At 37.4% G+C, this 72,089-nt stretch overlaps 1 protein-coding gene across 1 annotated transcript; it reads left to right on the top strand.

Annotated features, from left to right (window-relative positions):
- Window positions 1-37,453: 37,453 nt before the first annotated feature.
- LOC149826945 (transcription factor Pur-alpha 1-like) lies at window positions 37,454-67,134 on the top strand. Its single transcript, XM_090020177.1, has 5 exons — window positions 37,454-37,790; window positions 37,896-37,943; window positions 66,003-66,143; window positions 66,251-66,493; window positions 66,717-67,134. The coding sequence occupies exons 1-5, from the start codon at window positions 37,539-37,541 to the stop codon at window positions 66,867-66,869; spliced, it is 837 nt and encodes a 278-aa protein (XP_089876303.1). The 5' UTR covers window positions 37,454-37,538; the 3' UTR covers window positions 66,870-67,134.
- The last annotated feature ends 4,955 nt before the right edge of the window (window positions 67,135-72,089 follow it).

Genomic DNA, 72,089 nt, shown 5'->3' with positions numbered 1-72,089 from the left:
CCCTTGTCAAGCAAATCATAAGAGCAGGGTACTATTGGAAGACTATGCAACAAGACTGTTATCATTATGTGAAGAAGTGTGTGCAATGTCAAATACATGCACCTTCTATCCATGCTCCGGCAACTTATTTACAGTCTGTTGTCTCTCCATGGCCATTCTCCATGTGGGCCTTCGATGTCGTAGGTCCCATCACTCCTTCAGCTTCAAATGGCCACAAATATTTCCTTGCCGCAACAGAATACTTCACCAAGTGGGTAGAAGCCATCAGTCTCCGCACAGTAGAAGGCCGACACGTGGTCTCTTTTATTCACAAGAACATCCTTTGCCGTTTCGGCGTCCCGCATGACATTGTGTCAGACAATGGCAGTCATTTCAAGAATGAAAAGATGAAGACATTCTGCTCAAAATTCAAGATCTATCACCATTTTTCCGCTCCATATTATCCTCAAGGGAATGGTCAGGCAGAGGCCACCAACAAGATTTTAATTCGTATTCTGGAGCGAACTGTGGAAACAGGCCGTGACTGGCATGAGAAGATCCACGATGCACTGTGGGCCTATCGGACCACCATTCGTACACCAACGAATGCTACCCCATCAGAACTGGTTTATGGAACAGAGGTAGTATTGCCGCTACATGTTCAGAAGCCCGCTTTGAAATTTGCTTCACTTCTGCAATTACCTCTTGATCAATACCAGCAGCAGCGACTAGTGCAGCTAGACTTACTCGACGAGAGAAGACTAAAAGCAGCAGAGCATGCTCAATCCTATCGCCAGAGAGTAGCCAGGCAATATGCGAAGTCTATCATCGAAAGAAGATTCAAAGTCAATGATTTAGTACTTCGATCCACAGCTTATCTCAAGCATCGTCCTGGCGGCAAATGGTCGCCAAATTGGGAAGGTCCCTATGTTGTCAAAGAAGCATTACCCCGCAACTCATATCGGCTCATCAATGCCGATGGAGTAGAATTGCCAGATCCTATTAATGCTCGACACTTGAAAAAGTTTTATACATGAAACATTTATTCTCCTCTTGTAATCCTTCCTGTTTCCTTCAAATAATGATCCAACTTTCTTTCCCAGTTACACTGGGGCATTTTAAAATTTTTGTTCTATATGCAGGCAGGATAAACAAATTCCTCATTTCATGCACTTGTGCATTCATATTCATTTGCATTCAATTGCATTAATAACAATTCGGTCAGTATTGGGATCTCAACAAACCATCCCATCATAATTCCTAATGATCCAAAGGTCATCACCAATACTGAACCAAAACCCAGCGCTTGAACTGGTATTATTTCAAAATCCAGTATTCAAGCTGGCACATTTTCAACTTTTAGGAAAACCGAGTTCCGACTCGGGTTTTTATTCAAATCATTTTCCTTTGTTGATCCGGGTTCCGACTCGTGATCTCTCTACTTTATTTGAGCCTTGACTCGATTTCTTCATTTTCCTTTGTTGATCCGGGTTCCGACTCGTGATCTCTCTACTTTATTCGAGCCTTGACTCGATTTCTTCATTTTCCTTTGTTGATCCGGGTTCCGACTCGTGATCTCTCTACTTTATTCGAGCCTTGACTCGAACTCTTCATTTTCCTTTGTTGATCCGGGTTCCGACTCGTGATCTCTCTACTTTACTCGAGCCTTGACTCGATTTCTTCATTTTCCTTTGTTGATCCGGGTTCCGACTCGTGATCTCTCTACTTTACTCGAGCCTTGACTCGATTTCTTCATTTTCCTTTGTTGATCCGGGTTCCGACTCGTGATCTCTCTACTTTACTCGAGCCTTGACTCGAACTCTTCATTTTCCTTTGTTGATCCGGGTTCCGACTCGTGATCTCTCTACTTTACTCGAGCCTTGACTCGAACAAATCATTTTCCTTTGTTGATCCGGGTTCCGACTCGAGATCTTTTCGAGCTTGTCATTCTCTTTTGTTGATCCGGGTTCCGACTCGTGATCTCATTACCTTACTCGAACCCTGAATCGAGTTCTTCATTTTCTTTTGTTGATCCGGGTTCCGACTCGAGATCTCTTTATCTTATCCAAGCTCTAATTCGAGTCCTTCATTTTCCTTTGTTGATCCGGGTTCCGACTCGTGATCTCATTATCTTATTTGAGCTCTGATTCGAGCCTTCCATTTTCCTCTGTTGATTCGGGTTCCGACTCGTGATCTCTATATTTTATTCGAGCTCTGACTCGAACTCATCATTCTCTTTTATTGATCCAAGTCATTTCAATCATCAGGGTCTGTCAATTGCTCAAATTTGATATTTTGCTCTCTAAATTTTAATTTAAATCCTCAAATCAGGCAATTCTCCAATTTAGACCTCTGATTTCCAATTTCAATTACCAATTTCCAATTCTCGACCTGCGGGTCAACCAATTTCCAATTTTCAACCTTCTGGTCAATCAATTTCTAAATTTCGACCTCTGGTCAAATCGATTCTCAATTTCGACCTTCGGGTCACACAATTTCGACCTTTAGGTCACTCAATTCTCAATTTCGACCTTCAGGTCACACAATTTCGACCTTTCGGTCAACCAATTTTCAATTTCGACCTTTTTGGTCAAATCAATTCTCAATTTCGACCGTCAGGTCATCCAATTTCGACCTTCGGGTCATTCAATTTTCAACAACCAATTTTCCAATTTTCAATTTTGACCTTTGGGTCAATCAATCTCAATATCCAATTTCAATCATTTTCTCTTGCGAGAGACCCTTTTTAGGGAGAGTTCGAGGGAGCTCGTTCTTTTCGCATGCTATCCAATTCGTTCACTTAGCCCCTTTTAGGGAGAGTTTGAAGGGACTCGCGTCTTTGTGAACCGTTTGCAAAACAATTTCCAATTTCACACAAGAAACCCTTTTAAAGGGAGAGGCTCGACGGAGACTCGCTTTTCTTGTGACCCCCCAATTTCATATTAGGCCATTTTTCGTCATGAAAAGACCCTCTTTGCAGGGAGAGTGTGATGGACTCGTTCCTTTCATGACCCAATTTTCAGACCTCACTATTATCGGCCCCCTTTCCATAAGAGAAGCCTAATATTAGGGAGCTTTGACGAAAGCTCAATTTCTCTTCGAAAGTTCGTTTTGCAAACACCTCCTCTTTAGGGAAGAGAGGAGTATTTCCCATTTCCCATTCAGGTAAGGGCTAAGCCTGAGTCTCTCTTTTTGGGGAAAAAGAGAGGAGAATTTTCGTCACGGATGCGTTGAGCCGGATTTCAAATACTCACTTTCACCAAGGATTTCAAGAAAATTTTGTCAAATTTGTCAATCAATGGCTGATTTCAGAATCTTTATTGCACTAGTCAATTTACCTTCAGCATCGCTTCCAAAAGAGTGAAGCTTTTGCGAAAAGGGATTCAAAATTCAAATTCTTTCTATTGGCCAACCAAAAGGATGAAGGATAAATCCTCGATATGGCCAGAAAAGAAGATTCAAGGTTATTGAAAAGCCGTAGATGATCGATATTGATCGCAGTCAATGGCGCATCGTTAAAGGCTATTCTTGTAAGGACGAGACAGTGGAAATATCCTGAGTGCTAGAAAAGAGAGAATTCACCCAAACCCTGTCTCCTCAGAATCACCTAAGCTGCAATTAAATATCCGCAAAAGGGATCTCTCACCTGTCGTCAAGATGAAGGCGAATTAGGCGAGTAGACCCCCGGGGCCAAAGAAGATTCGAAACATCTCCAAGATGACGGAATTTGTGACGGATCCTTCCAGGGAAAGTCCAAAGCACTGTCGAGATGAAGGCAGATGCGATGAACCTCTCGACAATCCTTAAAAGATATTTAATTTCAGCTATCGCCCAAAGATCTCCAAACCCATCATCCAAGAAGGATCGAAACATCTCCAAGTTGAAGGAGTTTGTGACGTACCCTTCCCAAAAGAGAGAAAGAGAGGAAAAAGAAAGAGAGAAAAAGTCAGAACATCTCCAAAATAAAGGAGAATGTAGCAAAAAAACCCAGAGAGCCAAAAGAGTGCAGAAAGACTATCAAGAGAGAAGCTCCCAGGATATCAAACTGCCAAATTTATCAAGAATCCTCTTTAACTTTGTGAAATTCTATTATCAATATTCTTTCATCAATTGCTTTCATAATATCAAATTCTCTTTTCTGCTCATATCAAGGAAATTGATAGCTTCCTTGAAGAAGGTCAATCACAAGCAATTTGGATTTCCAATCTCGATTCCACGAAGTGAACCTTGTTTGGAGGTAATGCTTTGGGTAGAAAAGAAAGAATATCTTTGCAACAATGTGCAACATTTTCAAGTATTTTGAATCAACAACAAAATTTCCAACATTTTGGCAATATTTTCTAGCTATCATGACATGAAGTGAGAGCTCGATATCCGTCTTCGATGCATCCTGACACCAATTTTAAATCCCTCTTAAGGACTTGATTCCTTCCCTTCTTTGAGAGCATGAACTCTCAAATTTGCACACTTCCCTGTGTCCCCACTGTCCCACCATAGACAGTCCCATTTCGGTTCGAGGTCGAACCACCAATCATTTCCCGCAAAAGGCAATTTCAAAAGCTGATTTTAGTCTCAGCAATGAGACGCCCAAAACCAATCCCTTTTCAAGCTTTAGGGACCCCATTTTCCTTCCTTTTGCAAAAACCCTATTGGATTTATTGTGCAAAATCCAAAGGTTCCATCATGGTCTCTTCCTTCGAGGATTCCATTCCATTTTCCACCCGATCAGGATAAGGGTACAAACCTGAGCCTCAATCAAAGAGGTATTTCATTTTCCACCCGATCAGGATAAGGGTACAAACCTGAGCCTCAATCAAAGAGGTATTTCATTTTCCGCCCAATCAGGTTAAGGGTACAAACCTGAGCCTCATTCAAAGAGGTATTCCATTTTCCACCCGATCAGGATAAGGGTACAAACCTGAGCCTCGATCAAAGAGGTATTTCATTTTCCGCCCGATCAGGATAAGGGTACAAACCTGAGCCTCATCCAAAGAGGTATTTCATTTTCCGCCCGATCAGGATAAGGGTACAAACCTGAGCCTCAATCAAAGAGGTATTTCATTTTCCGCCCGATCAGGATAAGGGTACAAACCTGAGCCTCGATCAAAGAGGTATTCCATTTTTCGCCCGATCAGGATAAGGGTACAAACCTGAGCCTCAATCAAAGAGGTATTTCATTTTCCGCCCGATCAGGATAAGGGTACAAACCTGAGCCTCATCCAAAGAGGTATTTCATTTTCCGCCCGATCAGGATAAGGGTACAAACCTGAGCCTCGATCAAAGAGGTATTTCATTTTTCACCCGATCAGGATAAGGGTACAAACCTGAGCCTCCGTCGATGAGGTATTTCATTTTCCGTCCGATCAGGATAAGGGTACAAACCTGAGCCTCCTTTGATGAGGTATTCCATTTCAACACCCGATCAGGATAAGGGTACAAACCTGAGCCTCCGTCGATGAGGTATTTCATTTTCCGCCCGATCAGGATAAGGGTACAAACCTGAGCCTCAATCAAAGAGGTATTTCATCCTCCGCCCGATCAGGTTAAGGGTACAAACCTGAGTCTCATTTCGATGAGATATTCCATTCCCCAATCAGGTCAAGGGTCAAAACCTGAGCTTCGTTCCATGCGAGGTATTTCTGTCCCATCAGGTTAAGGGTCAAACCTGAGCTTCGTTCCATGGGAGGTATTTTTGTCCCATCCAGGTCAAGGGCATAAACCTGAACTTTGCTCTCACAGAGCAAATCTTTCCTCTTCATTCTTCGCTTCATATCTACCATCTTCCTCGGGCTAATTTCTTCACACCCAGTCAGATCCTTCTAACTGGGGCATTTTTTTCGTATAGCCCAAATTTGGTGTGTTTTCTTTGCCACTAAGCTCGGCCATGAGCCGGCTTAGTAGCAAAGAGGGGCATCTGTAAACACCCCAAATTTTCACTCACCCCCCCAACATTTCCACCAAGCATCAACATCCAGCCTCTGAAATCGCTGGAAGGCAAAATGGTCATTTTCTGAGCCGGACCTTGCAAAAGTCCAAATTTCATCTGCAACTCTCAAAATTTCTCTAATTTTAACTCAGATGTTCAAAATTTTATTCCTGACAGGAGACAGACATCTCCAAGTCTTGATTCAAGATTGCATTTCATAAGACATGACATTGCATATCATTGCATGAGCATTTCAAATCACTGCACTGCATAGCATGTCATTTCGAGGTCCAGAACTCTTGATTTCAAAATTTTCAATCCAGATTAGAATTTCAACTCTTTTCAAAATTGATTTCAAAACCCTGGGTCTTCAAAATTATCAATTTTTCCCATTTTACCCCCAGGACTCTGAATTTCAAAATATTTCCTCAGGAAAACCATCTGGATAGTTTTCAATATGGATTTGAGTCACTTCACCTCAGATTTTGCCCTTTTTGACAATTTCAAATATCTTTCTTTTATAAAATCGCCCTACAAGGGCAAACTCTTTTCAAAATTCCTGTTTTGCCCATTAGTCCAGATTTTATGAAAATTCCAAAAAGAAGTTGTTGTTTTATCCTTATTTCAATAAAGAAGCAATGTGGGACCCACATTGAGGTGGTGTCACACAGGCTTTCCTTTTGAAAATTTGAATTTTGAAAAACCCAAAAATATAGGAGCCTTGTCCCCTGGATTGGTGCCACTTGTCTTTTCTCTCTCCTCCCATTTACATGCCATGTGTCAGCATAGGGTTCACCTAGAGTCGGTGCCACATGTCACCCTCCCTCTTCTGCCAAGTGTTAGTGTGGGGCTACCTTCAGAAGCCGCCACATGTCATCCCAATTGTCTGCCATGTGTCACCCTATCCATCCTGCGCCATGTGTCAATCCAAGACTACCAGAAGATGCCAAGTGTCATAGGTTGTCCTGTCTAGAAAAAGTGGAGTTTGTCTCCTCTGAGGTGGCGCCATCTAGAGTGTCTCCTGCAGGGGACACGTGTCAACCCCTCCTTCCTTCTAGAAAAGTAGCCTGACACATGTCTCTTCCTACTTTTCTCAGAAAAGTAGGAGACATGTGTCACTCCTAAATTCCTACAGAAAAGGTAGGCTTGTCTCCTCTGAGGTGGCGCCATCTGGAGTGTCTCCTGCAGAGGACACATGGCAAGCTCTCATTTCCTCAGAAAAAGCAAGTGCCATGTGTCATTTCCTGCTTTCTTCAGAAAAACTAGAATTCAAAAGTTCAAATCTCCTCATAGGTGGCGCAGATCCTGAACTCCTACCTTTTTCATCCTGTCTGAGATGGCGCCACATGGCTTGGCCCTCCTTCTCTCCCCTCTGCCACGTGTCATTCTCTGCTTCTTTCAGAAAAAGTAGAGGACACATGTCTTCTCCCTACCTCTTTCAGAAAAGTAGGAGACACATGTCACTCATGGCCTTCTTCAGAAAAAGCAAACCATTTAAAATTCAAACAAGGCATTAGGTGGCGAAAATCCGGAGCTCTGATTTTTCCAGATGGCCTATGAGGGCGCCACATGTCTCCTTCTCATTCCTTCAGAAAAAGTAGAGGACACATGTCCTCTCCCTACTTTTTTTCAGAAAAGTAGGAGACACATGTCACTGCCCTCTTTTTCCTCCCTCTTGCCACATGGCATTGTAGGAGCCACCCTGAGGTGGCGCCACATGTCCATCCTCCATTCCTCCAGGGCCAACCTCCATTTGAAATTCGAATTCTCCTCTGAGGTGGCGCCATCTGAAGAACCTCCTCCAGCAGGCTGACACTTGGAACCATCCTGGACTGCCACATGTCCAGATCTCCTTTCACCAGAAAAAGCAAAATTCAAATTCCTCTGAGGTGGCGCCTTCTGAGCCCACTGCTCTGTCTTTCTGACATGTGTCAAACACCTTTTGAGGTGGCACCATTCCAGGACTCCACTTGGCTCCATTTTTTATTTTTATTTTATTTTTAATAAAGGTAGCCCACCATGAGGTGGCGCCACCTGAGGACTCCCTACAAAAGGTGAGTTTGAATTTCAAATTCCAAGAGAGCACCCTCTGAGGTGGCGCCTTCTGGGAGTTCCCTGCAGAGAGAATCAAGCAAACTTTTGAAAAATTCCAAATTCCCCCTGCTGAGGTGTCTCACCCACAAAAATCTCCATTTTTATTTTCTCAAAAAAATCAAAATAGCCTTTTGAGGTGGCGCCACCTGAGGGCTCCCTGCAAAAGGCAAATTCGAATTTCAAAACCCCCAGATGGCACCCCCTGAGATGGCGCCACATGGAGGGCTCAGATCCAGCCTGTTTGAATTTCAAAAATTTTCAGAAAAATTATAAAAACAAGGGTTCACGCCCAGCCTAGGGAGATCATTTTTTTTTAGCTCTTGTGAACTTGGAAAATCCGACCTAGCCTTCCTAGAATCAGATTTTGAACCTTGGAAATCGCCCCCCCCTTTGGCTCATTGAAGAAAGGTGGAGTAGAGCTCGTGCTGTGGCGAATTCAATTCCAACAGAGGTCGATTTTGGTGGACCATCCGAAGCTCGGAGCGAAGGACGAAGGAAGCTCGTGATAACTGCCCATTTCAAGAGCTCCTACGCTGCGTAACGAAACAAGGTGCACTTCTTTTCCCCGTGATGTGATGCTATAATCCGAATAGGGAGTCGTTTGAAGAAAGAGCTCATTCGAGGGATGGATTGAGCTATTCTCATAAAACGACATATATAAAAATGTCTTGTTATGCTTCCTTGATGATTTTAACATTCATATAGTTAGCTAGGTTTAATTTGCATTTTATTTCATTCATTTAGCATATTTCATGAATTAATTAGGATTAATTTAGCCTTTCTTTCAATTCTGCTTATTTTCAGTAAGTCTCTGTTTTTGTCCGTCAGTCCACACGTCATTTCATGCATTTATTTTTTATTAAAAATCCCAAAAAATTCACGGAATGCGCCCTTATGTGTCCCTGAAATTTTGCCAAAAATTCGGAGGCATTTGAATTTGTTTACTGCGGTAAACATTCAAAATGGCAAGTCGGGTTTTTTTACCCGGGATACCTTTTGAAAATCATTTTCCGACTTGTAAAATCGAGATATCCCTCATGGGAGATCCGATTTCCGATCCGAAAGATGTTTTGAACTCGGGAAAATGTCTAGTTTTTAATATGATTTTATCAGATTTTTCTGATTTTTTTTTATGTCTGACAAAAATCCGAGAGTTCGGGACACGTGTCAGAGCCTAATTTGGGCCTCTGAGATCTTGGATCGACTTAGGGCTATGGTTTCTCTTTGTGTGTTGCTCCAAATCCGAAACTGTAAAGAGTGAAAGTGGTGTCCGAGATGTCCTCTGTTTGAATCTGAAAGCCTGTAATTTTTAGAACAGTGTTGACCCCTGCTTCGGATTTTTCTTGTCAGACCCTTGTTTTGCTACATTTGTCTGTTCTGTTAGTTTAGGCAGGAATAGTTATATTTTTATCGGTGTTTATGTTGATCAAATGCCAAAGTCATAAACATGAAAGTTGTTCATGCAGGTGTCGTGCATAACTCTGATTAATTTCATAAATTTCCATGGCCGTTTTATATTTTTTTAGCATTTTTCATCAGATTAGTGTGATTTTTACCTCTGTCAGAACTAAATCCCTGTTATTGAACTCACCATGGCTCAAATCCCGATGCTGTAAAAAACCAAAAATGTTCCATTTCGGGTCTTTTAGCAGTCTGCAAAATATCAGAAGTTTCCATGGTGTAAATCTTGCATTATCATATTAGGCATTGCATTTGGTTCGGATCCATAGGCAAAATCCATCATTTTAGGACTTTCCTTGAATTTTAGCATTTAAATCATATCATTTCGTGATTTTTAGCATTCTAGGTTGTTTATCAGAGTGTTTAGATGCTTCATACCGAATTTGGTGCAATTTGAAATCCATTTGAGGTTCGGATCATCCATAATACCAAAACAGGGTCCCGCAGGACCCAGATCCAAGCGAAAAACAAGCGAAAATCGCTATTTTTGATAAATTGCAAAATACCAAATTCTGATTTTACAGTCCTAATGTGTTTAGAAGCATGTCATATTGCATTTCATCATCATTGAATTCAATTTGAATTTCGAAATCCCAATTTTACTAAGTTTTCCTTCAAAAAACCCTGATTTTAAAGGTGTAACTTTAATTTTAGGGGTATTTTGGTCATTTTAACCTCAATTCCGAATTTCAAACTGTTTTCTACTGAATTTCTTGCATTTTCATCATTTCAAATATCAAGGAAGCATGAGAATAGGGTTTATATCCAATTAAATCCAATAATTTCATAATATTATTGGAAAATCTTGGAAAAACCCACATATTTGAGCTAACTTTATCTCAAGCTTGGCAGGGACATTCCAAAGAAGGAGCTGAAGTCTGCAAATTTCTTTTATTTCCTTTATTTAGTGATGTAATAATTTTGGAATAAGAGAGTTAATTTCCTGCTTAGACTAGGATGCATGTCATATAGTTTGAATTTATGCAATATCCTGATTATATGATTCATGCATTTTATTTCAAAAGCACTATGGATGTTCACGAATTGCACGTTTACCAACTCTTAGGGAGTTGATGGACTCGGTGGGATCCATATTTACGGCCCTAGTCGGAATATGGACGAGACCCAGATCCGTCATCTTTCTACTAGTCACATTGAGCCTACACTCTTAGGCTATCTTAAAATGCACATCATATTTCCAAAGTTTTCAAAATCATGTGCATCAAATCAACTAAATTCTGAACATATTCATGGCCACAGTCAGAATATGTGAAGGATTTATCTTGACTTAATGCATATTTTTCCAACAAATCTCTTAGAAAATCTTTTCAAAGTGCATTCATTCACTCATGTCATTTGCATCATGAAATCATTGATTTTCTCAAGATTTTCTCAAGAAAACTTCATTCTCAAGAAATCGATTTCTCAAGAAACTCTAAGGATTTTTTTAAAATTGGTTTTCCAAAGACAAGTTTTTTTCACAGTTTTCCCTGGAAAATGATGTTTTCTTAAGAGATTCAAAAGAGTTTTCCAATCTTTCTCCAAGATCCAAAATCGATTTTCAAGTATTTCAAAAGGTACAATTCCCAGGATTTCGATTCCCCAAGTTTTGAATTTCCTTCTCCAATGAGTTTTCCTATAAATCTTCCATCATTTTCCTAAGAAAACTCTCAAAGTCCAAGTTTTCCTAAGAAGTGTTTCCCTTTTCAAAAGGTTCATCTTTTCTCAAGAATCACTTCCATTTTCCCAGGATTTTCAACCATTCATAATTTTCCCAAGTCTTTATGAACTTTCCTGAGATTTCAAATCTTTTCCATCTGAGTTTCCTGAGAAATTGACTTTCAGCTTTTTCCTGAGAGAATCTTTTCAACTCCAAATATTTTCCAAGCATACATCATGTTTTCCCAAGCTGCATTTTCCAAAATCTCATAGCACATGCCTGAATTCTCTGTGCATTTAGGATAGAACATAACTTTGATAATTTAACTAAGTCAAGCACGATTTTGGTCCTTGGTTCGATTACCCCTGTTAAAGGCGGCAGGAACGGTCGAACCTCGTACCGACAGGTCGAGCCCCATCCCATGGATTTTCCCGCAATTTTCAAAAACGGAGGCGAGTATTTCAAAACAATTTCCAAAATCCGGTCAAAGTTTGAAGCGCGAAAGCGTTTCTCTCTTTTTCTCTTCCGCAAGGAAGGGAAGACGGGGGAAAAATTTCGCGACGAGAACACCATCGAGCACCTCTGCCAACATGGCGAGCATGGGCCACTCCCTCTTTCTCCTTCTCTCTTTGTCTCTCTCTCTCTCTCTCTTTATGTTTGTGTCTATCTCCTTCTCTCTGTGTTCACCAACCACCATTATCGGTTGGCACTGTAACACCCCAATCCAAGACCTCCAAAGTTAGAGTTTGTTAGCATTACATCACATGAGGAAATACCAAAGTAGCGAACATAAACATGGTATAAAAAAATTCTAAATAAATATCATTAATTAAATTTAAACAAAGTAATACCACATAGGCCATAAAGGTCACATTATCCAAATGAGGTATCGCCCCTCAAGTTCAATAAATAAAAGAAAAAAAGAAAAGTGCTTTGTTAAAAGATGAGATAACCTATGTCCTGAAGAAGGCTGGTGGCGTCCTAACACCAAGTCCTATCTCACAAGTCACCTTGAACCTACAATTGTAATAAATTACAAGCAACATAAACTTAGAGTTACAATTATAGTGGGCTCTAATCCCCTAGTCTTATTTTAGTTTTAGGTCACACAATACATACATATTTGTATCTTTTAATTCTCCCAAGTTTCTTACATAATTCTCACAAGTTAGCATTCTCTCAATGCTAACCACTATCTATTTTGGCTATACCGGTAATAACCTACTGTGGACGTAGCAACCCATATCGAATACTCTAAGTGTACGATGTTAGCCAGACTATGAACCACTCCCTCTATCTACTGCAGTACATGACCCCCGATAGCGAACCAGCAAGTCAATAATCTAAAGCTATACTTCCCTCAAGGTTTTTCATGGTTCATGCTACATCTTAATCTAATTATAGAGTCCCAAATCTTTTGGTGAAACCCTAAGATTTCGTAGGACTTATGTATCTCATGTATTCACATGAACTCTAACTCAAGTTTATTTTCACTGTCTCCTGACAACTGTTCTCAAGGAACATTCTCATTCAAGTATTCTCAAGGGACAATCTTAGGGTTCTAAGGTTCACCAATTCTCTAATCATGCAGAGATGTAATCTCTCTACATCTATAAATCTCAAGAACCCCGACAGTGGCGGCTCTCATGTTGACAGCCATTAGGCGACCATTTCCACTATCTTCTCCGATAATTTATGGGTTTTTTTTTAGCATGCAAGGTATTTCAAGTCACAATAGTACCTATAACTATTATGAAACTCAAATCTCATCTCAAGAATTCTATTATCATGCAAGTATTTCTTTAGTATGCATTTCATCTAACATACAATAACTTAATACATACAACTCATATTGAAGTATCACATATACATAAATCATTTATGGCATTATGGACTAATTCGCATGCATTCATTTTCTAATCACAAGGAAAGTGTATTTCTAACATGCAATTGAAAATTCATATTAGGATACAACCATAATCTCAAGCAAACATGATTTTATGTAGTCTAATTCACAAATATGTCAGCATAAAATGTTTTATTAACTAAAATGCTCATAATTTCCCATACCTTGAATGCAAATATTGCACTCTAGTCTGTAGTAGAATCTCTCATAGCTCTAATAGTAAAATTTGATAATCACACAAGTATATTTACATTAATAAATATACATTCTTTAGACTTTATTAAAATTACCAAAATACCCCTCCCAACATAATGCAGAGCATCCAGATTATCAATTCATTGCAGATGAATTGGATCCAAATCCAATTCACCAGACCTGATCTGAGAAGCAATACCTCATAGATCCAATGACATGCAAGACTATCAGAGTCCAATTGAATCTTCGAGAACCAAAATCCATTTTTTATTCGCATTTTTATTTTCAATTCTATTTTGTCAAGTTAAGGAATCATATTAAGTATTTCTTTTTATTTTAATTTTTGTTTATTTAAATTTTTAGGTACTGGATTCTACGGATCTGGATAGTTCTAGTACCATGTATGATCTTTTTATGGCACTAGAGGGTGTATGGGGTTACAGGGTAGTTTTCTTTTGTTTATCACATTTTATTTAATGCATTTTTGTTTTTGGGTCTGGATCTTAAAGTTATTAGGATCTTGCCTAAGATCCAAACCATATTGGACCCCTATGAGTGGTGCCACTTCATGTGGACATCCATAGGTCTCATTTGAATGTTATATTGACTTTGAAAGTCAATATGGTTGTTGGAAAGGTATTAAAGCTCTTGTTCTAAAATTAGCCTATTCTTGGCCTTGGGAGAGCTCCAACTTGGGGAAGGGCTCTCTCTCTTTATGAGGCCCCTTCTCCATATTTTAAGAAGCCAAGGAGGGTGGGGTTTACCAGGAGGGAATTTGAATTTTGAAGAACAAAAAAAAAGTCAGACAATTGAGAGAGGGAGGAAACTCCAACATTGTGATTGGTTTAGCATATTCTTGAGTGTGACTGTGTGAGGGTGAAGGATTGAAACCCATCAGTTGTTCAAAGAGGTGTCTTCTTTGAGCTTGAAGACATCATGGATTGCATCTTGGAGACTACTGAAGTTTTCTTTCATTCGTTGGTTGCAAACAAGATACACATTTTTGCAAGTTGTTTTCATTCCCTGTTTTTTTTTCATAGATGTTATCATTGACTACTTGAAATCATTGTTGAAGACTGTGGAAATTACTTTCAAATTATTTTGTTGTTGTTTATGTGATTCTTGTTGTTCAAAATTTGGATTATTTGAGTTGCATCTTATTTCTAAAACTTATTTTCTTCTAAAGATAAAAATCAGATTTTCTTGTGTTGGATGATTCCTGTGTATTTATGCACTCAGGATTGTTAGACATTGTCCCAATATTTAGACTGTATCTCTCTAGATACTAACCCGTTTTGGGCATTCTTAGACTTGTTAGAAAGGTAAGACCAGCCTCTAGAACTTTTCTGTCTACCATTTTTCCGTAATCTGCCTCATCACTAAAATTCTTGTCAAATTCGGTTACCTTGGTGAGACCAGAGTTCTGCTCTGTTAGTTGTACCTCTGATAGTGTCTGGTATTTTGCTTGTTTCTCCCAAATGGCTGAACAAAAAATTGCAAGCCTTATCTTTTTGAAAAGCCAACATTCGTATCTATGATTTTTCTGTTTAAAATTTTTCCTAATTCGATTTTGTTCAGCATCAAAAATCCCTGGAAACCTTAGTCTATTGAATATGGTCTGAGTTTGACACTGTTATTTGAAATTCCAGTCAGGGTTTCATATTTCTGTCATATCTCATTTATTTTAGATTTGCTTGTTCATCTGATTGAAGTTCTGGATTAGTAACATCTTGATGCATATTTTTCATGTTTTAAGGATTAGCTGAATCAATCGTTTGAATGCTTCAAATTCCAGTTTGTTTCTGGGTGCTAAAATTTTCCACATTGAAATTCGAATAATTAGTTATGAAACCACCTCAACGTATTTTGCTCATATCTAACTGAATATAGATTCAAAAATCACAAACTTTGGATTTCTGAAAAGACAAAATAATTGTACATAACTTTGTTGTTCTTCATTTTTCCAAACTCAATCGATAGAGGGGCCAAAAATGCTTTCAAAGCTGTCAGACTGGTCACCGGTCTGTTTCGGGTGTCCTGTCCATCTGGCTCAGAGATCCTATCGTAACTTGAGCATCACAGATTTAAATTATGTGTTTTCAGATATGTTGGAAAGGTGTGCCCGTTGCAAAAAAAATCCATGTTTACCACTTTTGTCGAAACAGACTGCTCAGTCCTCTAATCACAGAGTGTTTGAGTCCTGTTCGGACTCACCTGTTATAAATTTTGCATCTACGCGTGGAGATCCATTTGGATCTTGGATTATGGATCAACTTCGTTGCCAACTCCGCATCACAACATGGTCAATCAAACCTCAATTTTTGTACCCCTAGTTTAGTCAGAACCATAGAACATGTAGATTCCTCTTTGTGATATGAACCCAACGCATCAAACTTCACACAATTTTGAATTCATGGTGCAAAGTTATGCTTGTTTTACTAACTTGATATCGAATCGCACATGCAAGGGTAATTTGATCATTTCAACATTCTGTGATTTGATCTGACTCAGCTCAGGTTAGAGTGAGCTTGGTCTGAGTTTAGAATACTAGATTTATTGAACCTCATCCTGACCCAACTGGGTTTGGGTTCAAACCCAATTAAACTCGCAAAACTCCATAATGGATTCGCTTATTAAATGATGCAGATCTATATCCAGTTTGGTGTAACTGGACTAGACCCAACATTTCAAACTAAAAATAAACTAGATTGGTTTAGTTCTATCTCAGTTAGAGACAAACTGGACTAAATCTGATTTGGTCTCAGTCAAGATCCAAAATTGGTCCAATCTAGAACAGACTATAATGAATTCAATTTTGTTCCCAAACGGGATCCAGTTCAGATTCATTCAGGATCTATAACTAATCACAAACTGGATCTAAACCTGGTAATGATCTAGATCCAGAACAATCAGACTGGATCCTGACCCAGTTATATTCTAGATCCAGGACTGATTCGTTCAGTTATAAACAGGATCCAGACTCAGTTTTGCTCTAGATCGAGAATTGATCCATCTAGCCTCAGATTGGATCCAAATCCAGTTTTGATTTGGATTTAGGACTCATCCATCTAGATCTAGACTGGATCCAGACCTAGTTATTTTTGGATCTGGTCTAACCTAAATCAATCCATATCAACTGGATTGAACTAGACCCAGACCCAATCTAGAATCAAACAAGGAACCGAGACTCTGTCAGAGCCATCCCATTCTGGGTTCACACCAGATCGATTCGGTGTTAGGTCAGGTCGACTCGGTCTAGTTCACTCTGGACCAGTTCAGTCGACCGAGAGAGGATCAAGGGCATATTGACCAGGCTCGGTCTGGACTAAACCTAGACCAAATCGGTCTAAGTCAGACCTGACCCGGTTTAGGTTCACACTCAGACTGGTTTGGTTAGACCGACTCTGTCTGGTTCAGCCTAGACTGGTTCAATCAACTGAGGTATTTTTTTTAAGCTCGTTCGGTCTGGGTCTCACCTAGGACTCCTAGCTGAGTTTTGGCAGACCCACCGCAGTCTGGTTTACCCCCAAACTATGTCGACTCTGCCAACTTACCCAGTCGAGGTTGTCGGCCTCTCTCTCTCTCTCTGCAACAACGTCGACAACCATGGTTGCCAGCCTCCTCTCAATGGACATGCTAGAAACCATGGCTACTTGTCTCTCTCTTAAGCAAAAGAAGAACAGAAAAAAAAATGGAGAGGGCTTACTTCTCTTGGTGGCGACTTTCTGATGGTAGCTTCTCTCTCAATCGCTCTCTCAAACTCTCTCTGTCTACAACTCCCTCTCTCTCACTGTATGGTGGGGCGGGGAGGCACACTGTGAGGGTTCTTTATAGAGCCCTCATGTTGGGTGAGGATAATCCTCACCCTCCCGAGAATGGGGGGTGAGGTTTATCCTCATCCCCCCGAATACGAGAGGGGAAACTAGTTCCTTGATTTGGGGAACCATTTTCCCCAATTTCATCTCATTTCCCTTATTTTTTTTTAAGATTATCTTCTCCACCCGACACAGTCAGGTGGGTTTTACAATTCTACCCTCCTTAAAAGAAATTTTGCCTCGAATCTTACTTGAAAACAATTATGAAAACTATGCACGGATATCCGACTCATGCTCTCAAGTAGCTTCACTTCTGTTGTGATGCCTCCGTCTGATCAGAACCAAGAGTATGACCTTGTTTCGTAGCTTTTGTTCCTTATATCCAGAATTTCAATGGATCCTCTCTAATACTCATGATCCTGAATCTCCAAAACTAACTTTGTATCCAATATGTGCGAAAGGTCTAGCACATATTTTTACAACATGGAGACATGAAATACATTATGAATTCTGGATAAAAAAGGTGACAAAGCCAAACAGTAAGTTATCAAACCAACCCTCATGAGTATCTCAAAGGGGCCAATATATCTTAGACTTAATTTTTCCTTCCAACCAAAACACATCACTCTCTTAATTGGAGAAATCTTCAAGAACACATGATCACCCTATGAAAACTCTAACTCACAATGCCTCTGGTCCGCATAACTTCTCTGTCGACTTTGTGTCACCATTTGATGCTCTCAAATGAATCTGACTTGCTTTGCCATATGCTGGACCAACTCAGGCCCTAATGATCTTCTTTCTATGACCTCATCTCAACAAAAGGGTGTTCGGCATTTTCGATCGTACAATGCCCCAAAGGGAGTCATGCCTATGTTCTCCTAAAAAATATTGTTGTAGGTAAACTCTATCAAGGGAAGAATGTTATTCCATGATTCATTGTATTTTAAAGTATATGCCCACAACATGTCTTCTAGAGTCTGAATAGTCCTATTTGATTATTCATCTGTTAGAGGGTGGAATGTTGTGTTTATCTTTAATTGTGTTCCCATTGTATCCTGAAAACTCTACCAAAACAGTGAAGTGAATTTTGAGTCTCTATCTAACACGATCGAATCGGGCACTCTATAGAGTCTGACTATCTCTCTAATAAAGAGTTCAACCAACTGATCACAAGAGTGAATCGTCTTATAGTCTAAGAAATGAGCCGACTTAGTCTTTCTATCAATAATGACCCATATTGAATCCAGCCCATTGCTGGTCTTTGGAAGCCCTGAGACAAAATTCATAATAATATCTGTCCATTTTTTACTTAATTATGGAAAGTAGTTGCAATAATCCGTTGGATCGCTAGTGCTCAATCTTCACTTGTTGACACACCAGACATCTCATAAACTCTGCAATGTCCTTCTTCATGCCACTCTACCGAAATATATCTTTTAGATCTTGTTACATTCTGGTACTGCCTGGATAAATGGCATATCTTGAATGGTGTGACTCATCCAACAACTGCTTTCTAAGTTGATCATCCTTGGGAATGTGTAAACACTACAAATTTTCCTTATTCATTTTTAAACACCCCTTTCAGTAGATGCCAATCCCCTTAGGAGTCTAACCCTGAGTTTGTCCTAGTTTAGGTGTCATTTTGTCTCTTTTGTCAGTAAAATTCTCATTTTACCCCTAAGTCACCTTAGATCTCAGTTAGTTAGAGTCAACCAAGCCTATTTTAAGTTCAGAATAGTTAGAATATCTGTCATTTCTAGCTCTCTTGAGCTCATGATGAGTGAATTCTATTCATTTCTAACCATTTTAGCTAAAATTGATTCATTTCCTGACAAATTAGCTCATTTCTAGCTCGAATCCAAGTCAATTGTCTTCAAGTTAGTCAATTCCAGTCGACCTTATTCCCTTGAGTCTAACTTGAGCTCACCGAGAGTTCAAGTATTTCAGTTTCAGTTCAAATCCATTTTTCATAGTCTTAGAGTCCATTTTAGACCATTTCAGCTGAAATTGAGCTAAGTCTAGTCAGCTCAGCTAGTGTTTGAGCTCTAGATTTAGTTTATCTCAGTATTTTTTACCTTCATTTTAGCTCAAACCCAGTACATTTTCGTAATTTACTTTACTTCAATGCTCATTTCTCACCATTTCTCTGAGAATTATATCATTTCTCAATCATTCAGTCTAGGAGTTTAGTTGAAGTGTCTTTTTAGTTCCTTTGAGTTTAGAAACCTTAGGATTCAGTTTAAATCAGTTGAAATAAGTTCAAACTTCATTCTTCAGTGTCACTCCATGCCCTACAAGGGCAAAATCATTTCTCGGATCATTTTTGTTAAACATCATTTTTATCATTTTCCAAGCTGGTATAAGTGTCAATCTGAGCTCGGATCAATTCCTTTTTTCTGAAATTTTAGATATATTCGAGATCTAATTTATATTTGGATCAGATCCAATATCGGATCTGATATCCAATACCCAATTGTTATCCGCAAACAAGAATTTTCAATTTCGTGTCTCTGCCAGGGGTCTGGGACTTCAAATCTTTCATCCAGGGCCTGCATTTTGCATATCATTTTATATCAATTCGTATTATTTTATATCATTTCTTGTCATTTCATATCATTTTATTGTATTTCATGTCATTGCATGTCATTCTCGAGATCCAACACTCTTGTTTTCAAAATACCAAATCCAGACTCGATTCTGAAACCTTTCTTTTGAAATTAATTTCAAAAACCTGCGTTTTAAATCGACATTTACCATTTGGCCAACTCCGAGGGCTTTATATTCCTTATTTCAAAAACATTTCTTTAGAAAAATGATATGGGCTTGTTTTAAACCTAATTTTCAATTTAATTTCCAATTTTTACAACTTTCTTCAAATGGGGCCCACTTTGTAGGGGGCACCAAACCCTAATTTTTCCATATTTATTCAATTTTATTTCTTTTTCATGCTTTACCTATTTCAAAAATACAAAAAAATCATAAATGTAGGTATCTTTTTAAAGCTTTTTGAAAATCTTGTTTTTAACCCTTTTATTTTTCCCTTTTAAAAACCGTTTTTGAAAAATTAAATGGGGCCCACATTAGGTGGCACCACATTTGAAGGTATTTGAGTCCATTAAGGATTAAGTAGAGTTTCAATTAAGTTTGAAGTTTGAAAAGTCAAAGTCTAATTGATTTTAAAACTCCCTTTTTATTTTAGCATTTTAACCTTGTTTTTAACTTTTATTTAGGGTTTTAAAAATCAAATGTAGGTGGCGCCACATTTGAGAATTTTTAGAGTTTAATTAGAAATCAATTAGGTTTAATTAGTTAGAGTTTATTTAGGTTAAAACTCCCTAAAAAAATTGCCCCCCTCTTTGACTTATCCCTAATTAATTAATAGAGTTTTGACTAAATCGGAATTCTCAAAAAGCAAAACCAAAAAAAAATATAAATAGCCCCATAGGGGGGTCAACCAAGCATCTTGTTCTCTCCCTCTCTTCAAGTCCAGCAGCCTCCTTCCTTGAAGCCCAAGATGAGCTCCTTCTTCTTTCTAATTTTAATTAAATTTTTTTAGTTTTTCCATTGCAAACACCATTGTCGCCCCCATTTATGCATGCTTTTCTTTCTTTTTTATTCAAGAAATCATACTCATGATTCAAGATGATGATCAACTGAGTGTTTAAAGTGTTTTATATGTTTTTGATCCATGAATAATGTTTGCAATTCGTTTATTTTGTTAATGCCTAAAAAAAGATTGAGATTCGAACCCTCTATGGATTGAATCCCGCTTTTAATGGCCAAATCAAATTCATGACCATGCTTCCCTAATTTTTTTTTGTTTCATCATGTTCATGTTTATTTTCAGTTATTCATGCATTTAATCATGATTCATAGCATTAGTTACACGTTTTAGTGTTTTTAGCATGATTAATTAGAGTTATTTTGTTTTAGGGTTTTAGATTCCATATCACGAATTTTAGTTATCTGTTAATGTTATTATTTTACCAGTCTATATTCGTTAATTAAATCTAAATTTTTTATGGTAGAATCATGCATATGCCTACAATTTCCAATAAAAAAATCTTTTTTTGAGGTCTGTAACCTTGTTTTCAAAAATCAAAGTCGGAACCTATTTTTTGAACCAGAAAAACATTGTGAAAATCTAGAAGCATCTTTCCGAGGTTGTATCTCCCTCATCGAAGATTGTATTGACGATCCGTAAAAATCAACATCTTTGTCAGAGTGTCTAGTTTAATTTGTAAAAATTTTATAAATTTCTACGGTTGATTACTATTTTTTTTTAACCCAACAACAACACTTGTGTTTCTTGAATTGATAGGCACGGTTCAGGGCCAGGGTCATCTTGCCAGAGTGATTTCTCCCTAACTGAAAATTGTATCGATGATCTGTAAAAAGTGACTGATCTGTCTGCATGTCTACTTTCTATGGTGTGATTTTTATAAATTTTTACTGTTGTTTTCTATTTTCTTGAAGTCCAAAATCAGAGTCTGTGTTTCTTGGACCGTAAGGCATGATCCAAACCCTGAGTCATCTTGCTGGAACAATTTCTTCCTCACCAAAGATCGTATTTCTGATCCATAACAAAAGTTTTTCTCGTCGTGATATCTATTATTTAAAAAATTTTATGAATTTTGATGATTATTTGCTATATTTCCTTAAACCTAAAACTGGATCTGTCTTTATTGCATCATTATGCATAGGCCAGAATCAAGCACTTTTTGTCAGAGCTATATCTCCCTAACCGGAGATCGTATTCCTGATCTGTAAAAAGGGTTATCTTTATTACTTTATATTATTTATCTTTGTCAAATTTTATAAATTTTCATTATTGTTTGATATCTGATTCTGGTCTGATATCATGATAGGTACAGAATCGCATGTAAAATTACATATTTTTCATCTTTTTATTTAATGTTTATATCCAAAATAATTCCAAAAATTTATTTTTTGATTGAATATTAATTTTAGGGTTATTAAAAGTGTCAATGTTGATTTTTGTGATTTTTAAAATTTGTTTGATATGTTATTTAGTTATTTTATAAAAATAGGATACCCGCAGAGTCCTAATTCAACTAAAATACGGGCAAAATTAATATTTTCAATTATTTCACATTTTCATAAAAAGTTTCATATTTTTAAAATTTAATCATGTTTATAATCATATCAGAGTGCTCTCCACCCGATTTGACATCGTTTTGAATCCGTTTGATCCCAAGATTAAATAGATTACAAAAATCTTTTTTTAAAACCCCTATTTTACAAAAATTATCAGTTTTCAAGGGTATTTTGGTTATTTTTCTCTCAAGTCTAAATTTCCAAGTTGTTTACTTTTATTATTAATTTAGTTCTACATCATCCTTTATTTTATTTATTTCAGAGAAACATGAAAAAAGACTTATATCCGGATAAATCCCTCAATTTCCAGATATTGTTGGATCAATCTAGAAAATCTGACATTTTTGCCACTAACATGTTTACTAATTTTGCAGGAAAGCTCAAGATTAGAGTTTCTTTTATTCTATCTTTTTCCTTTTTCTTATTTTATTTTAATTATTGATGTAAATTATAATTATAATATTGAAATAAAAAATTTCTTTTCTGCATAGACTAGGGTTGCATTTGCATACAGTTTATTTTCAATAATACTAATTGTGATGGATCATTCACATGCATATTTTAAATCCACAATGGTCAACACGAATGGCACGTGCACTTGCTTCTAGGGAGTTGATAAACTCAGTAGATTTCATATTTATGGTCATAGTCAGAATATAAATAAAACTCAGATTTATCATCTTCTTTTAAGTTACAAACATCCTGCACTCTTAGGCTATCTTCAAAAAATATTGTATATTTTCAAAAGCTTTTTTAAGTATTTTTCCTTTTAGAATCAAATGAGATATATTCAATACATATTCGTGGCTATAGTCAGGGATATGTGGCGAATCTATCTTCTTTAAATTTTATAAGGCACAAAAATCCTTTTATAAATGATTTTTTTTAAATTCTTCAGAAAATATTTTTACACATTGCATCCATGCATCATCTAGGTTTAGAATGCATCATGAAATGAGTTCACAAGGCCACACGCCCATTCTGTTTGATATATTTTAGAATTCTATCTCAGAAAAATTGATTTTTCTCAAAGTTACCTGATTCTTTCTCAAAGTTGATTTTCAAGGTTTTCCCTTTTCCAAATATTTTTCTAAGTCCAATTCATGATTTTTCAAGTTTCATTTTCTTCAAAAGTGCTTTCCAAGTGTAAAAAAATGATCTTCCAGTCATCTTTTTTTTAAGAATTTTCAAATATTCGAAGCATATATCATGTTTTCAGTGAAATTTTTCTAAAGTTCATAGCACATGCTTGATTCTTCGTGCATTTAGGAAATAGAATAACGATTTAGGCAGTTGAGCAAAGCAAAGCACGTGATTGATCCTTGGTTTGATTACTCTTGGTTATGGTGGTAGGAATGGTTGAACCTCGTACCGATAGGTGAGTTTCATTCCTCAGAATTTTCCTACATTTTAAAATGGAGGAGAGTTATTTTCAAAACTTTTTCAAAATGTCAGTTTGACTTGCAAAAGTAAAATTTTGCAATGAAAACAGAATGCACACCCTATCTCAAAATCGTAAGACACCCTGCTCATCTTTCCCAAAATCTAAAACTTCACCTTCATAGATTCTTTTTCTCAACTTTTTCAATTTTGGGTCTAAGTGCTCTTTTCATAATTTGATCTAACAATTATGATTTCAAGGTAGTTTGCATGAACAGTAACCGACTTGGAAGACATTGAGCTTCTATTTTTTGATGAGCAATGATGAAAAATAACTCTCAATTTGAGAGTCTAGCTTAAAAAACTCAAGCCATCTTCGTTGCCTTAGATTAAGATATTTCTGAGAAAATAAATACTTCAGGCTTTGATGGTCGGAAAATACCTCAAATTGTTTGCTATATAGATAATCTCGACAAATCTTAAGGGCAAATACCATAGTAGCTAATTCCAACTCATGGGTCGGATAGTTTACTTTGCGAGTGCACATGTGTTGTGCATATTGACTTTGCACGATCTTGGCACTCGAAAACTTCCCTTCTAAATGGGGTTTTGCATAATATAAGATGTGTAGAATTTCAAGGAAACAACCTGTTCGATCATGGGCCTGTGTAACTAGCCAATCAAGGTGATACACAAAGTGTTGCACACGTCCATATGTCGTGAGTGTGCTCAATGGGTGCAATGTTGATCCGTTAGAGATCATCATGGCCATGTTTCGCAGAGGATCTCATCCATTAATGAGAGAGGAGGGCGGGCGTACTCTCTTCTTAACGGATGAAATTGTCCCGTTGAGGACCTTATCCAGAGATAAAGCATGCTTCATCCTGGATAATCTCAGGTCATGAAATGATTTATATTTCATGTTGGGTTATCGGCTACCCAGAAGGGCACAAGACTCCAGCGTAATCTCTCTATTTAAGGAAGAGAGGGTTACTCACCGAACACACTAAAATCAAGTGAGTGCGGCAACCCCTCCTGAAGCAGGTCGTAAACAATCTTCACGCACTCTGCACGATCCATTAGTGGTATTAGAGCCAGAGTTAGGAGGTGTGTGCAGGACCATCGTTGAATCGACATTCACATATCAATTGTTACCTACAAATCAAACGCCCAGAAATAGGTCAGTGTTTTTGTTTTGACATATCAGGCAGGTTGCCAGATTCCAGCATACCCTGTTCTTGTTTGCAAATAACAAAGGAAACAGACCTTGAATCGAGTATGCCTATTGCAAATCACTCAGAAATGGGATTTGATCCCTTGACCTTTCTGTCCTCTGATTTTTAGAAGGTTGGGTTCTCCACTTTTTTTAAGGTCGCCTATAGGAGGCGACCTCAATGAAAAAAATAAATAAATAAATAAAGATGTAGAACATAAACCTCATCTGGTGTCTGCAACAGACATTAGAGGGTCACCAAAGTTTTCTTTTTTTTAATAAAACAAAAAAGGGTTCCTCAACCATCGGCACCGATCACCGACAATGATTATTCAACAAAAAAAAAAGAGAACAAGTTTTTTTTCTCTTTCAATTTTATCTTGGATTTGGGAAAACCCCAATTTTATTTTGCACGGGAAGGTTTTGATTCCCTGACCTCTGTAACAAGAAAACATAGGAGAGTCGGGGTGTCCATTTCCTTTTTGAAAGGTCTCCTGCAAAAGGCCAACTTTAAAAAAAATAGAAGAGGTCGCCAACATCGGGCGACCTCGGAAAAAAAGAGAGAGAGAGGAAGAAACATTTTTTTAAAGTTTTATTTTCTTCAAAGGGTTGCCAGTTATCGGCAACCTTTGTTTCTTTTAAAAGACCTTACAGAAGGTTGTCGACTTCCGGCGACCTCACTATATAAAAAAAGGGAAAGATCGTCGACATCTGGTATCCGGCAACCTTTGATATAAAACAAAAAAAAGGGCAGATTACCTTTATTTTTTTTCTTTAAATTTTTAATTTGGCATCTTCGGTAAAGATCCAATGTTCCTGCAGAATCGTCTCGTCGGTCTTTTTATTTTTTTTTTGTGAACACACGCCGAACATCGTCCGACGTTGCTACTTTTTTGGCAAAAATAGATCTTCATTTTTCACTTACTGAAAAAAAAAGGATGAAAGCTTTGTCCATAAGCTTCCAACTTTTTTTAGAAACACGGTATTTATACCTGTTTACACATAAAATTACACGATTAACCCTACTCTATTCTAAAAATTCTAGTCATATCCCCAAACATGCAAAATTACCTATTGCCCCTAGTCTTTTTAGGTTTTTCAAGTCAAGTCCCTGACCAATTGAATTGTGTTTTTGTCCCTGCACATTTACGTTAATGCATGTTCTGTCTTGGTATAGTTTATTTACAGTACTGCTCCTACTTTTAATTTAATTGCCAATTATATCCCTCAGTTATAAAGTTGCATCAGTACCTTTAACTTTGTTGTTTTTACTTCTATATCCCTATATTACAACAAAAGTCCTCATTTTTGCTGATAAATCTAGAAAAGGACTCACTCTTAGAAAATATTTTTCAAAACGGGGTCAGTTTTCTAATTTTTGTAGAAACCTCCCTGTTTTCCTTGAAGTCCTATTTTTGGGGGATTATTACTTGTCTTTGTAGTGTTGACCTCTGACTTTTATGAAATTACAGAAAAGTGGTCAGAGTTTGCAAAGTGGCTCAATTTTAGTGAAAATCAAAGAACTTGATTACAATACATTTTTTTTTTCATGACAAAGTAAGATTTATATCATAATTTTTTTTTATTAAGAACATGATATTTTATGCATTCATGTCTGATATTCTTTTATCTATCTATGTGTTGAATATTGGACTTATACTTATCATATTTTTCCATCTTAAAATTGTAACACCCCAACAAATTGGACGAAAAAAATAAGATTTTGTTTTTTTGAAATAGCGGAAGTGACAAGTCCAATTGTCGGGCGAATTATAGTGTAAAACAAAGAAGCACTAAAAAGCATTTTATTCATTAACTAAAGCATTAATGTCATTAATTTCATCTCATAACTTAAACATAAATCTACTAATCAGAGTCTAAGCATGAATACTGAAAACTGAGATCACATGCCCATGATCGCTTCATTCATTCGCTACCTGAAAAAATTTAATGCAGAAGGGTTAGACTCCCATGTCTGCGTAAGAAGCATTATATTTATATGTTGTGCTCAGTGTCCTGTGTACGAATATGTGCAACATTTGTAGTTATTACAATCAATAACTTTCATGCAATGTAACTTGCTAAGAATAAAATTTTTACTAAGACATGCATATTTTCTACTTTGCTATGAAACAAGGAAAAAGTACCAGATACATGCGCATTCTTATAGCCATTACTTGTGTCTATCATTTCTAAGATCCAATACAAGGATTGCAACATTTACTCATAAACTATTTCAAGAAAATGTAAACTTTTATATTTATCTTTTACTTACCCTATGGGTACGCACCGGCATAAGACATCATATCAGACCAAGACCATACATGAGTATATTATTTAATAACCTGTATGACTAGCCGTACGGATATTCAAAGAGGACGGTCCATGACTGAGAGAGTACTCCCCAGTGGCTAGAACTAGAATTAGGATGCACCCTGTAAACTTCTATAGAAGACTTAGATCTACCACCTAGGACGCATTGGTAGTCCTGCTCCCCCCCCCCCCCAATTCTGTGGACTGGGGACCGGGTGAGACGCCTAGCTCTCACAAAAACTCAATTGCCCCACGGAGCTTGTACCATCTACCCTCTCCAAGGTAGACCACGAGTCCGATAACATACACCATCTTTCAGGTGTACTCAGAGCTCAGAGAATCCAGTAACTTATATCATCTTTCAGGTATACCCAGAGTCTCACAAATTTTGATATATGTGCATACATTTAGTTTTTTATTTACTTTCTTGTGTGAGTCATCGCACCACATGGAATTTCCAAAATCCCGAACCCACAACTGGGTTCGAACACCTTGTATGCATCTTACCATTTAAGGTGGCTCATAAGCACCAACTATATATATATTTATATATCTCAAAATTCGGCTTGACCCAGAGCCCATATTAAAACATTTATTTTCTGAGCTAAAGCGTACGCACTCGTACTCACGAGCTAGGCCATCCATGTGGCATTGTTTGCTTGATCTCTCTCTCTCTCTCTCTCTCTCTCTCTCTCTATATATATATATATATATATATATATATATATATATATATATATATATGCTTTTATTAAAAGACTTATCACACCAAATCGGGGTGCCCTGAGCCCTTTCGTGCCACGGCCTCGTGACTACCACCTCCAGGTAGTGCCATCAACGAAAGGCACTATTCGTCGCTAATGTTCGGTGAGGAGCCCGCCTGCCACACCTATGTGTGTCGGCCCAACAAGCACCCAAAGAGGATTTTTCTTTCCTGACCCTACTGCACCAATGTCAGTGGTGTAGCGCCATCTTCGACGCAGCTGGTCGCGGTAAACCTCTATGGGTCGACTGATCAACACCCTAGTGGCATGCGCCACTGTTGTCGCCTATCCAAGGTATGTAGCCCGCTGCTTGGTTGATGTTGATCAACCGGAGGCTGCAAAATAACCAACAGTAGCCTAGAGAAAGTCAACCAATAGGGTTGACTCAGTTCACAGTCATGGGTGTAACCGGAACGAGGTTGGGGTCAAGCCGACCCCAACCCAAACACATGTAAATTTTTTGTTTTGTTTTGAATGAGGCTCTGCTGGCTACAACAGCCCCCTTACAGGTGTGCAGCCTGCAAAGCCAGCATCCCGTAGTTAGGGTCAGCAGCGTGCCCGCAGCTCCAACACACGCCAACAGCGCCAACACCACCAACCTACTTGCTGAGTACCTGGGTTAACACAGGTCGACGGGAGGCAGGTCGATTATGGTTGGAGTTGAACCGTCCAGCCCATTACATTTGATTCAACAGTCCAATAGGACCAGGGGTAGATATTCAAAATACCCGCATCAAATTTACTAAAATCGATAGATGACTCTTATAACAGATTTTTTTTTCATAACTATTTAATCGTGCTCAGCATGCTAACAATGTCTTTTTCTCAGCTATAGGTGATTAATCGGTTTGACATGCATACATGAAATCAGATTTTTTTTGTTTATGTATTGAACTATGGGTGTGTAGCAATTATGCACTTAGGTATCATGTGATCAACAACATGTATATGATAAACAACATAAGAGGGCTTAGCTATGAAATGAATATGGACTTACACTATGTATCAAACCGTATCATAGATTTATTCATCCTTCTAGTGTGTATGTAAAGTTAAAAAAAAAAACAGAACTACACTGATGTGGTGATGGTTGGTGTCCCTTTCTATTGAAGTCGGACAACCCAACTACACCAATGTGGTGATGGTTGGTGTCCCTTTCTAATGAAGTCGGACAACCCATGCCCCATCATGTCTCGTGACGCCGACCCCCCCCCCCCCATGTTGACGATGTCACCCATCCTCAAATCGACAGCACTACAACAGATTTGTGTCATAGGGCATCTAACACATACATATAAAATAAAATACTCCTTACCTTGTTCGAAGATTCGAGCCGACGAAGATGAAGCTCTCTTTTTTGGTTGAAGCACCACGTCAAGCAAAGGATGAAGAAAATCCCATGTCCAAAAATGGAAGTGTAGGGACTAGAGAGTGAGAGAGAGAGAGAGTGTGTGTGTAAAAATGGTGGAGAAAGACGTTTTCTATAAAGCCTCTCACTTTCCCTACTTAATCTCCTCAAAAATAGCTTTTCAATTTCGTTTGAACTCATGGGACGTCTCCTCCATCCCCCATAATTTTGGTAGGCTGGGTCATTTCCATTGATGCTCCCCCCTCCTAACTTGAGCATTTGTTTTTTTTATAACTACCATTTTTTTCATTTTTTGTACCCCTCCATCACTTTTGGTGGGATTCCCTTAAGTTTTTGGAAAATTGAGAGTAGTAGCAACTCTTCTCACGGTTTTAGTGGAGGGATGGCTAAAAGATAGGGATTCTTTTAGCCTCCACATTTTTACCTTTTTCAAAAAGATAAAAATGCATATAGTTTATGCAAAAAGAGCGTTGGGCATAGGGGGTTTTGAACTGTGGTCTACTCCCAAAGGGGTAACAAACCCCACCACTGTGCTATGTTCAATTTTGTTACAAATAATGCAAAATTTATTATACTTAAAACTATCTGGGCCTATTTCCACTTTTTATGTAAAAAGAAAAAATGTTTTCCTTTATACCACACGTGTGCACACAGTGGGTTTTGAACCTGCATCAAACCCCAAGAGGTAACAAGCCTCATCACTACACCACACTCTCTTTCGTTGTTTGTTTTGACAGAATTAATTTATATAAACTTACGCTTGACGTTTCCCTATTCGGCGGATTTTTCTCATTTCCATGTGGGCTTTCCCAATTCTTTTTATTTTTGCATAAACTTTTATTTAATATACTTTGGATCCCACACTAAAGTCTTGAAGTATTCGAGTTTCTCGAGATTCTTTCGTGAATCGGGTCAGATCTTTGGATCTCCCTGGAGTCCGAATCTGAGTCTAAATTCATGTTTTCTTTAATGGATTCGTGTGGACCAACCCGGGTTCAGTGGAATTGCATTGAATTTGACAGTCATGTTATTTTGAAATATTTTACATTTTTATTTCACTTAAAATTTATTAAAATTCCTGGGTTTTACAAAAATAGAAAAATGACAAGTATGGTTTTTGCCACTAAATTAGCCAAAATCGATAAGCTTAATGACATAAATTTTCATATTTGGAAGATGAGGATTCCTCTTGTTCTAACTTTGGAGAGCATCAATAATGCCCTCACTACTGAAATGAGCGACCCTGGTACTTCTGCTACTGACGAGGACAAAATCTCGTATACAAAATGCAAAAGGGACAACATGTTGACCAGAACCATCATGTTAACATATATGGATGATGATCTCATTAGGGTATTTAAGGATTACCCTATAGCTAAGTTAATGTTTGAAGTCATCTCTAAGAAATATGACACAACTTCTGAAACTCACATTCAACTTCTCTTAGAACAATACAATACATGTTGTATGCAAGAAAATGACAATGTTGTTGACCATGTCAACAAAATGCTTGTTATGGCCAAGGACCTGACAATTGTTGAAAATGTGATTCCTGAATGGATGCAAATATCCACCATTTTGCATAGTTTATCATCCTCTTGGAAGATGGTAAAAACAACTTTTAGGTTGAATTCAAAAAACCTGAAGTTGAAAGAACTTCCTGCTCAACTGAAAATTGAGCAACAACACATGTAACAAGATTAGAAGAGTGCATTATACTTCGCTAAAGATGGACCTTCTCGAGTCTATAGCCCTTCTAGACACGTACAATTTAAGAAGAAATATTTTAAATAAAATGTCAAATTTGATAAGAAGAAAGGTCTTACATTCCGCAAACAGCAGGCAACCACCTCACAAGTGAAGTGCTTCAAGTGTGGAAAACCTGAATACTTCAAGAGAGATTGCAGAAGCCAATCAAACAATAACACTTATATGAACAATATAAATAGCCAGCAAAAGGAGATGCGAGATATAATCTGTGTGATATCAGAATGCTCATATGCAGACCAAGCTCTTTTCGGTTGGTGGGTGGACTCTGGGGCAACATGACATATAACCATGACCAAGGAAGGGATGGTGGACATGATCGACTATAAACCTGGTGAACATCGGGTGTACATGGGAAAGAACACCTACTCTAATGTTATGGGTGTCGGGACTTGTCACATTGAAACCTCTAAAAGCAATGTTATATCGTTCAATGTCATGTTTGTACCGTTCATGAAACATAATCTAGTGTATGTTCCGGCCTTGGTTGCAAAGGGTTTTGAAGTTCATTTTTTACCAGGGAAGGTCACTATAGGAAAACATGGTTGAGTCCTGTTTGATGGGGTCTTTGATCAAAATCAGGGATTGTTCAAAATTTATGACTTGGATATGAATAAAATTCTTTTAACTTCTGCTTATATTGATATTGTCTTTAATGTGGATATAAATATTTGGCACCAATGACTTGGACATATTAACTTAAAAAAGATGAAAAAACTTGCTGAATTAAAAATAATACTTAACTTTAATGAATCTTTATTTCATAAATGTGAACATTGTATTTATAGAAAAATGACAAGGAAACCATTTCCATAAAATGTTATTAGAGCATCAGAACATTTTTGGTTCTTTAAGAACTCAAACTCATAAAAGAATGTAATATTTTATATAATTTATTGATGATTTTTCTAGATACAGTTATGTGTATCTTATAACTTATAAGTATAAAGCATTAGATAAATTTAAGAAATATCATCAAGAAGTTGAAAACCAACCTGGTAGGAAGATTAAAGTTTTACAGTCTGATCGAAGAAGAAAATATACCTCAAATGACTTTTCTGAATATTGAAAGCCAATGCGATCAAGCAACAAACTATTACTCCGAAAATACCTCAACAAAATGGTGTGGCTGAAAGATTTAATAGAATTCTTTTTGATATGGTTAGATGTATGTTATCTAAAGCTTATTACCCAAAGTATTTTAGGGAGAAGCAATATATACGACAACTTATATTTTAAACAAGGTTCCATGTAAAGCTATTGTCTCAACCCCTTATGAGTCATGGAAAGAATGAAGACCTAGTCTAAGTTATCTTCGTAGATAGGGTTCTACAGCTCGTATAAAAGTTATAGAGCGATCAAGGGATAAACTCGATACCAGATCTATAAGGTGTATTTTTATCGGATATTTCAAAAGATCTAAAGACTATAGATTTTACCACCCAGATAAGGGTCTAATCAAAAGTAGATATGTAATCTTATTGGAAGATCAAAACATGGAAAAAGTTATTCCAGAAATAAATAGAGATGATCTTTTTGATCTATAGTATGATTCTGATAACATGCAAGAACCTATAAGTAACGACGAACCTTTTGAAATCACACATTCTTCTTCTCAACAGTCTCAGGTTGGACACAAAAAGTCTAGAGCTCCTCCATCTTACTTAGATGACTATTATGTCTATCTGTAAGAGGAATTGTGTTATGCTTTAGACATAAATGACATGAAAGATAACATGTCATATGGTGAGGCAATATACTCACGTGAGTCAACAGACTAGGTAAAAGCCATAGACAAGGAAATTGAGTCAATTGAGAAAAACCATGTCTGAAAATTGACTAATTTACTTGAGAAAAGAAAAGACATTGAATATAAATTGATATTAAAGAAGAAATTCAAGTTTGATGGTAGCATTAATAAATTTAAAGTAAGATTAGTTGCTAAGAGTTTTTCTCATAAAAAATGATTAGATTATGTTGACACATATTTGTTTGTTGCAAAATTTGCCTCGATAAGGATAATTCTTGCGATAGTAGTTCACTACGACCTAGATCTACATAAAATGAATATTAAAATAATTTTTCTTAATGGTGTGATTAAGAAAACCATTTTTATGAAGCAACTTGAAGGCTATATAATAAAAGGTAAAGAAGATAAAGTATATAGGTTGAAAAAATCCCTATACGGATTCAAACAATCACAACGTCAGTAGTACTCAAAGTTTCATAAGGCTATTACGTCATTAGGGTTTATGGAAAATAAGTTTAACCACTGTTTTTATGTTTGAAAAAGCGAGAGTAAATTTGCTATTCTCTCACTATATGTGGATGACATTATTTTGACTCAAAACGACAGTAATATGATTGTTAAAACCAAGTCATAGTTAAATTGACAGTTCAAAATGAAAGACATGGGAGAAATATCTTATGTTCTTGGACTTAAAATTACTCAAGATAAAAGCTCTAAACTTTTAAGTTTAAGTCAAGAAAGATATTTAAATCATATACTTAAGAAATTTAAAATGAGTAATTGTAAGTCAGTTAGAACACCTGTGGTTAAAGGTGTCAAGTTGAGTAAAAATGATAGTCAAGGTGATGGACAAGAAAGACTAAATGTTCCTTATACTTAAGCTGTCGGAAGCTTGATGTATGTGATGCTATGCACTAGGCCTGATATCAGCTTTGTTGTTGGCCTCGTAAGTCGCTACCAGAGTAATCCTGATTTGCCACACTGACAAGCAATAAAAACAATATTTCGATATTTAAAAAGGACTATAAATTTGAAACTATGTTGTCAAGCTGGTTCTTTAGAATTAATAGGATATTCTAATGCTGACTTTGCTGGCAGCTTAGATGATAGTAAATCCACCTCTAGATATGTTTTTCTCTTAGGAGGAAGAGGAGTTTCCTGGTCTTGTAGGAAACAAGGTTGTGTAGCATAGCATACTTAGAAAGTTAAATATATTGCATGCAATGCAACTGCCACATTTGCAATTTGGATAAGTCGCTTCATTTATGATTTGAAGCAAGAAATAACCAACGGGTCAGTCCAGATTTATTGTGATAATCAGGCTGTCATCTCTCTTATGAAGAGTGAAGCTAATAATTCAAAAAGTAAACATATAATGGTAAAATACAATTACATTCATGATATGATTGAAATAAATGAAATCAAAGTCAACTACTTACCTATATCTGATATGATTGTTTATCCTTTAAAAAAGGATATGTCAAAGAAAATGTTCTCAAAACATCTATTCTACATGGGATTAAGATATGTCTAATAAAGACATGAGTCTGGATGAAAAACTCAAAATATAACTCATTCCAGAAATATTGATACAAGGGAAATACTCCAATACTGGGAGGCTAAATTCTGCATCTAGTTTTTTGTTTCACATAGCCAAGTGAAAAATGTTGATCTGTTAGAGATCACAGTGGCCATGTTTCATAGAGGATCTCATCCGTTGATGAGAGAGGAGGGCACACTCTCTTCTTAACAAGTGAAACCGTCCCATTGAGGACCTTATCTAGAGATGAAGCATGCTTCATCCTGGATAAGCTCAGGTCATGAAACGGTCTGTATTTCATGCTGGGTTATTGGCTACCTAGGAGGGCACAAGACTCCAGTGTAATCTATCTATTTAAGGGAGGGTTACTCACCGAATACATTGAAATCAAGTGAGTGCGCCAACCCCTTCTGAAACAGGCCGTAAAAAATCTTCATGCACTCTGCACGATCTTTCACGCAATGCACACAAGTGTTGCAAAAACTTAAGGTTCCTGAATTTGATGGGCTTCAACCTACAAGTTGCGCAGTCGACTAAAACATCTGTGAATTGGAGACTCGCCAAGGCCAATTGTTCCTTAGTTGCATGAATTGGCCTTTGGAACCTCCCTCGACTAAGTGCCTTCAAGAATTGGTGCTCATGCACCAAGAGCTGCAAGAAACTCTAAGAACTCATCTAAGATTGATGTGATTTGCCTCCATTTGCTTTCACGAAACTGATTACACTGAATGAGATATCAATCCAATGTAGAGCACAAGATGAATGTGAATTCACCTAAACAAAAGGTCAAGAAACTCACCAATTCGTTGGTCGAGCTTCACAATCTTAACAATCTTCAATAAATGAGACCCAGAACCTGTTGTGGCTGCTACACTTGCACGAACCCAACACACAAATTGAGCTCGACGTGAGAGGCCACTTGCCGGATGTGCGATAGGCATGGCTATAATGTGCCTTAGCCGAATGCCCAATTCCAAATAGGCACGAAATAGTACCCACTTAGCCCAAAGACCTTGGCTCACCAAGAGTCTCATGTGACCCAAAAAGGAATCACCCACAGAAGAAAAATCTCCGAAAAAATGGATCCTTCAAGAAGATCCAACATGCAACAAATAAGAAACTAAGTAACAAACTAAATAACAAACTTAAAACAACCAACTATGCAACAACTAACTAACTTGAAGCAATAAAGAAACTAACTAACTAGTCTTGAAACAACTAAAATAACTAACTAAATTAAAATAGGAAAAACATGAACTTAAACTAACTATATTAAAACAAGAATGAACTACTACTTCAAAACAATAAAGTCGTGAATCTAACTTAACTAAACTAAACTTAATGAAAGCTAATTGAATATGAAATAAAATGAACAACCTTTAACTACTAAAATCAAGAACCCGTTAAATTAAAACTAACTAATTTTAATAATTGAATTTAACTAATAGGCTAAACTAATTATAAGTAAAAGCAAAACATCAATTCGAGTACACTACTTAGAAACAATGATTAACAAATAAACCTTATCTAACCAATCTAAATACTAATTTAACAATGCTAATTACCAATGCTGAATTATTATGTTACTAAAAGAGTCTATCATAAACCAAGTTATACTAATGGACCATGACAAAAAAAATCTTGAACAAAACTAAATGAATAAACAACCTAATCTAATATTATTCAAAATAGTAGATTAATGTTAACTACATGACGCAAAACAAATAGAAGGATCCACACGACTGGCTGAAAATCGGGTTTCACGAAAAAATTATTTTCAGCCCACATGAGCTGAGATTTGATTGCAGCAGCCCATGTTGCACCAACATGATCTAATCTGGTCAATGGACGACCGATATATACAAAATTCTATTCAAACCTGTTGGTCTGCACCGTGCATCTTCTTAAAAAAAAAGAATACGAAAACGAAAAAAAAAACCACGGGAACAACTAACTATATGTCATGCTAAACACGATATATAATTTTTCTTTTTTGCAATAAATAAGAGCAAGCAATCTAAACTAAAAACAACAAATATACAAAGATTAAACTATGCTAGATGCCATAATAAAATATTATGCATGTATTCCATGAAACAAATAAAAGTTAATCTAAATAATAAACTATGGAGAGATGGGAAAGAAGATGCAAACCTCGCAGTTTACCTTCAATGAAACGGTTGAGAAGAAGAAACGGTCTCTCTTCGGGTTGCACGTACCTCCGATGATGAGGATAAGAAGAAGCCGATGATAGCAAAGGTTAGAAGCAAGATGAAACAAATGAGGGAAAAATGAAACGATGGAGGAACCGACCAAGATCAAAACAGGGAAAGAAGAGAAGAGAAGAGAGGGAGGAAGACAGAGGTTGTGTGAAATCCAAGGGGAGAGGCGATTTTCTGAAAAACTCTGATTAATTTTCAAGAATTTCGATTGAGTACTTTTAGAAAAACGTATTTTATAAAAAGGCAATTCTAAACAAAGTAAAAATATTAATTAAAATTCCTAAACTAATTAAACTACAATTGAAAAATTCTAAACTAACTAAAACACTAAAAAAATGCAGGAAAGGTTATAAAGATGAGATTTTTCCTTTACTTTGAATTTCAAAATAGTTTCTCGAAAACATTGATAAGAATGAGTTTTTAATGCAATTTTTTGATGAATCATGCATAAAAATATATGTATAAAATGTAGAATTTATGCATGATCAGGGCGCATGATGTGGGCTGCACACACACTCGGTGCATGGTGACACACACTGGGTGCATGGTGCCTTGCACTTGTGCGCAATGCTCATAAGTGGTGTCTGTGCATGCGGCACTCGGGTGCGGTGCGTGATGTGCATTGTGCCTGCTGCGGTGCGTGATGTGCTGCGCCCATGCATTGTGCACAAGCGGCGCAGCAACATGCTGCTGTTTTGTCTTCTGGGCACATGTGCGCTGTGCATGTGGGGCGCATAAGGACCCTCTTGGTGCTGGTCTAAGTTTAGAGTTTACGGCCAGCAGCACCCGCGTTGCGTCGTGGGTTTAATAACGCACGCACACCGCCACAGGCAGCCAAGCTACTTGGTACCTCTAGTATGTATGAGATCGTAGGAAGCGAAGTTGGTGCGGAAATCCCCAAATCATCCCCAACGCCCCCATCTAGCAACGACTTTGTCCTCGACTCTTTGACATCATCATCACTCATCAGCCTTGGCCGCGGGGGACAGACATGTCGCTCTCTTCTCCCTAATCGGTTTGGTTTATCTCTGCTTCTCGTCTATCTGTCCCTTCGTCCCGTCCGATGGAGGGTTCGGGTGGGAACGATGTGGAGCTGCTGTCTAAGACCCTGCAGGTGGAGCACAAACTCTTCTACTTCGATCTCAAGGAGAACCCTCGCGGCCGCTACCTTAAAATCTCCGAGAAGACGTCCGCCACGAGGTCCACCATCATCGTCCCCGTCAACGGCATTCTCTACTTCCTAGATCTCTTCAATTACTACGTCAGTACCGACGAGCAGGAAACTTTCAGCAAAGAATTGCAACTGGATACCAAGGTCTCTCCCTTTCCCCCTCCTTTTTCCTTTTAATATAATGCTCTGATTCTGAATCTGATTTTGCCCAAGAGAAGTGATGCTGAATCTTGTTGATTCCCCTAATAGGTATTCTACTTTGACATTGGGGAGAATAAAAGAGGTCGTTTCCTAAAGGTAAATTCACTTTTATTCATGTGCTTTTCCACTCCCTCCCTTCATGTGGTTTTGTCCGCCTTGCTGGTTGAATTCTCTTGAACCGCTAGGTATTTTCTACGCATATTGCTGCTACAGATCTGCAAAGGTTTTTTTTTCTTCACCTTATTAAGTTCGTTCTTAATACTGGACAGTAAATCAGACATATGTCATGCTCAGATTAGGAATTTTGTTCTCCTTGCTATCTATTCTTTAAGTGTCTATCTGCGAAACTGCAGGCAGCATGTGATCTTTCGCAAGGTTAAATTTGATTTTCATATGTCGTTTGTGTGCATTTCTCTTGAAAAACACATATAGAGGGCGCATGTGTCGAAAATATTCCCATTTTGAAAAGCTATAAGAAAGAAGAGATCTACCTTTTGTTTAGGGAATCATTTGGGTTCTGAAGATACCTTTGAATCCTGATGTGGAGATGCGCTTTTGAATTATTATCCTCAGGACGTTCGAATGCACTCACTTATCACTAAGAAGGCTGTACTCTTCTTCAGGATGAGGCCCAAGCCGGCAGATGACTGTGATGTTAGTAAGCATCTAAAAAAAAAAAAAGCTAACCTGCTAGGGTCATATGTTCTGTGAAGATAAAGGGAAGGGAAACACTTTTTTTTGTTTTTTTTTGGTTTTCTGCAAGCTTGTCTAACTTTGGCCTAGAAGCATAAGACTTTTTTTTTGGAATTCTTATTTCCTCTTTTAGGTTTTGGGGTTCAGCAGAAAAATCCACTGTCTTGGTCATTCTCAGGTCCAAATTGCTGGTGCTTTGTATGAGAGAGAGAGAGACAGCTACTCATTTCCATCCATCATCCCTTACACCAACTGCAAATCATAGAAAAATTAAGACAGCTCAGAGTCCTCATAAAGATAACAACCAAAAATAGCAAACAGAAGCAATAATTCTGAAGCAAAAGTTGAGCAAGAGTTTAAGCACTTGATCTTAAACATCCAGCCAAGACACGTAAACCACTAGATATTAGAGGAAGCACAAGCCAAGAAAGGTGACACAACAATCGTCAATTACTAACCAAGAGTGAAAACACTTGATCCAAAGAAGGAATAACGATTCTAACAGACTGAGATTGACTGTAACCTCATATTTAAATTTGTCCAGTATATATCTAGATATTCTAATTGTAAAATATTAGAAAACTAGGGTTTTGGGTTTCAATGACCTTTCTTCCTAAGAAGTGAAATTTTCACTAAAAACCATTGTGAAAGAGGTGGATGCAAAGTTCACGACCAGACTGAGTTTTTGCTTCGAGCATTTCACTTTGAACCATGAAGAAATCAACATCTAAAAGTTCAGACAGTGAGATCTGTCTATTCTAATCCTGAAGACCCTAACAAACAAAATAGAAGGATCCGTCCTACAAATCCCAAAACCCTGAAAATTGAATCCAGAAAACAAGAAAAAGAGAAACTTGCTTCTGCTGAACCCCACAACATAAAAGACAAAACAAGAACTCCAAAAAGAAAATTAATAAAGGGTAGGAAACTCTCCTCTATGAAGCATAGAACTTCTAACATTGTTGAACTTTGGCCTCAAGCTCATCAAAAATTCAATGACTCCAGACTTGTGCATCTGCTTCTTTCTGCTTGACATTTTTTACATCCATCTCCTTGGACATTTTGGATAGAGTCCAATCAAGATCACCTCCTGTTTGTTGCGTTTTAGTATAAAATGATCCTACTGTCTTTCTCATGCCTCTTAATTGCTGCACAGCTGATAATCTCTTGCCCAATCAGCTTCTTGATACACTTGAGCCAAAAAGATTCATGTATCCTTTGCTTCTTGGAATTTAGCTAGGTTGATGGCAGTACCTTGCTCCACAGCATTATTTATCTCCCATTCATTTCCTCATAGTTTGCCTCATTAACTTGAGGTTTTTTATTTTCCCCGTCAATATATAGCCACTAAGTCCTTTTCCTTCGATCATCCTCTGCATGAACTGAGCCTAAAATACGTAGCTGGTCCTATCAAGTTTGATGGGAATCAACTGAATGACATCATTTTTATCCATATCCTCCCAGCTGAAATGAGCGACACCACAAAAGCAACACATATATGCTCCTACGGGACACAAGAGTCCCAAGTAATGCTCCAAAACAATACGCAGCCTCTCAGTATATATTCAAAACTCACCAGATCTTCTAAGGTGCAACTCCTCACAACAAAATTATCACTAGTGTATCACCAGATGTTGCAAATCCGCAAGAAAAACTCAAATACACCCCGTCACTCCTTAGTTCCTATTTCAAAAGGTCAATGCAGTCCCAAACTACAAATCCCATGGCTGCAACAACACCACTGCTATTATTCTAGGTCAAAAACAACCTAGATAGATGCAAACTCAAGTAGAGGATCAGCAAAAATTGGACAGGACTGAAGACTTTTCAAAACAGGCCCATTTCCAAAAATATAGCAGAAAATATTGAAAAAACAATAATTTGTTGTAGAAAGCTTCAAATCAAATGAAACTTGGTTGTACATTCCTTATTTTTAACGCTATTTCAATGGAAAATTATAAGGATTTGAAGAAGGCTACCTCTTGTCGAGCTGTTCAACTTGTAACTGATGACACCTCTTTCTAATGCCCAATAATGAAAAGTGGTATTTCAGTTCAGCCTCCTCTATTCGAGCCCCCTCATGCTGCTCTAGATGGCCCTTGTACCATCTTCAAGTGGTGTAAAGCAAAAGAGGCATAGTTGTTAAAATGTATTGATTCATATATATATTCTTATATGAGTGTATATATTCGTATGTGAGTGTATATGTATATATTATATAATTTTGAACTATTTTTCTTCCCTTTGTAATAGGTAATACCCTTATGTCCTCTTTTTTATTTTATTTTTATTTTGTCCTTTACACTTTTGTAAAGGGCAGTTTTGTCTTTTAGTCAATATAGCTGTTGGGAATCTTCAACAACTATATTAAGTTTTGTCTTTTAGTGAATATAGCTGTTGAAAATCACCAACAACTATATTTCTAGCTGTTGGAGCCTTTCCCAACAACTATATGGGTCCTCTTTGTAATGAGATATGCGGAAAAACAAAGAGTGCTATAAGCACTTACAATGTCCACCAATGGACAAACAAAAGAGATGACACCGAAATCCACAAAGGGACAACACAACATAAAAATATAAATGTCTTTTATTGAAAAGAGAGAGACTATGTCACATGGGTGCGGGTGCGGGCGCGGGTGCGGGTGCGGGTGCGGGTGCGGGGATTCGGCACTTCCAAAAAACCCGGGTGCGGGGGTGCGGCAGGGGCAAAAATGTAATATATATATATATATAAAGGGGAGAGAGAAAATCCTTTACGCAAAAAAGGATTTGAAAAGCTCCTGCCAGGAGCTGTCAGCTGCTGACAGCTCCTGCCAGGACTGGCAGCAGCTGCCAGGAGCTGTCAGCTGCTGACAGCTCCTGCTAGGACTGACAGGAGCTGCCTTTTCAAATCCGATTTTCTCTGCTGACAGCTCCTGTCAGCAGCTGACAGGAGCTGTCAGCAGATTTTTTTTTTTTAAAAAAAATCGCAGGAGCTGCCTTTTCAAATCCGATTTTCTCTGCTGACAGCTCCTGTCAGCAGCTGACAGGAGCTGTCAGCAGATTTTTTTTTTTTTAAAAATTCGCAGCCCATCAACAGCTGTCAGCTGATTTTTTTTAAAAAAAATTTCGCAGCCCATTTTAGAGGGCAAATTTAAAAAAAAAAATCCAAAAAAAGGACCTAAATGATCTTGGGTGCGGTCAACGCACCCAGGATCGGGTTGACCGCACCCGGTGCCGCACCCACACCCGCACCCGCGTCGAGTCGCGTCGACGCGGGTGCGGCACCCTGCTAGCCGAATCCCTGTGACATAGGAGAGAGAGCTCTCAAGAGTGAAGAATACAAGAGGGGTTCACCCCTATATATACACAAAGAAGGAGAGTGAGGGGTGGCCTTATGGCCTTAAAAGAAGAGCCACATAGGGGGCTCCCCATGGAGTCGTTGGGAGCCCTTGTGACCGTTGGGGGCCCCATCGACTCAATGGTGGGGCCCCTTATGTGGGTAAAAAAACAAAATAAAAAAAGAAAAAATAAAGTGCAAAAATAAATACAAAAAAGGGGAAAATAACAAGTACCCCTATCAGGTACTTGTGAAATGACTAAAATACCCCTATTGGGTATATTAGACTATATATATATATATAAATATATATATGGATTACATGTATTTTAACACCCTCCCTCAAGCTTTACGGGGATATAACCGAAAGCTTGTTAAGGAGAAACATAAAACGAGGAGCGACAAGGGCTTTAGTGAAGAAGTCCGCCAACTGATACTCGGATGTGACGTAAGGTAGTGCTATGGTCCCTTTTAGGTATTCATCACATACGTAATGGCAGTCCATCTCGATGTGCTTAGTACGCTCATGAAATGTGTGATTGCTTGCAATATAAATTGCGCTTTTGTTGTCACAACACATCTTCGAAGGAGTAGAGATGACAATGCCCATATCACTGAGGAGACTTCTTAGCCATACAAGCTCCATGGTTGTAGTGGCCATAGCACGATATTCCACTTTTGTTGAGGACAATGATACTTTGTGCTGCTTCTTGTATCTCCAAGAAATCATAGTCACCTAAGAAAACATAAAAACCCGTAGTTGAGACTCTGTCATTGGGATTTCCTCCCCAATCAGCATCAGTATAACCAATTAAATCAAGTGATGAAGAGGAGGAAAAAAAAACTCCCTTAGTTATGGTGTTTTTGATGTATCTGACGATCCTTAAGACTGCACTCATGTGCACAGTTGTAGGTGCATGTTGAAATTGACTGACAGAGTGGACGACATGAGCTATGTCTGGCCGAGTGATGGATAAGTAGGTTAGAGACCCAACAAGTTGACGGTAGGGAGTAGGATTCTCGAGAAGTGTTCCATCTTCCAACCTTAACTTTGCATTGATGACTTCAGGGGATTCTGTCTTCTTATCATCGGAGATACCAGACTTAGAACAAATGTCAACGACAAGTTTCATCTGAGAGAGAATGTACCCTCGAGGAGAGTACGCTACTTCAATTCCTAAAAAATATCTTAAGAAATCAAGGTCAGACATGTCAAAATTTTCTTTTAAAACTTTCTTAATATCATTAATTCCTTGCTCATCACTTCCAGTGATTGACCATATCATCAACATAAAGTAGTAGAATAACTACTGAAGACCCTGCACTTTTCACAAACAAAGCAGTGTCAGTATAGCATGAACGAAAATTCAAACTTGTCATTACATTACTAAATCTATCATGCCAAGCCTTTGGGGCTCGCTTTAAACCATATAATGCCTTTTTAAGTTTGAGAATTTTATTTTTACCAATATTATTTTATTTAAGCCTTCTTTGTCAGTCAGGTAGATGCGGTTTGGGCTCAATGGGTGGTTCAGGTATGGAACAAATTCCCAATCGTGTGGGACTTGGACCAAAGATCTTAGGGGGGGGGGGGCTAGGAACGTGTGAAAGGGTAGGTGCTGGACAGAGGGGAATGGTGTTGATAGTCGGGGGTTACTAGATTAGGAAAATCGGGGTAGTTAGGGTCCCGACGGGGTGCAGTTTTGGGTTCGAAAAGGGGTTCAATTGTAAATCTAAGTCTAGAACTCGTAGGACTTAGTCTAGGGGTTCTAGGGAGGTCTAAGGACGTGTGAGATGGCCTGATATAGTTGCTAGGCCGAGGAGAAGGCTGCAATAGGTCAGGGGAACTCAATTTAGGCAAATCAGGTATCTGGTATGGAGCAATTTTAGTTTTCGGGTTTCGAAAATTAGGGGGAAGCTGATCTAAGACTATTGAGGGATCCTTGGGGTACCTTGGAGGTCTGTAGCAGGCTGGGATGGTGCCTTCCACGTTCTGTAACTCAGACACACGATCTGCAACACAACAACGCCGACGAGATCAACATGAAGCAATTCCTCACGATCGGACGCCGTGAAAGCGTAGGCATTTCGACAAGGTTGAACGACCTGTTAGAAAACAAATGGTTCGATAATGAACCCATAAATGCACACTTAAGGTGCAAATACACAAACCCACTAAGGGGCAACCAAAAGCACATAAAGTGCAAAACCCATAAACCCACAAAGGGGTTAAGCCAAAAGGCTAAAAGAATATATCTTTATTATGAGAAATAAGGTAAAACCCTTTTACAATGGAGCTAAAGCTCCCTTAAGAATATAAATACAAAGAAGAGGACCCCCTTTTATAGGGGTTACATTGAGGGCCTTGGAGGGGCTCCAATGTAGTCGTTGGAGCCCCTCCAATGGTCATAAATGTGATCGTTGGAGGGGTCCAACGTCTACGTTGACCCCCCAAGGTGGTATGAATATCAAAAAGAAAATAAGAAAGAAAGGAAAAAAATAAAAGAAAAAGAAATAAAAAGTACAATCATATTCCTAATGGAATATGCATAAAATTGAAATGACAAAATACCCTTTTAGGGTATTACAAGAAATATATAAAAATATATATATATATATACACAAAAGGAATTACAGTTACATTTTAACACCCCCCCCCTCTCAAACTTTGCGTGGAGAAACAAAAAGTTTGAAGAAATACAAGAGGAAGAATCTCAAGGCTTCAAGAGTCTTCGGTAAGGATGCCATTGAAATTTGCAAATGTCTTCCTCCAATTGTCTTTAATGGTGAGCACCTTCCATAATTTATCTAAGGTACTTCTTTCCATCTCATCTTCAAGATCCTGTGAAACAAACCAAAAGAAGTTCAAGTAAAAGACATTTTTGCACTTTAATCAAGTGGAATATTCCAATCAAGATGAATCAACAAAACCATATCATATGATTCATCAAAAAAACAATGATGCAAAAAAATATTCTATGCATTTCAATAAACGCTTAATTATCTTATTTAAATCACAGGATCCATCAGGACAAGATAATTACTTATGCATACAAAATATTTTTAGAAGACAAACTTTCAAAAGTCATATACTTGAAAATAAGTAAAAGTGAGAAAATTTTAAATTGCATGTGAAAATGTATAATAAGAATGCTTAATGCAATCATACGGTCCAATAATGGATAAACAAGAACCCCAAATGGTGAATATCGAAATAGTCCACGAAGGGACAACATAAAGAGCCTTCAAAGAGGCAATACATAAAAAAAATAGGAATCTTAATTGAGTGAGGGCTTAAAAAGCCATTGCGAGCATATGCATACGATATCATGTAATGAAATGAATCAACCCTAAAAGAGTCATTAATGAACATGCTCCAATCATACTTTAATCAAGTATATTACTCGAGTTTACAAGATGAGAAAAACAAGTGTTATTGAATAGAGCAATTCTCTTGAAGGAGATGTGCACATAGCAATTGTGCTATAAAATGAACATGAATTAGAAAATCTTATATCGAAACCAAATTTCAAATTCTCATAAATATGGAATTTTGTAAATCTCAACAATAGTTCATCCGCTACAAGCAATCACCTTATTAGACCTCCAAAACCCGCAAATCAAGTGTATAAGCGACTAGAACAAAAACATAAGTATAATGCCACCAAAGGGCCAAAGACACACACGAAGGTATGTATACACACCTCTTGTCTACATATAATAATACTTGAAATGAGTGTATCAGCGACTAGAACAAGAGTACAAAAGCCAACCATGGGCTAAAATTACATAAAAATATGAATAAACATCTCTTGTTTACATATAATGACACTCAAAATCAAGTATGTTCAGCTACTAGAAAAGAGTACAAAAGCCAACCATGGGCTAAAACACACACGAATGTGTGACTAAACATCTCTTGTTTACATAAAATGACACTTGAAATGAGTGTATCAGCGACTAGAACAAGGACACAAAAGCCAACTATGGGCTAACATCACACTCAATGGTGTGAAACAACAAGCCTTGTCTATATATAATGACACTCAAAACAAGTGTGTTCAGCTACTAGATCAAGAGAACAATGCCAACAATGGGCTAAACACACACACGAAGGTGTGAACAACATTTCTTGTCTACATAAGATGACACTTAGATAAGGGGCATAAAAGGAGAAAACACTTGAGGTAAGAAAGCTTGTAATGAAAATACAATTAAAGAACATCAATTTTTCAATATACCTTGAAATACTATGGTTTCAAACCTAAGACATCCATCACAGGTATACATAATTAAAAGCATCCATAAGATCAACGACCAAAAAACAAACGAGTGACACACTCATAATTAGAGATCACATAACAAGTCATTTAGAGTCAAACTACAAGTTGATAGTCTAAGATGACATAACACGAGGTGCACATAACTCACCTCAACAAACATCTCTGATATAATAATAACAAGGCAAAAAATGATTGATGCATCATATAACAACTTGTGATGGACAACATAGGAGTGCCATAAAAGGCAAAGAATACTCTTTTAAAAAACAACATTCTTTCGAATACGCAATGCTATGTGAAAGAACCATTTTGGGATAATCAAGACTAAAACCAAGCTTTAATATTCCTTGATTGTAATGAGATATGCGAAAAATAAAAAATGCTATAAGCACTTACAATGTCCTACAATGGACAAATAAAAGAGTCAATAGCCAAGTCCACTAAAGGACAATACATACACAAGCCTTGAGAAAGGCACTAAATTATAAAAGCTTCTTTAAAGAGTATTCAAACAAGCACTAATACTTTCACAAAAGATGTGCACAAAGACACTCAAACAATACTTGAACAAATACGCACAAAGGCGTAAAATAATGCAAACATGCACAAAGGCTTGTATCGAAAATCTATTGAAAGGAAGAGAAGAGCTTGAGACTCTCAAGCATTAATTATGCAATTATATGCTCAACAAGTGCAATTCAATGTAAGAAAATGAGAACATATTACGGCCAACGTAGGCATCTTTTAATAGAAGTGATATAATCAAGAGGTTTGAAAATCTCATGTGAAAAATACAAACAAGTAAGTTTATAAACTTGCACCATTAGAAGAAAATCCAAACTAATGAAATCTTTTATACCAAAAGATCTTATTATGCAATAAACACAATATGAAATTTTAATACTTACCACAAAAACTTTTCAAGATTCTTTAAATAAACCAAAAACATTGAATGACCTTTACAATCCTTCTTTTCACAAGGATCACGGAATTCTCACAAATAGTTATCATTAACAAGAATTACTTAGGGTTCATACAAAAAATGAAAGACAAAGGCTTAATTCAAATGTGAGAAATTTACATTCAAGAATTACCATATTCATATATCAATTTTCGCAAAAAGTGCACTAAGACACACAAACAAGAGAGGACCTCAAAACAAATTAGGTTTCATATGAGAGTCAAGAGTATTAAGCAAAGACCAATAATACTCATTTAGCAAGAAAACATATATAATTTTAGAAGTTAACTTATAAGTCAATCATGAAACAACTATGCAAAAATCATCAATCTTACATAATTGAAGACAATTTTGAAAAACATAAATTACTATTATATGTGATGGGTAATCGATGAATGCGTAGAGAAGTATGTGAATTATCAAAATCCTTCATATACTAAAATATTCAATCTCAACCAAACTTTCTTTAAGAGCTTCCTACACATATAAAAGAATTTTATCACAACCATGTATGTTCATTCATGTAAAAATCTCTATATAAAAAAAATATTTGTGTATAAACACAATGCTAAAAACAAGAAGTGCGCACAAAGGCACAAGGAGAACTCTCACAAGTGCACAAAGGCACAGATACACATGCACAAAGACATGAAAAATATGAACTTCAAGCTTTTAATACTTGAAGTCAATAATAATAGAAAACTCCTAAAGCCATACACGAGTTCAAGTAGGATTGACATCAAATTTAAAAAATATGATATATGACCCATTTTTGAGCAATCATATATCTAGAAAACAAACAAGTTTACCAATTTTAAAAGCAAATATTTTAAAACATGCGAACAAGTGAAATGTGATATGTGAAAAGTAAGGGTTCTCAAGTACCACAAACACTAAATGTGCAAAATACATTTTGATTTTCATAATAATAAAGAAAACACATGCAAGAAAATAGTTTCATAATGCATAATACTTTAAAAAAAACAATGAATACTTCACCATTCTTTGAAGTTTTTTGAGCGGCACACCTTCCGATGCACCAAAAGACAACCCGATCATGACCTCGCTCTGATACCATGTTAGAAAATAAATGGTTCGATAATGAACCCATAAATGCACACTTAAGGTGCAAATACACAAACCCACTAAGGGGCAACCAAAAGCACATAAAGTGCAAAACCCATAAACCCACAAAGGGGTTAAGCCAAAAGGCTAAAAGAATATATCTTTATTATGAGAAATAGGGTAAAACCCTTTTATAATGGAGCTAAAGCTCCCTTAAGAATATAAATACAAAGGAGAGGACCCCCTTTTATAGGGGTTACATTGAGGGCCTTGGAGGGGTTCCAATGTAATCGTTGGAGCCCCTCCAACGGTCACAAATGTGACCATTGGAGGGGTCCAATGTCTACATTGGCCCCCCCAAGGTGGTACAAATATAAAAAAGAATATAAGAAAGAAAGGAAAAAAATAAAAGAAAAAGAAATAAAAAAGTACAATCATAGTCCTAATGGAATATGCGTAAAATGGAAATGACAAAAATACCCTTTTAGGGTATTACAATATATATATATATATATATATATATATATATATATATATATATACACACACACACACACACACACAAAAGGAATTACGATTACATTTTAACACGACCAGCCTTGGGGACCTGGTCCAATGTGATTCAAAGAGAGAGCAAAAATTAATTCCAATACTTAATCTCTAAATAGAGACCCTAGGCCACTTTATATAGTGTGTGACCTGGGTTTGGGTTCAGCCTCAATTCAAAAATGAAATACTAACCCATAAACCCTATTCACCCTCTAATTGCCAAAATAAGATTTTAACTGATAGTTAGAACTAGACTAGAGAGGGGGTCAGTTAGCTTGACTAGGTCCCTCCCTAACCAGATCCTAGTTATCCTAACCAAGTTACTAAAAGTATAATTAAAATAAAAAGAAAATATATTTTGTTGGACCCATGTGATTGTTAAGATCAATGCTCTCTTTTGTATATATATCGATGTGCACCTCTTGTGGTTGTAGCTGGTATTTATTGTTAGTTTAGATAATCAGTATTGCTGGTGCATGGTCACTGATATGGTTATTGCTGACATTTATGTTTGATCTTTTGTCCTATGCATTGATACACTTGAATTTTGAGGATATTGAGTGGGAGGTCAAAGAGGTGATTGCTTGTCGTGAGCAAACTATTGTTGAGATTTGCAAATATCATTTCTCTTGTTATGATTTGTTGTTTATGTGATTTTTAAAATCTCTTCATGTATTTCCTAATCTTTTTCGTTGCCTGTTTGTTCTTGTATGGAAAATGGTTATCTCTTGAAAAATTTACATGCATTTTGTGTGCATTATCTCCTTAATAAAATTATTATTTTTATGTGTGTCCTCTTGGTTCTTAGTGGCTTTTGTGCTTGAACCCATATTTGGGTTGTGTGAGTGGCCCTTTTGCCTCTTGTACATAAATTCTATTGGGTTTTCATGCATTAAATATGCTTTAATTGAATGTTGGATATATATGTTGGGGATATTTAGATTTGTTCCATGATGGTTATCTTTCATTTTTTTGTATGAATTTAATTAATTCTTCCTCTTACTGTGAGCTCCTTTGAGCTATTACATTTAATATACATGTTGTCGTGTTTTGCTTAGTATAATTAATGAGTTGTATCTTTATTTGAAATGTTTACCTAAGCATGTGGGACATTATTACAAAATTGTTTATATGTTATTGATATTTTATGTCTAATATGTGCTTGTCTTTTGAACTTTAGTAATCAAAATTCTACTATGTTGAGAATTTATATTTTCTTAAGAAAATATGGTTTTTTTATGGTTATGATTGTCTAAACAAGAAATTCTTAAAAAAATGATTATGAAATATATTTCTTATGTCTATCTTAATGACTATTGTATCTTGTTTGAATTGTTGCTAATATTTATTTATTTTTTAAATTATTGATTAAGGTGCATATCTTACTCGCTTTTAAAACTGTTTAGTTTATGATACCTTTATGTTTTGTTATGGAACTTAACCATCCTCTCTCCATATATATATATATGGGTTGAGAAAGAAATTTTGTTTCTTATGCATCATATCATGAAGATGGAGATAGCCGATGAAGGCATTTGGTGAAGATTATCAATGAAGACTTGGATCCTTCCTTTTGTTTTGTATTTTTAAACTTTCGGTAATCACACTGGAAGTTTGAGGGGGAGTGTTAACATGTGTATATATATATATAGTGTATAGATTTGTATATGTATATATTATATAATTTTAAAGTGTTTGTCTTCTCTTTGTAATAGATAATACCCTTTAAGGGTATTGTGGTAATTTTGTACATGGAATAAGCTCTGCCCATTAGAGGCAGAATGGCAATTCAGTACATGTAATAGGCTCCGCTCTTTAGGGGCAGAACTGACCTTTTATTTTATTTTATTTTTATTATATCCTTTAAACTTTTGTAAATGGCAGTTTTGTCTTTTAGTGAATATAGCTGTTGGAAATATCCAACTATATTTCGCCTTTCCCAACCTATATGGGTCCTCTTGGCCCTCTTGTTTGTATATAAATATGGACCTCTTGTCCCATTAGATGTAATGCTTTCTTAAGCATTCTATCTCAATAAAGATTATTATTTTTTTATGTTTTTTGTGTTCTTTTGTATGCTCTTTGGTGCTTCTTATGATCTCATGTATTTGCCATTGATTGACTTGTGCTTGTGCACATTTAATGCACTTAGGTGCTTTTGTATTGCCTTTCACATTTGTATTGTCCCTTGTACCACTTGTTATTGTGCATATGCACATTATGGTTTGCTTTCCGCTTGATTTCATTACAGTTGTGAGGGAGAACTCCAAGAGAGGTATCCTCATTAAGGTTTAAGGGCTGATACCTAAGGGATAGGGTTCGACCCCTCTGATTGACTTATAATTACATTCTGGATGGATATGCCCTTATAATGTTGACCAACCACAAGTGCACCAAAAATAAATAACAAAAAAACTGAGAATCTCCATAGATGACCAATATTAATACTTTCAAAAAGACACTTGTGGCTTAAAGCGTGCCACTCCACGATTGCAATTTATGGGCTCAAACAAGCTTTTTTTTTTCCGAAAATCATGCTCAAGCAAGCTTCACACTCCTAGTTTGAGAGTTTTTGTATTATTGTACTTGAACACAGTTCCTACAAAAGTTAAGTAGATTTGTGTGGAAAAAAGACAAGTGCATAAGTATTAATTTGTTGAAAACCAGATGGCATTGTGATCACAGGGAATTCTCAAGCACTCATGTTTAAGGCTGTCAACAGGTCGGGTATCCGACCCATCAGGGTGTACTTGAACCCGTCCAAATAACAAGTTGGATTCAGGTTCATGTTCGGGTTTTGCCGGGTCAAGAAAATGAAATCCCTAACTCGGATCTGTATAATTTCAGGAGCTTACTTTCACTTAGAATGTATAAAACACTCGGGTCGGATACTCTGCAAATATCATAATCCAAACTCGGCCTGCATATTACTTGGATCGGGTTTGAGTCAACACAAATAATATTCGGGTTGACATTTTATTGCCCATACCCCAGAAATTCAGGTTTGAGTCAGGTCGGGTACCAAGTTACCAACACAAACCTGATCCATTGCTCATATCAAATTTTGCATGAAAAGTTCCACATGAAGGAGCTCGGGCCATTAAGATATTTTCTTGGAGTGGATTTTGATAGAAGGAAAGTCTGTCTTTGTTTTGTCACAACACAAATATGCTAGAGATCTGAAGACAAGATCAAGTATATGGATTGCTAGCCTTCATGGACATCTGTAACTATGAATAAAAGCATTTTCAAAGATCTTATTGATTGACCAAAGAGTTGTAGAAGTCTTGGAGCGTTGCATTACCTATCATCACTAGACTAGACATGATTTTTGCTGTGAATCAAGCATATTCATATATGCATGCTCTTATAACTTCGTAGATGCAGGCTGTGAAAAGGATTCTTCATTATATGAAAGGGACTTTAATGGATGGAATGATTTATGAGGTTACTCAGCAGAGAGCTCTATGTTCTATGCCCTTAATTGTAATTGCCTACTCAGATACTGATTAGGCTAGTGACCCTAATACTAGAAGATCTACCTCCAGGTATTATGTCTCTTTGTGAGCACTTGATATCGTAGAGCATCAAAAAACAGAGAACAATGGTACGGTCTAGCAGAGAAGCCGAGTACAAGCCTATGATTTATTGACTTCAAATGTATCTTGGATAAAAAATTTATTGATTGCCCTAGGCATTTCAATATCCAAGTCAAATTTGTATTGAAATATAAAAGTGCAGTTGCAATATCCTTGAGCCCTGTACAGCACAATAAAAAGAAACACATTGAGTTAGATAATCTTGTGAGAGGGAAGATTGAGTCATAAGAATTGGAGACTTGATTTATCCAGGGCAAGGGTTTATTGATTTGTTTATAATGGCATTAATGAAGGTGAGACATTGGAAATTGAAAAACAAGCTCTTCATGGTTGTTAGTTGTTACCTATGCATAGCTTGATATGGGCTGTTGGAACGAGATATGATTTAGTTGGTCCAGATCCATGATCCATAGTGGACCCAAGTCCATGACTGATATTGAAGGTTGTGGGTCCATGATGGAGGGCATGCCTTATTATGGGGTAGTTTCTTTGTTTAGCTATATTTTACTTTATATTGAACCCCGGTTATGTGACTACTGACTACCAAGGGCATTATTGTAATCTATTACATGTATCTTGTTATAAAAGAGTCCCATAATGAAACATCCAACCCTAATTTCTTTGGGTTTTGGACTTCACTGCAGCTTTTGGTATTCTCTTTCTCTTCTCTCTCATCTCTTCCAATTTTTTTATTTATGGAGGGTTATACTTGAAAAAGAAACCTAGTTATTTGGTAAGATGGAATTTCACCATTGAAATTAAATTTATTATCCCCTTGCTTCTTGTGGACTCAAGAAGTCTGTTATTTGTTGATTGAAGGAACCTTTTCTTGTTGTGGATTGAAGGACTCTTTCATAAGTGGTTATTGTCAAATTTGAGGTTGCAAACACATGCACTCATATTGGCCTTGGTGTACCTGCGGATATAAATATTGTGTGGGGGACACTTCTATTTGTGTGTAAGATGCCTCCATATTGTTATTGTAATTCTCTCCCTCTCATAGTTATCAACTTATCATCATGCATCAATGTCCATTATTGAGAGAGAGAGCGAGATCATTCATCCATTCATCATCAATCATGCATTCATGCCATGCTTCCATCCTTGTCTACAATCGGTTCATACATTCATGCCCATGCATCAATTTATATAACATGAAAGAGGAAGAGAGACAGAAAAAAAACTTGTTTTCTAGAAATTTAAGAACAAGTTAGTTGATCATGGATGCATGCCCATCATCCATCCATTTTATTCATTCATGTCATTCATTCACATGATTCATGTCTACATATGAACGAGAGAGAGGAACTCATTAATTTCATCTTTGAAAACTGCCACTCATTGATTTCACCTTTGAAAACCGCCACTCCTCCTACCTCATTTATTTATTTGAAAATCGTTTATAAAGGAAAGCCCTCAAAATTTAAACCTTATCTAAACCATTGGATTAGAATTAATCTAAGTAACAGGGACTCGGCAAAGCAGGTGCCGCACCCGCGTTGACGCGACGCGGGTGCGGTCAACACGACCTTGGGTGCGGTCAACGCACCCAGGGTCATTTTCGTCTATATTTCGGATGTTAAAAAAAAACCTGATGAAAAGGAGTGATTAGGGCAATTTTTTTTTGCCCAAATCACTCCTCTCCTCTCCTCTCTAGCGCAGCTCAGCTCGAGCCCTCTCCTCCCGACGCCACCTCCGAAGCTCCTCCTCTCCCTCGTTGTAGGTACGTCCCTCTCGCTCTCTGCTTGTGTTGGCAGTGGAGGGGCCGAGCCCCCCCTGCGCCCTCTCTTTCTCTTGTTGGGTTGGCAGGGGAGGGGCCGAGCCCCCCTGCTCCCTCTGATTTCGGCAGGGGAGGTGTCGAGCCCCGCCTGCTCCCTCTGATTTCGGCAGGGGAGGGGCTGAGCCCCCCCTCTCGCTCTCTTGTTGGGTCAGCAGGGGAGGGGCCGAGCCCCCCCTGCTCCCTTTGTTTTCGGCAGGGAAGGGGCTGAGCCCCCCCTCTCGCTCTCTTGTTGGGTCGATAGGGGAGCAGCTGAGCCCCCCCTGCTCCCTCTGTTTTCGGTAGGGGAGGGGCCGAGCCCCTCCCCCCTCTCGCTCTCTTGTTGGGTCTGCAGGGGAGGGGTTGAGCCCCCCCTGCTCCCTCTGTTTTCAGCAGGGGAGGGGCCGAGCTCCCCCTCTCTCTCTCTCTCTTGTTGGGTCTGCAGGGGAGGGGCTGAGCCCCCCCTGCTCCCTTTGTTTTCGGCAGGGGAGGGGTTGAGCCCCCCCCCCCCCCCTCTCGCTCTCTTGTTGGGTCGGCAGGGGAGGGGTTGAGCCCCTCCTGCTCCCTCTGTTTTCGGCAGGGGAGGGGTCGAGCCTCCGTCCCTGCTCTCTGTTTTTGGCAGGGGAGGGGCAGATCCCCCCTCCTTGGTGATTTTATATCAAGATAATGTCAGTTTGTATAATTGATGTAAAATTTTGAATGTATTTTTTTTGTGTTTTCAGGATAAAAATGATGGATAAAGGGAAAAGACTTGTGTCATCCTCATCCCAACATGTGAGTTCTGTTGCTAGTTTTGCTGATAGTTGTAGTGGATTGATGATGTGGGGCCACTATGAGTACATGTAGATAAACTTGCAAAAACTGGAAAAAGAGGTGGTGGAAACAAGAGATTTCAATGCAAGCTCTGCGAAAGAGATTTTGTTGGGTCTTACACAAGAGTGAAAACTCATTTGTTGAAGATACCAGGACATGGCATTTTAGCTCGCAGAAAAGTTGATGAGACAATGCGAAGACAATACAAGAAAATACAAGAAGAATATGAGAAGAGAAAGACAATGGCCGATTCTTGTGCAGTTAGTGTGCCATTTGCAAGCCACCAAGAAGATGCTGAAAAAAAAAGTTAATGTAGGAGGTAGAGGAACGATACAAACATTATTCAATACATATGGAAGAGAAGAATTGGATAGAAAAGTTGAGAGGTATTTTTATTCTGGTTCACTCCCATTTAATGCGGCTAAAAATCCTTATTGGAAGGATTTAGTAACATCCTTGGCAAATTGTAATTTGAGTGGATATGCGCCTCAAGTTAAGAAAAAATACGAACCACACTTCTTGCAGAAGAGAGGGCAAATGTGGAGAGATTGCTGAAGATTAAAAAATATTCATGGGAGCAAAATGAAGTTTCTATTGTGTATGATGGATGGACAAATATTCAAAGGCGTCCATTGATCAATTTCATTGCTTGTTCGCTTAGTGACCCAATATTCTTGAAAGCAGTTGATGCATCTGGGGAATATAAAAATGCAGAGTATTTGAAGGGATTGTTTATAGAAGTGATAAAAGAAGTTGGTGATCAGAAAGTGGTACAAATCATTACAGACAACGCTCCAGTTTGTAAAAGTGCAGCGTTGAGTTTTGAGAGTGTGTACCCTCATATTTTTTGAACTCCTTGTGTAGCACACAACTTAAATCTAGCCCTAAAGAGCATCTGCAACCCCAAAGAAGAAGAAAATTCACAAGCATATGCTTTATGTTCATGGATTGAAGATTTAGAAAGAAATGTCAAAAACATTAGGAATTTTGTTGTTAACCACCATTGTGCTAATGCTATATTTAATAGGCATTCTGACTTGAAATTGTTGAAGGTCGCTGAAACACGTTTTGCGTCCATCATTGTGACAGTGAAGAGGATTAAAAGAGTGAAGAATGCTTTGATTAACATGGTGACTGATGAAAATTAAACATTCTATCGTCCTGATGATGATATCAAAGCTCAAGAAATTAAAAAATTCATTCTTGATGATGAGTTTTCAGACAAAGTGATATACTTCCTTCAATTTACGCAACCTATTTGGGAAATGTTAAGAGAAGTTGATAATGATGAGCCCATGCTTCACAGAGTTTATGAAATGCGGGATAATATGATTGAAAAAATACAAGCTATAGTTTTCAAGTATGAAGAAAAAAATCCTGCATTGGATGATTCAGATTTTTTTAATCATATTCATTCAATTTTAGTCAGAAGATGGGAAAAGAGCAAAACTTTTTTGCATTGCATGACACATTCTCTTAATCCAAAATATTATGCAAATAAGTGGCGGGCTGGTGGTATTGGTTGTGTCCCTCCAAATTTAGACCCAGAGCTATCAAGACATAGAAATATGTGTATGACAAGACTTTTTTTCAGAAGCATATCTTCTACATCAAGTCACACAAGAGTTTGAAAAATTTTCATCTTCGAGATTATATGGACCTGCATTATTCGCGAGAGAAGAAGATAATATAGATCCTATCACATGGTGGTCAACATTTGGATCAGAAACACCTATTCTTCAACGTCTTGCATTAAGATTGCTATCGCAGCCTGCTAGTTCATCTTGTTGTGAAAGAAATTGGAGCACATATTCTCAAATCCACAACATGAAAGAGAAACAAACTCACCAGCAAGCGTGTAGAGGATTTAGTATATGTTCATTCAAATCTTCGATTACTTTCGCGAATCAATGATGAATACAAATACTAATTTGCTCTCTTAGTTATTTGATTATTTCTTAGTTTTTTATTTAAATATACTTGTATTGTATTTAACATTTTCAAATTGGGTTTGTAACGCAGACAACGAACATCCAAATTTTGGGATGTAAACCCAGAAAAGTGTGACTTCGAGAGAGAGCATGATTTCAACATAACAAACATGGATTTAGCTGAGCCTAGTATTCCTTCTAATAATGCATTTGATGATGAAGAAAATTATTAACATCCATTACTTCATCAGGGTATACTTTGGTATGTAATTTAGTTCTTTTATGTTTTACTTATTTGATTGATAATTTGATATTTAGGTTGATATACTCCATGCATGATGAATGATATTATGACAATGTTACCTGTTAAATGTTAAACTGTTAAAACTTCAAAATTATATATATATATATATATATATATATATATTTACATTTTTGCCCCTGTTACAGCCCCGCACCCGGGTTTTTTGGAAGTGCTGCATCCCCGCACCCGCACCTGCACCCGCACCCATGTGACATAGGAATTAATCCAACGGTATAGATAAAGGAGTAGGTGCTCTGGGAGCACCATATATATATATATATATATGGCCATGTTGTACCCTCTGTAACTGCACCCATACCCGTACCCATGTGACATAGGTTTATGTAGATGTTGTGGTTCATTTCTCATGTTGTTGCCTGTGTTTGTTGCACAACCAGAGGACTTTTGCAGTTGATGAAATGATTTTGTATGTTTTTATGGATATTATGTTAGATGCTGAGTAGTTCCAATTTGGTGCTTAGAATTGCTTTGTTGGTGAAGCTTTTTGCTTGTCTTGTACGCAGTCTGTGTTTCAATGGTAGATCGAGATAGGAAATGAGAATGCGATCAACCATGCAGTTGGTGGCATCCAGTTAAGAAAATCTAGTTAGGGCTGATTCTTCTAAGCTTTCCAATAATATGTTTCTTATTTGTGGCAAAATGAAAAAAAAAAGGAAAGAAAGAGACCTGTAGAGTAATGTGAATAAGTGGTGCAGTCCCAAGCAGGCTCTAACACATCCTGTTATTGAGATCAATATATAAAGATGTTGCATAGCTCCCAATGAAAAGTTAATGATTCAAGTTGAAGCACAAGTCCTATTCCTTGGATATTCTAGTCAGGTCATGTTACAAAGAGATTTTGTAAGTATACTATGGATCAAAAAGCTTGGGAGGCTAACCATGCAACACATGTAGGTTGAGGCGCTTTTGAGCTTGAGGCCAAGCTTCTGATCCAAAATATTTTAAGAAAATAGCTTTCTTTGCAAATTCTTATGAAGTGGGACAAAGACTATTAAAAAGAAATTTGATTTAGAAGTCTGAAAAAGAAATTTAATTCTTCCTACTTTCATTTTTGAAAAATATTTTAGAAATGTTGCAGTTCCAAAGAAAGAGTTTTAAAGATTTTATGAATCAAAATCTTGGGAAATATGTTGCAAATTGTTGCAAATATTAATTAGAATTTCTTGAATATATTTTGCTGTTGAGTTTTGAGTTTTCCCTCATGGAAAACAGTCTTCCTGTTATCCGGTGCCAACAAGACTCCAACACTTTGTTCAGACCATGAATTGTATTTCTGGTTTTAGAGAACTAGGATGCCTCACTGCAAATCTCAAATTTCAAAGATGACATGTAAACCTTGATGGTTATACTGTCATTTAGTCTGTGTTTTGGTTAAGGGGCATTTATATGGCATTTAGAATGTAACATGAGAGAGAGAGAGAGAGAGAGAGAGAGAGAGAGAGAGAGAGAGAGAGAGAGAGAGAGAGAGAGAGAGTTTTCTTTTGGTATAGATTCTGGCATGTGCATGCTATTGACTTCAGTAAAATGTTTGGGAGAAAATTTTAGGGCAGTCAAACAAGATTCCTTTTATGGTCATCTTTTGAACCAACTGTGATAGGCAACTAATATATAAATTAGTTTTATTATCTAGAAAATATTACTGTAATTTTTTTAGTTAAAGAACAAATTTGTAATAAGCAGTTTATTGGAGTATGCATTGTGGTTTTTACGGTAGGTTGAACAACTATCAAAGAGACTGAACCTAATATGTGTTAAAATGTAGTCTCATATTTGTATGAATATATATATATATATATATATATATATAGAGAGAGAGAGAGAGAGAGAGAGAGAGAGAGAGAGAGAGAGAGAGAGATTTACATATATGCCACGTATATATGCAAATCTCTCTCTCTCTCTCTCTCTATATATATATATATATATAAATCTTGTAAAACCCAACAAGGGTATTTTTGTCTTTTTCATTTTACGCATATTCCAATAGGAATATGTTGTATTTATTTCTTTTCTTTCTTTTCTTTTTTATTATTTTCTTTTTTTATTTGGTCAAACCTTGGGTGGCCCAATATAGTCATTGGGCCCCTCCAACGGTCACATTTGTGACCGTTGGAGGGGCTCCAATGACTATGTTAGAGGCCCCTCCAAGGCCTCCTTTTGACCCCTTATAAATAGGGGTATTTCCCCTTTGTTGTATTCAAGCTTGAGAGCTCAAGCATTTCCATTTTTCTAATATATTGTGGCATTTCATGCCTTTATGCATGTTCATGTTGTTTTATGCCTTTGTGCATATTAGTTCAAGTGTTTTTTGAGTACCTTTTGTGCACATCTCTTGTGAGGATTTAGCGCTTGTATGCGTATTGTCTCATTGAATACAATTTTACATGGTATCAGAGCTTGGTTAAAGATTAAAGATTGTGTGATTCTTCGTTTTTCAAGTGCCTCAAAAAATGTGCCTTTGGCTTCTTGGAGATTGGAGTGGAGGCGTCTCTTCCTTCATTATTTTAAAAGGGCTTCACGACAAGTAAGATCTAAAAATCTTGTTGCGGTACGTATTCCTTCTCTCATCTTTCCTCTCTAATGGGTGAAAAAGGAGTCTCACTTCTCTCTTGGTTTTAAACTCAATGGCTCCAACTATCATGTTTGGGCCGGAAACATGGAGACTCATATAAAAGGGAAAGGTCTTTGGGGTTATGTGAAAGGCACAATCTCGGAATCGGAACCAAAAATCACCTTGATGGAGAAAGGTGAAATTAAGATTCTTGAAGGGGAGGAAAGAACCAAAGCCCTTGATGAATATTCGAAAAAGCATGATGAATGGGAAACGAAGAATTTCAAAATATTGTCTTGGTTTTTTTCTTCCGTTGAGACCAAAATCAACGCAAATATTATCAAATTCAAAAAAGTTTCTCAAGCATGAGAGTATCTTGAGAAAATGTATACTTTTAGGGACTTGTTCTATAAATATTATCATCAAAAGAAGGCTCTAACTCTTCTTCAAGGCGAAATGACCATTAGAGAATATTTCGACGAACTTTCTTTCATTTGGGATGAGCTTGCTATGCTCGAACCAAAATAGAGTGGAGAGGCGATTGAACTTCGACACAAACAATTAGAAGAAGATCGATTCTTCAATTTTTTGAATGGGCTAAGGCCCGAATTTGGGCAAATAAGGTCTTCTCTTTTGTCATCTTTTACTCCTCTTGAGAATGTTCTCACCAAATTAAGTGGAGAAGAAACCCGGATGGGCATAAGTAAGCAAGGGTCTAATGTGTTTGCGGTTCCATCCAATTCCGAAGACAATGATGGGGTCAATGCGGTGTCTAGGCCCGAAAACAATTTGAGGGCCTATCGTCCCCCTCATTTTAAGAATCAAAAGCAAGGAAGAAATGGTGGACAAAGTGGAAAAAAGGATTATAGCAGAATTATTTGCCATTTTTGTAAAAAACCGGGGCATATCAAACCCGTTTGCTAAGTGGAAGAAGTTGTTAGCCATGGCCACCACCTCTCAACCGCAAAAGGAGGAGACCTCTTCAAGTGGAGCTCTTTCTCTAAACCAAATTGTGGAGGATCTTCAACCTCTTCTCAAGTGAGCCATCTCGGGAGCCGCCGTGTCTTCCTTCTCTCCTCCAGCTAAAACTTCTTGACTTTTGGATTCGGGTGCGTCTTTTCATATGTCCCCAAACATGTATTCTCTTTTCGAATATTCAAAAAATAGTTCTTCATCTTTTGTTTCTACCGCCGATGGGATTTCTCTTGAAATTAAAGGAGTTTGGGAATTTTGAAACTCAAAACTTTTTCGTTCCTAAAATTAGATTTATACCAAAATTAAACTTGAACCTTCTCTCTGTTTCCCAACTCTCGGACCATGGATGTGATATTAAATTTTCTTTTGATAAATGTTTAATACAGGATCGCCGATCCGAGAAATTGATTGGAGAAGGCTCTAGGAAAGGAGACTTATATTATATAGATTCTCTTCAAGTTCCTAAAACTTCTTTTTGTAATGTTGGCCAACATAAAAATATAAATGTTTGGCACAAAAGACTTGGTCATCCCAATATCACCAAGTTATCTTATTTACATTTTGCTAAATTTTTTTGTAAAGATACATTCTCTTGTAATGATTGCATTCTTGGAAAAATGAGAAGTATCCCTTTTGAACAAAGATCCATGTTTACTTCTAAACCTTTCGAAATTATTTATTCGGATGTTTGGAGACCGGCACCTGTTGTTTCAAAAGGAGGGTTTGCCTATTATGTGATTTTTGTAGATGATTTTTCTAGGTACTCTTGGATATATTTTCTTAGACATAAGCATGAAGTTTTTTCATGCTTTAAATCATATTATGTAATGATCAAAAATCAGTTTGATAGCGAATTAAAAATATTTAGAACTGATTTCGGAGGAGAGTATCTCTCAAATGAATTCAAGAAGTATCTTGAAGATAATGATATTGTTCATCAAACGTCATGTCCTAAAACTCCTCAACAAAATGGGTTGGCTGAAAGAAAACATAGGCATATCATTGAAACCACTCAAACTCTTTTTATAGCTCAAAATATTCCAAAAAACTTTTCGGCCGAAGCGGCTATTGCATCTGTTTATCTTATCAATCGTTTACCATCTAGAAATTTGGGTAAAATATCTCATTTTGAAACCCTATATAAGAGGGAACCAGATTATAAAAGATTGCGAATTTTTGGTTGCAAATGTTTTGTTCTTACAGATAAGAATGATAAACTTTCACCTAAAGCTATTCTCTGTGCCTTTCTTGGATATTCCGAGACTCAAAAAGGTTTTCGTTGTTACGATTTTAAAATTGATAAGTTATATGTTTCAAGAAATGTGTCATTTTTAAAAAATGAGAGTGGTTTTGAAAAGAATGATTCTCATCACGAAAATATCGACTATTCTTTCTTATTTGACCTATTATCTAGTAATGATGATATGTCTAGTGATGATGAAATATCATCAAATCATGATAATGACAATGAAGCAAATATTAACAACTTCAACTCATCAAGTACTCAGGAAGACAGAACAACAAATGACCCAATAACCTATTCGCGTAGAGATAAAAATACTTTCAGAAGTGCAATTGAGCAATATAGTGATTCTATTCCCACACGTGACACCAGACGATCTGAAAGAAATAGGAAGCCTCCAACGAGATTTGTCTCTTTTGGCTCTTTTTCACATAAATATAGAGCTTGTCTTAGTGCCATTCATTCTTATTTTGAACCAAGAAATTTTGGGAAAGTCAAAAACTGTGTCGAATGGCAAAAAACTATGGAAAATGAACTCAAAGCCCTTAGGAAAGCTAACACATGGGAATTTCAAACTCTACCTTATGAAAAGAAAACTATAGGTTGTCGTTGGGTGTTTAAAGTTAAGACTAAGAGCGATGGATCTCTAGAGAGGTGCAAAGCTCGCTTAGTCGCAAAAGGATATGGTCAAGCATATGGAATTGATTATGAAGAGACATTTGCACCTGTAGCACGGATGGTTACAGTCAAATGTCTTATCACTATTGCGTCTATTAAAAAATAAAATATTTTTTAAATGGATGTTAAAAATGTTTTTTTAAATGGTGATCTTAATGAAGAAGTTTATATGAATGTTCCACCAGGTATGAAAATTCCCAAAGCTGAAGTTTTTTGTCTTCGAAAAACTCTTTATGGGTTAAAACAAACTCCCAAAGCCTGGTATGATAGATTTAATAATGTAATGTTAGAAAATGGTTTTTCTTCATGTTATACAGATACTGCCTTATTTACCAGAAAAGTCGATGCATGTATTGTCATATTATTATTATATGTTGATGATATGTTAATAACAGGTGATGATGTCAAAGGACTCAAGAACATTAAATCCGTATTGACTTCGAAATTTGAAATGTCAGATTTAGGGTTTTTGACATATTTCTTGGGAATTGAGGTTGCTTACTCCCAACGTGGTTATTTTCTATCTCAAACTAAACTTGCGTGTGAGATTATTGACAGGTCAGGAATCTCTGATGACAAAATTTGTGAAACTTCTGAAATAGTGGGCTCAAAAATGATGATCGATGACGGGATTCCTCTGACCGATCCTACTCCGTACAGACAATTGGTGGGCTCGTTGATGTATCTTAGGATCACACGACCTGATTTGTCACATGCGATTCATATTACCAGTCAGTTTGAACATGCTCTCACAACAACTCACATGAGTGCCGTTCTTCGCATCATCAGATATTTAAAGGGAACTGCAAATAAGGAAGTATTTTTGTCTTCATTTTCTGAATTAAAGTTAATTGCTTATACTGATTCTAATTGGGGAGGTGACCCTAATAACCGTCACTCCATCACTGGTTTCTGTGTTTTCTTAGGTGAATCATTGGTCTCTTGGATGTGCAAGAAGCAACAAAAGGTCTCTTTGTTCTCCACCGAAGCTGAGTATAGAGCCATGGCATCTACAACCATGGACATAGTATGGATTCGGCGTCTGCTAGAAGATATGGGAGTTCATATTCAAGAACCAACAAAGTTATGCTATGACAATAAGAGTGCGATTTACATTGCCAAGAATCATACTTTTCATGAGCGCACAAAGCACATAGAGATGAACTGCCATTATGTTCGAGAAGAATATTTGAAGAAGGTTATCGATCTTCCATATTGACATCTGAATATCAACTAGCAGACTTCTTCACCAAGACGCTTTGCTCCCCCAGATTTAATTTTCTTTTGGTCTAACTTACGGTCATTACACCGTAAGTTTGAGGGGGGGGGTGTTAAAATGTAGTCTCATATTTGTATGAATATATATTTATACATATATATATATAGAGAGAGAGATACATTTACATATGTACCACATACTATGTCACATGGGTCCGGGTGCGGGGATTCGGCACTTCCAAAAAACCCAGGTGCGGGGGTGCGGCAGGGGCACGGGGGTTCCCCCGATGCGGGTTTTTTCAAATTTCATTTTATATACAGCTGCACGATAGCGCACCCATCTCGTCAGGAGAACAGTGAATACTAATAGCCAGCAAGGTTACCACCATCATTATCATTTATTATGGAGAGAGAAAATCCTTTACGAAAAAGAAGGATCAGCAAGGCTACCACCATCATTATCATTTATTATGGAGAGAGAAAATCCTTTACGAAAAAGAGGGATCAGCAAGGCTACCACCATCATTATCATTTATTATGGAGAGAGAAAATCCTTTACGAAAAAGAAGGATCAGGATTGAAAAGGCAGGAACAGCAGCAGCAGCAGCTGTTAGCAGAATTTTTTTTTTAAAAAATTCCGCAGCCCATTTCATAGGGTAATTTTTTTTTTAAAAAAAAAAATCCAAAAAAAAGTTGGACCTAAATGATCCTGGGTGCGGTCAACGCACCCAGGATCGGGTTGACCGCACCCGGTGCCGCACCCCCACCCGCGTCGAGTCGACGCGGGTGCGGCACCCTGCTAGCCGAATCCCTGTGACATAGACCACATATATATGCAAATATATCTCTATATATATAAAGATATAATAATAATAATAATAATAAATCTTGTAAAACCCAACAAGAGTATTTTTGTCTTTTTCATTTTGCGCATAATCTAATAGGAATATGTTGTATTTATTTATTTTCTTTTTTTATTTGGTCAAACATTGGGGGGCCCAATATAGTCGTTGGGCCCCTCCAACAGTCACAAAATGTGACCGTTGGAGGGGCTCCAACGACTATGTTGGAGGCCCCTCCAAGGCCTCCTTTTGACTTCTTATAAATAGGGGTATTTCCCCTTTGTTGTATTCAAGCTTGAGAGCTCAAGCATTTTCATTTTTCTAATATATTGTGGCATTTCATGCCTTTGTGCATGTTCATGTATTTTTATGCCTTTGTGCATATTAGTTCAAGTGTTCTTTGAGTGCTTTTTGTGCACATCTCTTGTGAGGATTTAGCCCTTGTATGCGTATTGTCTCATTGAAGACGATTTTACAATATGTCCATATCTTCTCTTTGGAATTCACACTTTCCTCCTGCTTCATCTTCATTGTCGTCTTATCTGTGTGAAAAAGGTTGCTTAAATGTTAAATTGCAGTGTTAAATTTTTTCCTCATACTTCTCTTACATATTGGTTCATATTCATAGGGTGTGACTAAGTTTTTATGCTGGCTGTCACTGGCCTACCACAACCCTCCTCCTTTATCCAGGCTTGGGACCGGCAGTGTATAACTAAACAGTTATACACAGGCGGAGTTAATCGAACTCGGGACCTCTCGCACCCAAAGCGAGAATCATACCACTAGACCAAATGCCCGTTGATTTGGGATGAAGGCGTAGTTGTAGTAGTTGTTGTTGTTGTTGTTTCTCTTACATGAAGTTCGAATTGTTTGAAACATTAGCTATGCAGGCCTTCCTTCTTCCAGTTGACCATCCTGAACTGCACAGTCCACAGAGTTGGAGCTAAGAAAAGTTCTATATAGACTTTAGAGATCATCCACATGACCTTCCTTGTGAAGTATATGCCATGTTCGACATGTTTTGTCCCCCCTCTTTTTTGTTTTTATTGGGTAAGCAGGGGAATGGTATAAAAAAAGAGAGCAGGGGGAAAATGTCATTGTGGCTGTCTCATTCCACGTTGATAATCGGCATAGTATCTTTTACTAAAAACTTGCATGCCAAACATGTGCTGAGAATTAATTAATTTGTTTTTGTTGATATTAGCCATACCAATTTGTTACATATTATGTAACTGCAAGAAAATGTGATATAAACTCAATTACTGCCTTCATTAGTATTGTTACTACTACTGCTATTATTGCTATTGTTTTTAATTTTAATCATATTAATACAATTTAGAACTGAATATTTGCAGGTTTCTGAAGCATCTGTAAGCAGAAATCGTAGCACGATCATTGTTCCTGCTGGAAGCGCTCGTGATGAAGGCTGGGCAGCATTCAGGAACATTTTGGCAGAAATATATGATGCTTCTAGACTGTTCATTCTACCAAACCAGGTGCTTTACTCATGGTTGTATTTTGTGTGCCCTCATTTTCCTTTTTTTCTGGCCTTTTTTCTTCTGTTGTATTTTATCTGTTCCTAATGTTTAAGCTTTCGAAACAGCAAACATCTGAGTCATCAGAACGACTCACTGGGCTCTCAGATGATGTGGGTGCGGGTTTCATAGCAGGCCATGGTACTCAGGCAAGTTCCGCGTCTGAGCTGAATGTTGACAGGTCAGTTGAATTGCCGCCGTCCGATGAAATGGGAAGCATGGGACTGTCTAAGGTGATCAGAGCTGACCAAAAGCGTTTCTTCTTTGACCTTGGTAGCAACAACCGTGGCCATTTCCTGAGGATATCCGAGGTACATCTCTTAGGCTTGGTTTTGAGATGGGATACTCTTACTCTAGGACCACTACAGCTATCCTTGTAACTGTGGCTGGCTTCCCAGACAAACGCAGTTAAATGAATTACCTAAATCCACCAGGCCCCTTCAACCTTTGTCCCCTGATTTTCTGTGTGAGATTTCTGGGACTATCACTGCTGCTATCTTCCTACGCATCTCAGGCAGAAAATTTTCTTTGTAGGTGGCAGGATCCGATCGGTCTTCAATCATTCTTCCTTTATCGGGACTGAAACAATTCCATGACATGCTTGGTCACTTTGTTGAGATAACCAAGGATAAGATCGAGTCAATGACGGGAGCTAACATCCGGACTGTGGAGCCTGCTCAGAGATGAATCCAGTGACCAGGAGGTCATCACTCAGGTCACATTTGCTCCTTGTTTGCTTGAAATTTTTTTCTGTTGGTGAGGGTGCGATTGTTTAGGGTAAGCTTTTTTTTTCTTTTCTTTTATTGAATAGAAAAATAATGTTGTTTCTTCATTAGGACCAGATAGATCAGAGTTGTTTACCAAGAATGACCAACTGAATTGAGAAATAAATGTGAAACGGACTTTTATAGTCTTGTATTGGTTGTATGTATGAAGAGCTTGGCCCTTTGTTTCATGATGGTCTTTCAGTTGATTTTGGTTTCGCTGTGCGCTCGATGCAATTAGCATTTTATTTGGAATTGGATCGCAGTTTTGAAACTTGGAGGGTGCAGCCAGCTACAAGAGCTTCTGTTTCTCGTCTTGTGGGCATAAAGGACCGATTCTTCCAAGTCCGTGGTTTGCTGCCTTCCAGTTTAGGTTTTGGTTTTGAGATGGGATACTCCTCCAGGGGGAGGATTTGATATGAAGAGCACGGTATTGCGGTGTCCCCATCTACACTTATGAACTCGGCAAACTAGCATTTTTAAGGGTAAACATGTACTCTGCTAAATAACGGATAGCAAGTGCCTTGCACTGTTTGCGAATTATGAGAAGAGAGATTGCCAAGAATCTTCGTACTAGGTATGTACAATATGTGGGACCCATGTCATCTTAAGGTGGAGTCAATTGAGGATGAGAGACGTCCGCGCACAATTCCCCCGCACATCGAGGATGAAGGGAGCTTAATCATTGGCGTTTCTGCAAATAATTTAGATCGATAGTTAAGACAAAGGAACACCATAGAGAGAGAGAGAGAGAGATGATTTACCACCAAAAACTTGGTTTCCTCTGCTGAATTGAATTCTTCATCCCGCTGATAATTAAAACCAAACACCAAGAACAAAAAGTTCTAAAATGAAAACCAAAGGGAAGCAACGGGATCTCAACTCCAAGCCTCTCTTGGAGAGGAGCTTATGCAAGGCCTTATTAATGGCGATGGCCTTATTAATGGTGATGCTTCAATCCAATTATGCACTAGGGAGTCTGCTTGAGGGTAAGCTTGAGCATATATTAACCTACTAAAATAAAGTTTGTGAATGAAACAACCAAGAACAAGAACCTGACTCAAAAAAATGAGTATGCAGTGGAAATATACACCCTAAGATACTAAATGTATGACTCAACAAGGCTTATGCATGATTTGAGACAAACCTAAGGGGTTAGTCTAATGCTCGAATGCAAACCAGACCACTTATGCAAGTAGGGTACATTTTTGGGCAAAAATCAACAATAAAACTAACAAATTTATATGCCAATTTTATCTTTAATTCTTTTTAGAATTCAACCTGTAAAACAAACACTAATAAATGTTGGTTCTTCAATTTTAACAACTCTTCCTTCGATCCCCAACTCCCGTCAGTCCAAAAATTCAATAAAAATGCATATATCGGCAAATATAGTAAAATCTAAGCATGAACTTCCAGATCAAGTAATCAACAAAGGTTCAATGGCCTTGGACATGTCAATAGGACTGTGATGACAGTCCAAACACGACTGAGTTTGGTTCAGTCCCTAAGGATTAATACACGAACACAAATTTTATACTTCAGATTTTCGGCAAAATCGATTATAACACAGAAGATTTCAAACAACATTCATTCGATAAAAGTGCAAACACTAGGACCAGCGGCTAGGCTCAGTTTGGGACTGTATAAACCTCCAAAATGGTGTGAGGACAGACTTCACGTCAACTACAGTCACGACTAAAATCGCCACAAACAAATATAAGTTGAAAATGGTTCAAATCGAAGAACCAAGCCACCTAAGACAACTTTTTGGAGACCTGTCAAGCACATCGGTTAGGGGGACGGTTCCACCACTATGTTGAGATCCACGACAACTCACTCCATGCCTAAGATGATTTTGGCTCAGCAGCCAAGGCTCGGGTACAAAACAACTCCAAATGGGGGCATCCACTTGTAGGTGTCCAAGCAAGAAGACGTGAAGAGGGTAGAGACGCCCTTCACTCCCAACTCTCAATCCCACTCACTCTTTCTGAACCTTACTAGGGCCCGGTTCAATCTTCACTCTCTTCCTTTCTCATCTCAAAAAATCTCACAAAAATTAAAAAAATATGAAAAAAAATCCTATATGTTTTTGGGTTTGCTTAAAATATGGAGAAAAATATGGACTTTTTTCTCATTTGTTCTCTTGAAAGGCCACCTAACTTGAGGGCCAATGAGTTCAATGTCAAACTATTTTGTCTTATTCTCCTCCACTCTTGTCCAATGGCAGCAAACCTCTAAGGATGTTAGGATTGGTCCTCTCAAGTAACCACCAAACCTTTGGCTAATCAACAGCCAATGAGTTAGCCTCTCTTGGATTATATATTTCTCTTTATTGGCCAATGAAAAGAATCCAATGTTGGGTGGATTGAACCTTACCCAAGGATGAAAAAAAAAGGATTCAAAATTCACATATAACCAAAATATAAACTATCCAAACTACTCCTTAACCTTATAATACCTTAAGTGGATCATAACATCGTAAAACCTGACACTTAATAAAATACAAAAAAATATTTTTATAGTTTAAAAAGTCCTTAAAATTAGAATTAAGCTAACTAAAAAAGTTTTTGAGATATTAGTGACAAAAAAATTTAAAAATATGAAATAACAAAAATACCCTTATACCCCAATTTGACCCGAATAAGTCATTTTTGCTTGGGTATGCACGGGTATGATTTCCTAGAGCGGGTCTTCAATGGTGGATTGTCCGAATCAACCTCCAACTTTACGTCGGATTGATCCAGAATTCATAACAATAATTCTCCTTGTGGAGATGTGCAGTCTCAAGGGAGGTCTTCTTAACAAGGGAAGAATGGGAAAAGGCCTTGTGAGTTTCTTCTACTCGAGCAGGGGCCGTGGTTGGCCCCCGGGTAACTAAAGCAGCACTAGAGAGAGAATCCTGTAAAATGCTGTGTGAGATTGCTAATCACACCCAGCGTTTAAAACTACAAACCCCACCCTCCGTGGGTCCCACTTGTACTGAGCTACAGTACAAGTGGTGGGGGTTTGTGGTTGTAAACGCTAGGTGAGATTGCTAATCTCACCCAGGGTTTTACAGGATCCTCTTTCTTCTCATAGGGAATTGAACATCTGGGTTCATCTCCGCTAATTGACATATCTGTAACACAAAAAAAGAGAGTTATAGATCGAAGCTAAAATAACCCCTCCAAGAGAGAATCTAAACTAATCCCTGCAATATGCCCTGCGGTTAAGGGAGCTTCCTATGAATATCCCCTGCACACCCAAATCTCGATCTTCATCTGTTTTTTATTTATTTTGTTTTAAATTCTTCTTGGTATAGTAATTGTCCTTTCATCAAGAAAAATGATATAGTAATTATCCATAAATGTTCTCAAGTAAGAACCCATTTGGTAATAATTCTATGCATATTGTTGAATAAAATTATACCTAGAAAGTGAGTTTATTTTATCGTTATTTGACAAACCGAATAAAACGTGAAAAACGAGTGAAAGGAAAACAAAGAAAAAGTCATACTTGGATTTTTATAGATTAGGCTGAGAAAGCAGCCAAGTGGATTCTCTTTTGAATTTGGGTAACGTTGCACCAGAGTCTACTATTGTAAAATAATGCATTAACAAGTGGGCGTGTTTTGTGAATATCTTTTGTTAGGATCGTTGAGGCTGCATGGCACACACAATTACTAGAGCTGTAAAGACATTTTTTTTTTCATAAGTCACTTTCTTTCTTTGTGCTCTTGAGGGGGCAAGGCAACCAAACTCCTTTGATGCCAAACCGGCTATGTCCTAAATTAGAGGTCCTCTCCCCACTTTTAAGTTGGCCACCTTGTCTGGCTCACTGGATAATAATGATAACAAAGAAACATCCGGGTCAGTCTGGTCTTGCCAACCAGAGTGTGGGACCAGGCTACTCTACTTCAATCCACCAGGGGTTGCAGTTGCTCATCAGTAGTGGACAGAGGCGCCGGGGGTTTGTCATACAAAAGCTCATGAAACCAATATAGCAGCAGACAGCATGACCTACTTAAGCGCCAATGAACATTCGGAGTTGTCAGTCCACAATTCCCTAATGGTCGACACCCAAACTAAGACAACATGCATGGACTGGTTTTGACTACTTGCCCCGTGCCTTGAAGGTGCCTATCGCCCTAAACTGGATTCTTAGTTACCAAAGGCTTCTTAAACCCTCAAAACTCCGAAAGCTTAATGAGAAGCTTCTTGCTTTTGAAAAAATGTATAAGGCTTTATATCTTTTCGTATCAAATTGTTTTGTTTAGGTTAAAAGTTGAGCACTTTTTATGCCAAATTAAATTTGTTGTTCATATTAAATATGTCAAGGATAAGTTTTGACTACATTTTTATGCTGGTTCCCGAAACTTTACCATTGTTGTTTCTTACTAGTTTTCTTTCACCCACCTAGACATTTTCTAAAATGCAGTTTTTTTACTTGATGTTGTTTTGGCTCAAAAATCATTAGACTTTCCAACCAAGCTCATTGATCAAATAACCCTCTTTTTGCCTAAGTTTTTTGAGAAATGGTTTGAGAAAAAGTTCACTATGAAATTTATTTAGTCCTACATAAATTGTTTTTTAGAAACACAATGAGTTTAAAATGAGTAGAGTTGAAACTCAATGAGTTTAAAATGAGAAGAGTTGACCTTGAGGACAAGTTCCTTTGGGGGCCGATTGAATTTTGAACTTAGATTCAGATTTGACTTGGTCCTACTCGGTTAGATTCGGTCTTAGTCCTGGTCTAACATTGACCATTCTTTTTACTACTTTTTTTGAACTTTTCTGTACCTCATAAAAGCTCTTTAAATGTGAATTAAAAACTCTCTTAAAAAATATTTAACACCAAAAACGGTTTGGGTCAAAGGTTATTCTTGATCATAACTGAGTGCACTGACATTAGGGGGTGCATGTAGGGTTTAAAAGTCATTACCAAATACATGCAACGCTTTAAAAGTCATTACTAAATGTATGCAATGCTTTAATAATCATTATGATGCATGTTAAATATTATGGTCAATAGACTTTTGAGGACTTGTTGATCAGCCCAGGTCTATTCTTTAGTTTTAGCATGACTTATAGACTCCCTTCTTATTTTCAATATTGTATTAATGCTATTTTATTTTCTCTATAAGATTGCTCAAAGTAACTGT

The sequence above is a fragment of the Nuphar pumila genome, chromosome 10 (genome assembly GCF_984573655.1).
Source record: "Nuphar pumila chromosome 10, dmNupPumi1.hap1.1, whole genome shotgun sequence".
Classification (NCBI taxonomy): domain Eukaryota; kingdom Viridiplantae; phylum Streptophyta; class Magnoliopsida; order Nymphaeales; family Nymphaeaceae; genus Nuphar; species Nuphar pumila.
Note: the sequence above shows the minus strand (reverse complement) of the source record. Positions and strands in the feature narration are given on the sequence as shown.

What these genes read in the sequence shown, in the direction of transcription:
- LOC149826945 (XM_090020177.1), top strand. Translation starts at nt 37,539, where the DNA reads ATGGAGGGTTCGGGTGGGAACGATGTGGAGCTGCTGTCTAAGACCCTG. An exon ending in TGTTCATTCTACCAAACCAG is followed by an intron (nt 66,144 to 66,250) that starts GTGCTTTACTCA and finishes CTTTCGAAACAG; the next exon opens with CAAACATCTGAGTCATCAGA. An exon ending in ATTTCCTGAGGATATCCGAG is followed by an intron (nt 66,494 to 66,716) that starts GTACATCTCTTA and finishes TTTTCTTTGTAG; the next exon opens with GTGGCAGGATCCGATCGGTC.